This window comes from Mesoplodon densirostris, chromosome 1, assembly GCF_025265405.1.
Source record: "Mesoplodon densirostris isolate mMesDen1 chromosome 1, mMesDen1 primary haplotype, whole genome shotgun sequence".
Lineage (NCBI taxonomy): Eukaryota > Metazoa > Chordata > Mammalia > Artiodactyla > Ziphiidae > Mesoplodon > Mesoplodon densirostris.
In genome coordinates this window covers 132,107,128-132,179,216 of record NC_082661.1, presented here as the reverse complement: position 1 = coordinate 132,179,216, position 72,089 = coordinate 132,107,128, and the positions used below count along the sequence as shown (strand labels likewise).

The 72,089-nt window shown below is 36.7% G+C and overlaps 1 protein-coding gene across 4 annotated transcripts; it reads left to right on the top strand.

The window, feature by feature from the left end:
* The first annotated feature begins 34,527 nt into the window (after positions 1-34,527).
* Positions 34,528-70,002, top strand: YTHDC1 (YTH N6-methyladenosine RNA binding protein C1). 4 transcript variants are annotated; one of them, XM_060108979.1, is made up of 17 exons: positions 34,528-34,935; positions 44,622-44,723; positions 45,091-45,419; positions 45,539-45,971; positions 50,803-50,892; positions 51,359-51,412; positions 51,982-52,076; positions 53,604-53,712; positions 53,794-53,911; positions 59,865-59,949; positions 60,938-61,104; positions 63,620-63,702; positions 64,937-64,973; positions 65,070-65,109; positions 65,218-65,280; positions 66,797-66,931; positions 69,011-70,002. In XM_060108979.1, exons 1-17 carry the CDS (start codon positions 34,908-34,910, stop codon positions 69,233-69,235), a joined length of 2,193 nt encoding a protein of 730 aa, XP_059964962.1. In that variant the 5' UTR covers positions 34,528-34,907; the 3' UTR covers positions 69,236-70,002. The 4 variants fall into 4 exon arrangements, with proteins under 4 accessions (XP_059964962.1, XP_059964961.1, XP_059964964.1 ...); XM_060108978.1 differs by having other exon boundaries at positions 65,046-65,109; XM_060108981.1 differs by lacking the exon at positions 51,359-51,412.
* The last annotated feature ends 2,087 nt before the right edge of the window (positions 70,003-72,089 follow it).

Below are 72,089 nucleotides of genomic sequence, written 5' to 3'. Positions count from 1 at the left end.
CTCCTTTCTGGCCACTCATTATTCCTTTTATTCATCCTCCCACACAGGAAACACCTTCACCCCCATCACTAACCCAAAACCTTTCATCACTAACTGTATCAACTCAAAATCCAGGCTCTCCAGTTGACATGTAGTCCTTCTCATCTAATTAAGATGTGAGGCCCTAGGCTCTGGAGACCAATGAACCAAAGAGACAAGTAAGTGATCTTCACCCAAACACATATCTAATTACAATGGTGGAGTAGCGATGAGATAACCACAATAAATACTCCATTTCAAAGGAGAATTTAAAAAAAAGCAGTCACTGGTTTGAACCAATTTTGAAATCCCATTGGGCAGACATGGCCCTTGAGGCAGGGACAATTCTTGATTAGGCTCCGATTATGTTTTCCGGGGAGAACTCCATTATCCAATGTTCTCAACCTCTGGAAGGCTCCTCCTTGTCTGTTATCCTCCTCGACTGCAAATGGACAGATCAGGGCCTGCAGGCGAGAGGGGCAGAAAGGGGTCAGAGGGCTCTGGGGCCTCAGCAAGCAGGGACAGTGGGGAGCTCCTGGACCCTGATGGGATTGGGGCCCCTAATGTCGAAACCAAGGAGGGTCAGAGGGCCCCAGGGTGGGAGTGCTGATAATCATAGCCCATTTCATGCATGGGGGAATCTGGAGACCCAGAAATGCCAGAATCCCCCAGGAGCCTGTAGTCCCCCTGGGGCGGTGGTGGATGGTGGCAGAGGCTCACTCATTCAGGGCCTCTTCCAGGTCCTAGAGGCACGACCTAAGCCTCCTCTAGATCCTCCTGCACCCGCAGCTCATACTGTCTTTGCAGCTCCTCTGGCAGGGACTATAGCTCTGTGGATGCAGCACCACCTGCGGGCAGGGCACCGAGCTGAGAGGCAAGGCAGGTGCTGGGTCTCCCAGCCCTTTGCTCTTCAAGCAGCCCTGGCTCCAGCTCCACTCCCCCCCCCACCCCCCCACCCCCACTCACTTGGACAGCCACTCACTTTTGGCAACCAGACACCATATGCCATACCGGTTCTACTTTCACTGCTGCCCTGCCACAGGTTGTTGCTTACATACTGCTACCACTATCAGAGTAGATTCTCCACTAGCTCCCGATGCAAAGTCAAGTGGGTTCAGCAGATTGGTTGAGCCCTGGTCATGTTCCTGCGCCCTAGCTGAAAAGGAAGTTGGGATACAGAGTATATGGCCTCTGGAGCTTCTGTCAAAGATGCCTATGGTGGAGAATTCCCCAAATATACAAAGAGAGTTTGTACTCTGGGCAAAAAGAACAACAAAAGACAAACATTTACTTCAGACGCTTACTGAGCTATGCTTGGTAATTTCTGGGTTCCAGGGAAAGAAGTCAATGAAATAGTTCTTGCCTCTAAAAAGCTATAAAAGAAAGTATTTTACCTGACTATATTCAAAGATATAGGAGCCTAGATATCTGACCTCATATGCACAGTATCATTTTTAACCAATAGCTTTTGATGAATATCAGCAGATAGCAACTCCAAAGTTACAAAAATACAGTACATGTGGATGAGTTTCTATGATTTCTCTTTAACTACTGAAGCTCTGGTTCCTGATCTAGCAGAAGGATCACCTGTTTTCATATAGAGTCATGTCAAACAATTTTAGAAAAAAAGGGTAAATGAAATAAAGACTAATGTTATTCATTTTCCATTAATAAATAGAGACTGGAATTTCAGATGTTTCATAAAAGAATATATTACCTTTTCTACATTATGATATAAAAGAACCGTGGATCTCTGAAGAATATATCTTCCTACAGAGAATAACAAAGGAAATGTCCCTCTCCAGGGTTAAATTACTAATTAACGTTCAATGAGCTGAATGATTGATCTTCTGAAAGAAAGTGCTATAGGTCATTCTCAGTTACCCTGCTTATTGTGGCAATGAACCAGGGAGTTTGTGACTTAGCCTGTTTTGTAGGGATGGATCAAAATCAGAAGCGGAGGAACCAGGTCTCACAGATCCTACTTCTTTGGGGAACAAATCATGAGGAATGGTAACAATAATCAACAACCAGATGACAAATGCTAAGAAAAATAAGCGGGACCTTATAGTTCCAACACAGTCAGATCCCAAAGGATTAGCATGTTCATCTGTCTTTAGATTTCAAAATAGTCATTTTTCCAACTACAAAATCATTTTGAAATTCAATATGTATAAACATTCACATGAAATAACCAGGAAAAAAAAGCATAATTATGATGAAAATAAAGAGGAAAGCTACATCACCACCCATTTACAGAGTGAATATAAATCAATTTACCACAATTATCAGTTTCCTTAGGTAATCTTTCTGAACCTATGCTTTCTCAATTCACCTAGTCAAAGAAATAAGTAACCTAACCTTCACTAGTTAGATGAAAGAAGCAGATGACAGCTGAATTGTAATCATCAACTCTGAGTGATATAATAAGCTTTTTCTTTCTCAAATGGTAATGTCTATCATTTCTCACCACAGAAAACAAACACACATACTCTTCTTTTTAAACTTTTTGAAGCATTTTAATCAGCAAGCAAGGACATTCTTCAGATTCCCTGAGATGTAAAGTTGGCATTTTTCCACATGACAAACCTTCCCTACACCATCAACTAAGGAGCAGTCAGTGATGTTAAAACACACTGAATATAATTAAATGTTCTACATGGAAGCATAATATCCTCTTAATATTCACATTCAACAGTTAAGAAACTATTATTTCATCTATTTCCTCGAACAGGCTGTGCTGTATACTCCACTGCCTTCTTTTCCTTTTGTGATTTTTCAAAGGAAGCGAGACAATAAATAGAATATAGAGCACAGAGTAAGTGCAAGACAAATAATTTTTAGAGGCACTGAGTTCCAAAGATATTCCTCATTCAAGGTCATGAATGATAACTAAAGAAAGATAAAATGGTAGCTTCAATTGAAGTAATTTCTAATGATAATGTATTAAAATCTGAGAATGCAATTTAAGCCTCACATTATACCAGTTAATGAGATAATTGCAAAAAAATTCCCACTATGAAAAAAATCACCATATTTGTCACATGGAAAGGTGAAGTTTTTGATGATCATGGTACATCATCTTCTTTTTAAATATATTTTCTACATTTATGTTTGCTAGTATACATAGATGTGTCAATTAGAGCTTTATAGCTTATCTCATTATTATCATTTGCCAAAACAGAATTAAAGTATAACTGCTATGATATTTATTATCTTTCCCTTACCCCAGACAGAATATAAGAGAAGGGAATCATTAGAAGCCTGAGAATTCAACATGCTCACGCTCAGATAGCACTGACTTTCATATGATCTCAAATTACCCCAGACCCCATACTCCAGGTTCTACTATGTATTACTACTTTTAGATGATCGAGTGCACAAAGTTGAATTAATCACTCTCTCCCATTTCACTGTACATTATCAACATCTGTCCAATTTTTCTTATTTTTCCTCCTTTCATTTCACTATTTTTTCCATGCATCCACCATCCTCATCTCTCTTCCACCCTTGTGTAAAAATACATATATTAAAATATATGCTCTTCCATGTTTATTTAGATACACGTGTATCCTTAGAAATAAGTGTAAGGTTGTTTTCTGAGTATGTATGTTTAATCACCTTGAAAGATATTCTTTTATAAATCTCATATTGTTTCTTTTTTTTGTACTTGCCAAAATATTTTAAGATCCACCTAGCTATATATTAATCTAGAACATTAATTCTGATTACTGCATATAACTTTATTATGTGTCCATCTCTCACTGTACTTCTCATTTCTCTCCTGATGGGCATCTAGGCTTCTTCCATTCTTATTACCACACCCAGTGCTGTAAAAAATATTTTTAGGGACATGTGCAGAAGACCTAGGATATAATTGCTACATCCTATAGAGAGTATAAGTAGAGTTAATGTACCAAGTTGCTCTCTGGAATGGTTGCACTTACTTTCTTTTAAGCTTTATGGGAGACTTCTTTTTTTAAAAAAATTAATTTAATTAATTTATTTATTTATTTTGTGGCTGAATTGCCTCTTCGTTGCTGTATGTGGGCTTTCTCTAGTTGCGGCAATCGGGGCTACTCTTCCTTGCAGTGCGCAGGCTTCTTGTTGCGGTGGCTTCTCTTGTTGTGGAGCACAGGCTCTAGGCGCGAGGGCTTCAGTAGTTGTAGCACGTGGGCTCAGTAGTTGTGGTTCATGGGCTCTAGAGTGCAGGCTCAGTAGTTGTGGTACACAGGCTTAGCTGCTCTGCAGAGTGTGAGATCTTCCCAGACCAGGGCTCAAATGCATGTCCCCTGCATTGGCAGGCAGATTCTTAACCACTGCACCATCAGGGAAGTCCCTGGGAGATTTCTTATTTCCCAACATTCTCATCTCTACTTGATATAAGACTTTCTAATTGATGCTTTAATTTGCATTTCTCTGATTACTAGTAATGGTAAATAACTCTTCATTTGCTTATCAGCCATTTGGGTTTCCATGTTTAGTTGTGTATTTTCTGTTTCAATAGCAGAATGTAAACTTCATGGGTGCTGTTATTTATTGCATCTTCTTCCCTTTTTCCTCATTAGTTTTATCAGAAACTGGACGAATCAATCTTTTACAAGAAAAACCAGCTTTAGATTTTTACAGCAATACCTAGCACACATGAATTATGAATACATTAATAAGTGACAAAGGAATGTCTTTTGCTATGTAACAAACCACTGAACAATTCAATGAATAAACAACGTTTATTTCTCACTCGTGTGTGCCGACTGGTCTGAAGGAAGTTGTGACTCTGCTCAGATCTTCTGGACTTGGCACTAGTCTGCAGTTTGGTTTAGGTATGCAATGAGAGGAAACTATCCTAAAGGTTTTTTAAAAAGCTTTGCTTAATAGGTTTCATGTCTTAAGTCACCTTTCTTTAAAATATAGGAAAGAAAATGGTACATGATATTTATAACCCAGAAAAACTTAATGAAAGCCCAAGCAAGCTGTCTTGCCAGGAAAATATCTTGAGTAAGATTATTTGATTATTTTCTCTTCTTTATTATAACTTAATATCCCCTATTTATTTTTTCTGACTTGCCATGTAAAGAAGATAATGCACTCCAATATGCCAAATCGTTTTACTTCAGGGACGGTCTTCATCTCTCAGGAATATAACATCTACCCAAGGTTCGTTTTAAAAAACAAGTAAAATGTGTTTTAGAAAACTGCATGAGATCAAACATGAAGGCACATTGCTATTCTGCCAGTATACGTGACCATACCAACTGTTAAATTTTTGAACAATTCTATATCTGTTCGTAAATAGAAGCTATCCTGAGCCCCATCCTTGTGCCTCCCACTGCCCCAGCCTGTCCTAAAGGTACCCCTAATCCCCAAGGATTAAGGACCTTGGGGACCTTGAAGGACCAAGCAGGAGCCTCCTGGAATCTACTCTAGCCATTTGACTGATGTCTGCTCTAATGGGTCAGTGCCCCATGCTGTACTACATGTTATATATTTTAAATATCACCTCTGATTATAGGAAATAGTACATATTCACATGTACAGCTTGTAAATAAACTCATGGGAGGTTTTGTTGGCCTTTGTTCCTCCAGCAAATATACACACATACCAATGACGTATGTCACACATATGTATACTCTATGAAATCTCTGGGGTAAAGGAAGCAGTCCAATCTTTTCTCTCCCTGAAGCTATTTGAATTAAAGATGCTCCAGCAGCTTCTGATCCAAGCATAAGTTCTTCTCCCACATTTTCCACATCTCCTAGTTACGTCTTGGATTCATTCCTTTTCTTGCTCAGACACTTCATCCCACAATGTTTTCAAATAGGATCTTTCTGTATCAGCCTTCTCAGGCCTTGTGCACCTTACAATAACTTATTTGGGCCTTACATATAATTAATTAGATTTTTAAATGCTAGCTTGAAATTTCTCCTATTTCAACACTTTCTCTGCACTCTTTCCATCTAGATACTAATATCATTCTTTAATCTTGCAAAATTCTGTCACTATGTCTTAACTTTTCTCTCAGTTTTTTTTTAGTACCACTTTGTCCCTTCCTAATTCCTTCAGAAATGTTCATTAACCTGATCTTTCAGTTTACTAATTTGTTTTTCAAGTATATTCATTCTGATAAACAGTATCCTCAAAACAGTAGTAAGGTGTTTCTGATACAATTCTTACTATGCTATTTCATCTGGTAGAGTTTTCATATTCAGTATCTCCAATTGGTCCTTCATTTCATGTTTCCAGTTTCCTCCTTTAGCTTTCTAAGGTTATTTATTATGCTTTTAAAACTTCTTGTTTGGGGCTTCCCTGGTGGCGCAGTGGTTGAGAGTCCGCCTGCTGATGCAGGGGACATGGGTTCGTGCCCCGGCCCGGGAAGATCCCACATGCCGTGGAGCGGCTAGGCCCGTGAGCCACGGCCACTGAGCCTGTGCGTCTGGAGCTTGTGCTCCACAACGGGAGAGGTCACAACAGTGAGAGGCCCGCGTACCACAAAAAAAAAAAAAAAAAAAAATATTGTTTGGTCTGGTCCATTACTTGGCTTCCTCTAAAGATTTCTCAATTTGTTTACTTTCTTTCCATACTATTTGCATTACTCCTACTTTGTTATTTTTTCTTGTGTCCCTTAGGATCTGGAGTAATATCCAAATTATTTAATAACCAGATGGCATGAACTAATCCTAATAGAATGTTGAACACATTGGAGCAAGTAGATGCCCACTGCAACCACCCCATATGGGCTCAATATTGAATGTCAGCTTAATGTGACTATCAGCTACCTTTGCTAATTATATGTACTATCATATTCTGATTAACACCTCCAGATTACAAAGTTCTTGCACCAAAAATATCCTGCCAGTGACCCAATTCTGATTCTGATTTGCTCTAAATTGCTTGGCAACATATTTTCTAAATCTTCTCCTTGCAACAATTAAAATATAATTTGGCATTTTTTAAAGAACAATAAGATTTTTAAGATCATAAAATGTTTAAAGTGTTAAGAAGAAATGCTTTCAAGAAAAGGCCTGTGGTTGTTATCATTCAGCAAGGGCTTTAACTTCCAAATTAGATGATTTGACACAATACCAAATTACAATCATGGATTATTTTACATAAAGTATTTTAAAACTTTTTTATTTTTGGCTGCGCTGGGTCTTCATTGCTGCTCACGGGCTTTCTTTAATTGTAGCGAACAGGGCTACTTTTCATGGTGGCGTGCAGGCTTCTCATTGTGCTGGCTTCTCTTGTGGCGAAGCACGGGCTCTAGGTGCGTGGGCTTCAGTAGTTGTGGCATGCGGGCTCAGTAGTTGTGGCTTGAGGGCTCTAGAGCGCAGGCTCAGTAGTTGTGGTGTACGGGCTTAGTTGCTCCGCAGCATGTGGGATCTTCCCAGACCAGGGCTCGAACCCATTTCCCCTGCATTGGCAGGCAGATTCTTAACCACTGTACCACTAGGGAAGCCCTTACATAGAGTTTTTATTTATATCAAAATTTAACAGAACAGGGGTGAGGTTTATTCCATGCTATAATACTTACTGTTCTATTTTTAAATATTTGGCTCTAGTACTCGAGTGTCAGAATTTTTCTTGCTTTCAGGTAACCTATCTTGCCACTAGATGGAGAGTAATGACAGTTTATGGTCTTGTGGTAAACTCAGCTTCTAAAGATAGCTGTTTAAGTATAATACATATGTATGGGGTCTTAATCTGGTGAAAAATCAATATTCTAGTTTCAAAGGTGAATTTAGAGCAAGTTCTTTCTCCTCTAAATCACTAAATATGAATAAAACAAGCCTTTATTCATTAAGGCCTTCCCTAAATCTCCCTATGCTTATTTTGGGAAGAAAAGAGAGGATCTTTAACCTCAAGAATAGTAAAAAATCAATCAATCAATCAATCAATCTCTTACCATTTCAGTGTAGATGCTTCACATGATACCTACTAGAAGAAAATGATGTGGGAACTGTTATCCTGACAGCCCAGGGGTTCCCGGGGAATTCATGGAGCCGCATTAAATCAGGGAGACCTAGTGATTCTGTCAGTGGATTCAAGCAGATGTAATGACAACTCTATGTTTGGACCTTTCAACCTCCCTGAGCTATAGAGCTCTTCCTCACAGAGCAGCTTTCCTTCCATGGCTCTTACTGTGAGTGGCAAGAAATTCAGAGCCTGGACCCGTGCACATGTAACCCATAAATCTCATAAAATGATACCCATAGATACTCAGATGCTTAGGATTCAAGTGTAGTATTTGCACCTAAATTAAAGTGATGGCATCATAATCAAGTTACATAATCTTACTTCTAAGTTATGGTCTACAGGCTTTAATTAAGTTTAATTCATTTTTTAATTAATTTAATTTTGGAGACAGTAAAAGAAGAAAGTTTCCTTGGTGTTTAGTTGAAAGACCTAAAGAGGATGGTTTACCTACCAACACAGGGCTGTAGTAAGGGGTCACTAGATCTTAAAGTTATTTATTTAACTAATAGTAATTATATATGGATGATTACCATCATTTGAGATAATGTATGAATGCATTGCTGAGAAATACTGGGGAAATGGGTAGTCTAAGGACTTGATGGTACTTCACCTACAGTGAGAATTAAACTGTTCAAATTTACTAGCAAAAGAAATTAGAAGTTTTTAAATGACGTGTCATTTTCCTTTTTAAAAATATGAGCAAATGCATTAATCATGATTGACAATATGGAACAGGATGGCCAGAAAGAATATAAACTGGTGTAAGTTTTCAAGAGGGGAATTTTGCAATAATTATTAAAAACTTGAAAAGTATTCATACTGTTTGACTGAGATTCCACTTTTAGGAATTTCTTTTATTTATGTATCATAGAGAAAAATATGTAACAACCTAAATATCTAAAATCTAACGAATGGTTAAGTAAATTATAACAATGTTCTACTTGCATTCCAGTCGGCTTCTAGTATTCTTTCTGTGCCTTTGAGGTTGGAAAGTAAAAACTACATTTCCCAGATGCCCTAGGTGTTAGGGTTGAGAGTGGGTTCCACCACACAGGGACAAGAGATCCGTGGACACAGGACAGCAGCAGAGGCGGTTTTTGATGCTGTAAACCCAGGCAGAACCAATATTGTTCTGTCCGCCGAAACCTCTTGGTATGATGACTTCCTAGTGGCAGTGCTGCTTCGGGAGTGAGGGTTGGCGGTGTGATTTTAGCGAGTGGAAGTCGTTCTCGGAAGCTCCTTAGCGCCTGCCATTACAAGGAGTTTAAGCCATCTAATACCGGGTAATAAATTCCTTCCTGCTGGAACTAGATACAATGGTGTGCAACTGAACCGTAGCCAATAGCTCATTTATACGATGGAATACGACACATCAATTTAAAAATCACATGGTCAAAATGAATATTTAATGATATAGGAGTAAATTCTGTAACTTTATTTTTACTGGCTCATTTTTTCACTGATTTATAATTTAATCATTTACGCCAAAAACTGTTCTCTTAAAGAGCCTCTATATCTTTAAGAGCTAACAAGTGAACACGTGAGTAGTTCAACCTGGTTGTAGAGAAAATTAAAAATGATGTTTTAACACAGCACTTAAAAAGATTTCCGTTATACACTAATATGTATAAAATAGATAACTAATAAGAACCTACTGTATAAATAAATAAATAAATAAATAAATAAATAAAATTTAAAAAATTTAGCTTCAGATTTTGAGATTAAAAAAAAAGGATTTCCCTTCTGCTCTTCAGGTAAGCCACGATTCTGTTGCTACACTACCCAGTTTCCCTCAAAGGCATTTGTTTTTAGGTGTAATCTGGTTATCAACTAAAGTAGTCTGTTCTGTGTTGTTTAAATTTGGCTCATACCCACATAAATGGTAGAAATCCTGCCCTCCTCCGTGTTTCTATTCCTCAGCAAATTCTTGGTAAAGAGGGGGAAGGTGGGAGGGTAGGTTTTACTTTTTTCTGGACAATTAATCTAGTGGTTTTCTGCTTGTTCCCTTAGTTGTGTTAAGTTAATTAAACAAGGAGGCCATTAGACTGAGGTGGCTCTAAACGCCATGTCAGTCTATGTAAGCAAACCAAAACCTAACCCAGTAAATGCCAAGGTTACCAAATCAAAACCTAAGGACAGTCAGTCACAAATAGCCAATTAGACCTTAAGCTATAGCCAATCAGTTATTTCCTTACTTTGCACTCAGCTTTCACTGTCTTTCCCCCAGCTTGTGTGGATGGAGCTCTCCTAACTACTCCTGGATTGGTACTGGCTGATTTGATTTTTGCTGAAATAAACTCTTAAAATGTTTACTATACCTCAGTTTATCTTTTAACAGAACATAAAAGCAGAAGAGTCAATTTTAATTTTAAATGATTTTTTCTTTTTCCATTCTGCAAGACTTCTAAATCACCATATTTTCACTTGCAAACACTTTTGTAAACCTGAGGACACACCCATATGTTCTGCATATGTACTGTCCTCATAGGGTGATTATGAAGAATCAATAAGATAATGTATGCAATTAAATTTAGCATTTAAGAATATAAGACCCTAGGTGTATGTACGTGGTGAAGAAGTTGACCCAAACCGAACTTATCTTCTTTACAATCCTGATTCTTCTTTTATATTCCTTATCTCTGTTAATGACATCTTTTAGGTGTGTGTCAAGAGCAGATGATATTTCCTTCTCTGGGCTAGGTATAATTTCAGTTCTTTTAAATTAAACAATGAGAAGAAAATTTCAGAGCAGCAATAATGGTAGAAAATACTATCCAGGGATTTAATAAGTAAATACGTGGAAAGTGTAAAATAAAATTCTTGCTAACACAATAATCTCTGCCTTATTTCTAGATAATAGAATCAGTCAGAACCATTTTCTCTTTTGAAGCAATCATCTGTCTAGTCATGCCCCAGGAGCCCAACTAATTATTGGGGCAAAAACTGTATGTCCTACTATTCTTCCCTCTTAAAAAATAAAGCTGTGGTAAAACTACTATCACTAACAACAACGATAATGACTTCCATTTTTTAAGTGCTTACTGCTGTATACCAGGTGGCATACATGCTTTACTTGCTAAATCTGCAAGGTAACTCTTTGAGGCAGCTATTCTGATTCCAACATACCCTCAGATTAGGATGCAGAGCTGAAAAAGGTTAATTTGATCAATAGCTTCTAAGTGGCAGAGTCTGGATTAGAACAGAGAGCCTGATTCCAGAGTTCTTAAAGAGAGACAAAAACCTGCAGAGTCCGGCTTGTCGCAAATGAAATTACTAGATGCATAGAGAACTTGATAGAGTTATCATATTAAAACGCTCCAATCATGTTATTCCTTCCAGTCACTCAAGATGCCTATTAAAATAGCAGGTTTGGGACTTCCCTGTTTGTGCAGTGGTTAAGAATCCACCTGCCAATGCAGGGGACACAGGTTTGAGCCCTGGTCCGGGAAGATCCCACATGCCGCACAGCAACTAAGCCCATGTGCCACAACTACTGAGCCTGTATGCCACAACTACTGAGCCCGTGTGCCTACAGCCCGTTCTCTTGCTCTGCAACAAGAGAAGTCTCCGCAATGAGAAGCCCGTGCATCGCTCCGAAGAGCAGCCCCCCACCAACCCCGCTGTAACTAGAGAAATCCCGGGCGCAGTAACAAAAGACCCAATGCAGCCAAAAATAAATAAATTAATTAATTTAAAAAAAATTAGCAGGTTCCCAGCCTTATAACAAACCCCTGAATCTGATTTCTGGGTTCAAGACCAGGAATCTACATTTTCAATAAATTTTCCTCATGAATCTTATGCACAGTATATTTTGAGAACTCCAGATCAAGAGGGTCAAGTCCAGACTCCTTATTTTGGCACAAAAAAAACAGTGTCTTGGGCAGTATCTACCATGTAATAGATGTACAATAAATACTTGTGGGAAAAAACCCAAGGAGGCAAGAAGGGGAGGAAGGTGAGGAAGTAGGTTTGGCTACTTAAGTTTTGGATAAAATTAAGGCTTAAGATGGAGATAAGGAAGATAGACTAGATTCTTTACAGAAATCCTGCACATATTAATTCCAACATTCAATCTATTTTCTGCCTTGTTTTTCTTTCTCCAAAAGATTGTAGCCCTTGAAAAACAAATGCAATGATTAACTAAGTGTAATTTTAACTATTCAACTTTTAAATGCCTTTCATTCTTTTCCTCTTTTTATTATACCTTTCTCTCCTTGCACTGGCATGTGAACTTGTTGTTCTGGTCAAATGAGTCAGTTTAGATGGAAGCACTGATGTATAGGAGCACAGCTTGTGTTGACGTCCTAGTCACACATTCACAAAAGTAGTGGCTGCACATCTGTGTTGCACTTAGCCCACAGAATTTCTAAAATGTTCCTGGAAATTTGATCTGAAAGCTGTTTCAGAAAGTCTGGAACAATTTAAGTCCAAACTTACCCAAGTAAAAAGTGTCCTAATGATATTAAGACTTTATTTATTTTTGTAGAATAGTATTAGTTTCATAGCAAAATTGAGAGGAAGATATAGAGATTTCCCCTATAAACCTTGCCCACACATATGCATAGGCTTTCCAATTATCAGCATTCCCCACTAGAGTGGTACATTTGTTATAATCGATGAACCTATATTGACGCATCATAATCACCCAAAATCCACAGTTTATCTTAGGTAATCCTTTGGTGTTGTACATTCTTTGGGTTTGGACAAATGTATAATGACATGTATCCATCATTACAGTTTCATACAGAGTAGTTTCACTGCCTTAAAAATCCTCTGTGATCCACCTATTCATCCTTTCCCCACTTTCAACCCATGACAACCACTGATTTTTTACTGTCTCCACAGTTTTCTTTTCCCGAATATATTTGGAGTCACACAGTATGTAGCCTTTTCGGATTTGCTTCTTTTACTTACTAAGATGCATTTAAGATTCCTCTGCATCTTTTCATACTTAATAGCTCATCTCTTTGTCATGCTGATTAATAGTCCATTGTCTGGATGCACCACAGTTTATTTATTCATTTACTTACTGAGGAATATCTTGGTTGCTTTCGAACTTTGGCAATTATGAATAAAACTACTATAAACATCCATGTGCAGGTTTTTCTGTGGGCATAAATTCTCAACTCCTTTGGGTAAAAACCAAGAAGGATGATTGGCGGATCCTGTAGTAAGAGTATGTCTAATTTGTAAGAAATAGCCAAACTGCCTTCTAATGGCTGTACCATTTTGCATTGTCACCAGTGTCAAAAGATAAACTGAGGCATATTAAATTTTTTTAGTTTATTTGAGCAAAAATGGATTCAAACTGGAAGTGGTTAGGAGCACTCTGCTGACAAGAGTCCGGGGAAAGATGTTATATAAGAAAGCACAGATGCAAAGAAAGGAATATATTTGACTGGCTATAGCTTCAAGCCTAGTTGGCTATTTGTGATGGGTTGTCCTTAGTGGTTTGATTTCATAGCCTTGAGGCATTTACAGCCTTAGGTTTTGGTTTGCTTACATCAGCTGCTGTGGCATTAGAGCCATCTCAGTATAATGGCCTCCTTGATTAATTAATTTCACAGAATGTAAGGTTATCTGTCCAAATCCAGGGATAAAATGCAGCCAAGTCTCAGAAAAAATTGCAGCTGAAAACTGTTAACAATAGAATACTGTAAGAAAACCAAGATTGGTGTTTTCCTTTGCTTTCCCTTTGCATTTCTTCTTCTTACTGGAAGATCAGCCTTATCTGCTACTCAGTCCACATTATGGTCAAAAAGTGATTAGCTCAAATATTCACGTGTTAGTTATAGCTTCAGTCACACATAGAAAATGATTCTCAGTCTTAATTCACACCTAAATTCTGCATTACTCTCATTAGCTGTGGCCAGGAAAGACAATGATGTACAGATTTGACCACTGGGAGCAGTGTATCTGAGGGCAGTGGTTTGCTGGAAGTGGCTTATAATGACTTACAAGAGTCAATTGTGAGATTTCTAGAAATTTTACAAACAGGTTGTTAAACACAGGGATTATTAAAAATTGGATTATATGAAACTGTAGTTAAGTAAACTATATTAAAAACAAAAGTAATAAATTTCAAAACTCAACACTTTCTAATTCTTTCAACTAAAATTTATTATCTATGTTATTTTTTTAAATGTAATTTAATTTATTTATTTATACAGCAGGTTCTTTTTAAAATAAATTTATTTATTTATTTATTTTATTTATTTTTGACTGTGTTGGGTCATTGTTGCTGTGCTTGGGCTTCCTCTAGCTGTGGTGAGCTGGGGCTACTCTTCATTGCAGAGCACAGGCTCTAAGTGCACGGGTTTCAGTAGTTGTGGCACACAGGCTTAGTTGCTCCATGCCATGTGGGATCTTTCCGGATCAGGGATTGAACCCAAGAACCCTGTTTTGGCAGGTGGATTCTTAACCACTGCGCCACCAGGGAAGTCCCAACAGCAGGTTCTTATTAGTTATCTGTTTTATACATATTAGTGTATATATGTCAATGACGATCTCCCAATTCATCCCACCACCACCACCACCCTCTGCCCCCGGCTTTTCCCCCTTGGTATCAATACATTTGTTCTCTACTTCTGTGTCTCTATTTCTGCCTTGCAAATCAGTTCATCTGTACCATTTTTCTAGATTCCACATATATGCCTTAGTATATATTTGTTTTTCTGACTTAATTCACTCTGTATGACAGTCTATAAGTCCATCCCCATCTCTACAAATGACCCAATTTTGTTCCTTTATATGGCTGAGTAATATTCCATTTATATATGTACCAAATCTTCTTTATCCATTCGTCTGTCAGTGGGCACTTAGGTTGCTTCCATGACCTGGCTATTATAAATAGTGCTGCAATGAACATTGGGGTGCATTTGTCTTTTTGAATTATGATTTTCTCTGAGTATATGTCCAGTAGTGGGATTGCTGGGTCATATGGTACTTCTATTTTTAGTTTTTTAAGGGATCTCCATACTGTTCTCCATAGTGGCTGTATCAATTTACATTCCCACCAAAAGTGCAAGAGGGTCTCCTTTTCTCCACACCCTCTCCAGCATTTGTTGTTTGTAGATTTTCTCTCTTTTTTTTTTTTTTTTGCGGTACGCAGGCCTCTCACTGCTGTGGCCTCTCCTGTTGCGGAGCACAGGCTCCGGACGCACAGCCTCAGCGGCCATGGCTCACGGGCCCAGCCCCTCCGTGGCATGTGGGATCTTCCCAGACTGGAGCACAAACCCGAGTCCCCTGCATCGGCAGGCAGACTCTCAACCACTGCACCACCAGGGAAGCCCTGTTTGTAGATTTTCTGATGATGCCTATTCAAATTGGTGTGAGGTGATACCTCATTGTAGGTTTGATTTGCATTTCTCTAATAATTAATGATGTTGAGCAGCTTTTCATGTGCTTCTTGGCCATTTGCATGTCTTTTTTGGAGAAATGTCTATTTAGATCTTCTGCCCATTTTTTGACTGGGTTGGTTTTTTTTTTGATATTGAGCTGCAAGAGCTGTTTATATATTATGGAGATTAATCCTTTGTCTGTTGATTCATTTGCAAATATTCTCTCCTATTCAGAGGGTTGTCTTTTTGTCTGTTTATAGTTTCCTTTGCTGTGCAAAAGCTTTTAAGTTTCATTCGGTCCCATTTGTTTATTTTTGTTTTTATTTCCATTTCTCTACGAGGTGGATCAAAAAAGATCTTGCTGCAATTTATATCAAAGAGTGTTCTTCCTATGTTTTCCTCTAAGAGTTTTATAGTGTCTGGTCTTACATTTAGGTCTTTAATCTGTTTTGAGGTTATTTTTGTGTATGGTGTTAGGGAGTGTTCTAATTTCATTCTTTTACATGCAGCTTTCCAGTTTTCCCAGCACCACTTATTGAAGAGACTGTCTTTTGTTCATTGTATACCCTTGTCTCCTTTGTCATAGATTAGCTGATCATGGGTGCATTGGTTTATCTCTGGGCTGTCTATTCTGTTCCATTGATCTATATTTCTGTTTTTGTGCCAGTACCATATTGTCTTGATTACTGTAGCTTTGTAGTATGGTCTGAAGTCAGGGAGTCTACTTCCTCTGGCTCTGTTTTTTTCCCTCAAGATTGCTTTGGCTATTCAGGATCTTTTGTGTCTCCATATAAATTTTAAGATTTTTTTGTTCTAGTTCTGTAGAAACTGCCATTGGAAATTTAATAGGGATTGCATTGAAACTGTAGATTGCTTTGGGTAGAATAGTCATTTTCACAACACTGATTCTTCCAATCCAAGAACATGTTATATCTCTCCATCTGTTTGTGTCATCTTTGATTTCTTTCATCAGTGTCTTATAGTTATCTGCATACAGGTTTTTTACTTCCTTATGTAGGTTTATTCCTAGGTATTTTATTCCTTTTGTTGCAGTGGTGAATGGGAGTGTTTCCTTAATTTCTCTTTCTGATATTTCATTGTTATTGTATAGGAATGCAAGAGATTTCTGTGCAGTAATTTTGTATCCTGCTACTTTACCAAATTCATTGATTAGCTCTAGTAGTTTTCTGGTGGCATCTTTAGGATTCTCTTTGTATAGTATCATGTCATCTGCAAACAGTGACAGTTTTACTTCTTCTTTTCCAATTTGTATTCCTTTTATTTCTTTTTCTTCTCTGATTGCCGTGGCTAGGACTTCCAAAACTATGTTGAATAATAGTGGTGAGAGTGGACATCTTTGTCTTGTTCCTGATCTTAGAGGAAATGCTTTCAGTTTTTCACCATTGAGAATGATGTATGCTGTGGGTTTGTCATATATGGCCCTTATTATGTTGAGGTAGCTTCCCTCTATACCCACTTTCTGGAGAGTTTTTGTCATAGATGGGTGTTGAATGTTGTCAGAAGCTTTTTCTGCATCTATTGAGATGATCATATGGTTTTTATTCTTCAGTTTGTTATTATGGTGTACCACATTGATTGATTTGCATATATTGAAGAAACCTTGCATCCCTGGGATAAATCCCACTTGATCATGGTGTATGATCCTTTTAATGAGTTGTTGAATTCTGTTTGCTAGTATTTTGTTGAGAATTTTTGCATCTATATTCATCAGTGATATTGGTCTATAGTTTTCTTTTTTCGTAGTATCTTTGTCTGGTTTTGGTATCAGGGTGATGGTGGCCTCGTAGAATGAATTTGGGAGGGTTCCTTCTGCAATTTTTTGGAAGAGTTTGAGAAGGATGGGTGTTGGCTTTTCTCTAAATGTTTGATTGACTTCGCCTGTGAAGCCATCTGGTCCTGGACTTTTGTTTGTTGGACAATTTTTGATCACAGTTTCAATTTCATTTCTTGTGATTTGTCTGTTCATATTTTCTATTTCTTCCTGGTTCAACTTTGGAAGTTTATACCTTTCTAAGAATTTGTCCATTTCTTCCAAGTTGTCCCTTTTATTGGCATAGAGTTGCTTGTAGTAGTCTCTTAGGATGCTTTGTATTTCTGTGGTGTCCATTGTGACTTCTCCTTTTTTCATTTCTAATTTTATTGATTTGAGTCCTCTCCCTCTTTTTCTTGATGAGTCTGGCTAATGGTTTACCAATTTTTTTTATCTTCTCAAAGAACCAGCTTTTAGTTTTATTGATCTTTGCTATTGTTTTTTTTTGTGTGTGTGTGTGTGTGTGTGTGTGTGTGTGTGTGTTACGCGGGCCTCTCACTGTTGTGGCCTCTCCCATTGTGGAGCACAGGCTACGGACGCATAGGCTCAGCAGCCATGGCTCATGGGCCCAGCCGCTCTGCGGCATGTGGGATCTTCCCAGACCAGGACATGAACCCGTGTCCTCTGCATCGGCAGGCGGACTCTCAACCAGTGTGCCACCAGGGAAGCCCGCTATTGTTTTTTTTTTTGTTTGTTTCTATTTCATTTATTTATGCTCTGATCTTTAGATTTCTTACTTTCTACTAAATTTGGGTTTTGTTTGTTCTTTTTTATCTAGTTCCTTTACGTGTAAGGTTAGATAATTTATTTGAGATTTTTCTTGTTTCTTGAGGTAGGACTGTATTGCTATAAACTTCCCTCTTAAAACTGCTTTTGCTACATCCCATAGGTTTTGGATCATCGTGTTTTTGTTGTCATTTGTTTCTAGGTATTTTTTGATTTCCTCTTTGATTTCTTCAGTGATCTCTTGGTTATTTAGAAATGTATTTTTAGCCTCTATGTGTTTGTGTTTTTTGCTTTTCTTCCCTGTAATTTTTTTCTAATCTCATAGCGTTATTATCAGAAAAGGTGCTTGATATGATTTCAATTTTCTTAAATTTACCAAAGCTTAATTTGTGACCCAAGATGTGATCTATCCTGAAGAATGTTCCATGTGCACTTGAGAAGAAAGTGTAATCTGCTGTTTTCAGATGGAATGTCCTATAAATATCAATTAAATCTATCTGGTCTCTTTTGTCTTTTAAAGCTTGTGTTTCCTTATTAATTTTCATTTTGGATGATCTGTCCATTGGTGTAAGTGAGGTGTTAAAGTCCCCCACTATTATTGTGTCACTGTCGATTTCTTCTTTTAGAGCTGTTAACAGTTGCCTTATGTATTGTGGTGCTCCTATTTTGGGTGCATATATATTTGTAATTGTTATATCTTCTTGGTATAATCCCTTGATCATTATGTATTGTCCTTCCTTATCTCTTGTAATATCCTTTATTTTAAAGTCTATTTTATCTGATATGAGTATTGCTACTCCACTTTCTTTTGATTTCCATTTGCAGGCAATATCTTTTTCCATCCCCTCACTTTCAGGCTGTATGTGTCTCTACGTCTGATGTGGGTCTCTTATAGACAGCATATATATGGGTCTTGTTTTGTATCCATTCAGCCAGCCTGTGTCTTTTGGTTGGAGCCTTTAATCCATTCATGTTTAAGGTAATTATTGATATGTATGTTCCTATTACCATTTTCTCAATTGTTTTGGGTTTGTTTTTGTAGGTCCTTTTCTTCTCTTGTATTTTCCACTTAGAGAAGTTTCTTTAGCATTTGTTGTAGAGCTGGTTTCGGTGGCGCTGAATTCTCTTAGCTTTTGCTTGTCTGTGAAACTTTTGATTTCTCTGTTGAAACTGAATGAGATCCTTGCCGGGTATAGTATCCCTGGTTGTAGGTTCTTCCCTTTCATCACTTTAAATATATCGTGCCACTCCCTTCTGGCTTGTAGAGTTTCTGCTGAGAAATCAGCCGTTAACCTTATGGGAGTTCCCTTTTATATTATTTGTTGTTTTTCCTTTGTTGCTTGTAATAATTTTTCTTTGTCTTTAATTTTTGTCAATTTGATTACTACGTGTCTTGGCATGTTTCTCCTTGGGTTTATCCTGCCTGAAGCACTCTGCATTTCCTAGATTTGGGTGGCTATTTCTTTTCCCATGTTAGGGAAGTTTTCGACTGTAATCTCTTCAAATATTTTCTCAGGTCCTTTCTCTCTCTCTTCTCCTTCTGGGACCCCTATAATGCGAATGTTGGTGAGTTTAATGTTGTCCCAGAGGTCTCATAGGCTGTCTTCATTTCTTTTCATTCTTTTTTCTTTATTCATTTCCGTGGCAGTGAATTCCACCATTCTGTCTTCCTGGTCACTTATCCATTCTTCTGCCTCAGTTATTCTGCTATTGACTCCTTGTAGTGTATTTTTCCTTTCTGTTATTGTATTGTTCATCTGTGTTTGTTCGTTAATTCTTCTAGGTCTTTGTTGAACATTTCTTTCATCTTCTCTATCTTTGCCTCCATTCTTTTTCGGAGGTCCTGCATCATCTTCACTATCATTATTCTGAATTCTTTTTCTGGAAGGTTGCTTATCTCCACTTCATTTAGTTGCTTTTTTGGCATGTTATCTTTTTCCTTCATCTGGTATAGAGTCCACTGCCTTTTCATTTTGTTTTTCTTTCTGTGAATGTGGTTTTTGTTCCACAGGCTGCAGGATTGCAGTTCTTCTTGCTTCTGCTGTCTGCCCTCTGGTGGGTGAGGCTATCTAAAAGGCTTAGGCTTCCTGATGGGAGGGACTGGTGGTGGGTAGAGCTGGGTGTTGGTCTGGTTGGCAGAGCTCTGTAAAACTTTAATCCTCTTGTCTCCTGATGGGTGTGGCTGAATTCCCTCCCTGTTGGTTGTTTGGCCTGAGTCGACCCAGCCCTGGAGCCTACAGGGCCTTTGGTGGGGCTTATGGCCAACTCCAGGAGGGCCCACACAAAGGAGTACTTCCCATAATTTCTGCTGCCAGTGTCCTTTTCCCTGTAGTGAGCCACAGCCACCCATCACCTCTGCAGGAGCCCCTCCAACACTAGCAGGTAGGTCTGGCTTAGTCTCCTTTGGGGTCATTGCTCCTTCCCTGTGGGTCCTCACAAGCACACTTCTTTGTGTGTGCCCTCTAAGAGTGGAATCTCTGTTTCCTCCAGTCCTGTCAAAGTCCCGCAATCAAATCCCACTAGCCTTCAAAGTTTGATTCTCTGGGATTTCCTCCTCCCGTTGCTGGACCCCTGGGTTGGGAAGCCTGACCTGGGGCTCAGAACCTTCAGTCCAGTGGGTGGACTTGTGTGGTATAATTTTTCTCCAGTTTGTGAGTCACCCACCCAGTGGTTATGGGATTTGATTTTATTGTGATTGTGTCCCTCATACCGTCTCATTGCAGCTTCTCCTTTGTCTTTGGATGTGGGATATTTTTTTTTGGCGAGTTCCAGTGTCTTCCTGTCATTGATTGTTCAGCAGTTAGTAGTGATTCCAGTGTGCTCACAAGAGGGAGTGAGTGCACATACTTCTACTCTGCCATCTTGAGCCAATCCAATATTATTTATGTTCTTGAGGTTATTTACGTTTACATCTATTGCATCTGTGTGGTGAAAATACTATATAATTTTGTGTTACTGCACACTTCTTAACTTTGTTCAGTGATATGGTGTCATATTGGTAGCTTGAAATAGGTCACGATAATATGGAAGTACTTATACCACAGGAATTGTCAAATGCTACAAAGATGGTTTTTCCTTCTGGAGTGCTGGTTGTTAAATATCTATCATCTCACTATCAATTAAAGGAGTCAAAATACCCTTTTCTCTACTATCTATTACTTCTACTGTACTAGAAGATAGGTTCCTTTAAACTAGCTATAACACAATAACAATACAGTTGCTTCTTCTACAATTTTTTAAATTATTTTTAAAATTGAAGTATAGTTGGTTCAAAATATAGGATGGCAGTTTTAAGGATAAGTTACTGCTAAGAGATGACTGTGAGTTTGGATAGCTACATAGCAGTTTGTATAGCCATGTTCACAAGTAACCACAGTGAGAACAACAAGTGTCATGGGACTACAGAGCAGGGAATGGTTAACTGAGGCTGGATGATATCTCAAAAAAAAAAAGAAATATACAAATAAATACATAGCTTTCCTTTATACAAGGTGTACACACTTATAGAACATTGATTAAAATTAAATTCTATTAAAGGAAAGTAGAAAGAAAATGTTACATTTGGGAAGTATGTTGGACCCCTTGTAGGGAGTAGCCATTTTCCCAATTCACAGCCTTTTAGGCAAGTGCCACCAAAAATAAACAACTGGAAGATAATTTATGATACAAAAATAGCTCTAATTGTTTCACAAGTTATACTGATCTAATAACAATACTAATAAATACATCTCAGAAGTGGGAATTTCTTATTTCCTTCTCCTGCAATCAGTCCATCATTACAGTGAGTTAGCTTTGATTCATTTTTGCCCTTTATGCCACTAACAGCATACTGTAGTCTTCTGCTCTTGACCCTATGGATTTTAAAAATTCATGACTTCTGGCTTCTCTTCCTGTTTCTCTCCACTTCTGCCTACCTTGCTATTGTTGTTGTTGTTTTTTGTAATTGAGACATAATTGACATATAACATTGTATCAGTATTAGGTGTACAACATTATGATTTGATGTATGTATGTATTGTGAAACAATTGTCACATTAAGTTTAGTTAACATCTATCACCACATATAGTTACAAATTTTCTTTCTTGTGATGAAAACTTTTAAACTTAGCTTTCTTAGCAACTTTCAAATATACAGTACAGTATTATTAACAATAGTCACTATGCTGTACATTACATCCCCATGACTTACTCTTTTTACAACTGGAAGTTTGTACTTTCTGACCCCCTTCACCCATTTTGCCCACTCCATCCATACCCCCCTCCCTACCTCATATCCGTGACCTCAGTTTCTTTGGTTTTGGTTCTGGGTTTTGGGTTTTGTTTTGTTTTGTTTTGTTTTAGATTCCACATATAAGTGAGATCTTATTGTATTTGTCTTTCTCTGTCTGACTTATTTCACTTAGCATAATGCTCTCAAGGTCCCTACATATTTTTGCCAATGGCAAAATTTCCTTCTTTTTTGTTTTTTTTTGCCGTATGTGGGCCTCTCACTGTTGTGGCCTCTCCTGTTGTGGAGCACAGGCTCCGGACGCGCAAGCTCTGTGGCCACGGCTCACGGGCCTAGCCGTTTCATGGCATGTGGGATCTTCCTGGACCGGGGCACGAACCCATGTCCCCTGCAATGGCAGGAGGACTCTCAACCACTGTGCCACCAGGGAAGCCCTTCCTTCTTTTTTTTATACCACATTTTCTTTATCCATTCACCCACTGATGGACGCTCCAGTTGTTTCCGTGTTTTGGCTATTGTAAATAATGCTGCAATGAACATGGGGGTGCAGATATCTTTTCAAGATAGTGTTTTTTGTTTCCTTTGGATAAATACCCAGAAGTGGAATTGCTGGATTATATGGTAGTTCTGTTTTTATTTTTTTGAGGCCCCTGCCTACTCTTCTCTTTTCCATAATGATTGCACCAATTTACATTTCCACCAACAGTGCACCAGGGTTCCCTTTTTACCGCATCCTCTCTAACACATGCCGTTTCTTGTCTTTCTGATAATAGTTACTCTAACAGATTTGAGGTATCTCATTGTGGTTTTGACTTGTTTTCCCTTGATGATTAGTGATGTTGAGTATTTTTCATAAACCTATTGGCCCTTTGTACATCCTCTTTTGGAAAAATGTCTATTCATTTCCTTTATTTTTAATTGAATCGTTTGAGTTTTTTTGCTATTGACTTTTGTGAGTTTGTAAAATATATTTTGAATATTAACCCCTTATCAGATATATGATTCTCTCATTCCATAGGTTACCTTTTCATTTGTTGATGGTTTCCTTTGCTGTTTTTTTAAATTAATTTATTTTATTTTTTTATTTTTGGCTGCATTGGGTCTTCATTGCTGGGCACGGGCAGAGAGCGGGGGCTACTCTTCGTTGCGGTGCAAGGGCTTCTCATTACAGTGGCCTCTCTTGTTGTGGAGCACGTGCTCTAGGCGCGCAGGCTCAGTAGTTGTGGCACACAGGCTCAGTAGTCGTGGCTCATGGGCTTAGTTGCTCTGTGGCATGTGGGATCTTCCCGGACCAGGGCTCGAACCCGTGTCCCCTGCATTAGCAGGTGGATTCTTAGCCACTGCGCCACCAGGGAAGCCCTCCTTTGTTGTTTGATGTAGTACCATTTGTTTATTTTTGCTTTAGTTGCCAAATCCAAAAAATCATTGCCAGGACCAATGTCAAGAAGCTTAGCCCCTATGTTTTCTGCTAGGAGCTTTATGGTTCAGGTCTTATGTTCAAGACTTCAATCTATTTTGAGTTGATTTTTGTGTATTATGTGAGATAGGGATCCAGTTTCATTCTTTTGTATGTGGATATCCAGTTTTCCCAACACCGTATATCCTTTTCACCCTTTTTTTAGGAGTAACAAATATTTATTCAGAAGTGGATAAGTAACACATAGTCTCCTCCATCCGTTAATGCTGCTTCCTCTCCTTTTGAACCGAAGAGACACAGATGGGGAATGTATTATTGAAGAGAGGGAGTGGAGAGAGAAATAAGGGTAGGCTCACCATCTTCTCTTCCCTGATTTCCACAACATCCTGTAGAGGGGAGGTGAACAGGCTCCAATCTCCAGTGTATCTTATGGCTATGCAGCAGACAGCATCCAGATGGCCAGGCAGCTGCAGCTGGGTTCAATAAAACTGTGTGATAACCAGAGCAGTTCACCATGGGAACAGGAGAGGAGAAGGAAGGGGAAAGCCACTCAGGCAGGATATTTACCACCCCTACTCAAAGCAGAGTCCAAGCAGTGATCTGACTGTCCTCAGCACCGGAGAAACCAGGTGGTACTGTCTTGTGGGTACTTTCTTGGGCCAAGAAGGGAAAAGCGTAGGAGGAATGTCTTCCAGCTGCTGAAGAGAACTAAGTTTGTACCCATTCAAACAGGGAGAAGGGAACAAAAACAGCATTCTTTAAAGAACCAGAAAGTAGAGCACTGTCAGGTGCATTGGACTTCTCAGACCTGAAGGACTGAGCTGGTTTCAAACCCTGGGTTCTTCCTGCTTGACAGATTTAACTCTGTAAACATGAGTTTCTAAGTTTCTAAGTTTTTCTTCTTCACTGGGCTAGCCCTAAGCAGGTCAGAGAGGAACTCAGTGCCTCAGGTTCCCTTTACCTTTTTGGCTTGTGCCTTTCACAGCACTTGCTACTGATTTTGTAGAGCTCCCAGAATCCTCCTCAACTTGCTCCAGGTCTGTCAGCCTGGATTCCCATTACAGTCCCCACCAAAAGAGCAGAAGACTAAGAGTGACACTGGAACAAATCTGTCTTGGTATTCAGGGGCTGTCCCTGGGTTCTACAGGATCTATCTTCAAATACAGTCACATTGGGAGTTTGGGCTTCAACATAAGGGTCCTGGGGAGACACAATTCAGTCCAGAGTACTACCCTAAGCCAGGATGAGCAAATGAAGGTTGGAATTACTAGAGCCCAGTTAGGATAACTGTACAGATAGTGTTGACTGCTAGGAACTAGGTCCATGGATAAAAGGACAGAGCCAACCTCTGGTAACCCTGCATGGAGGTAGTCACGAAAATAAATGTTTCAACTCTACTCTCAGGTCTTCTGTTTGTGCCTTCCGTTGACTGCACTCAAACAAAACCAAGGAAGGGAGCCAATTGGCCAGTCTCTATGGCTCAGCTTTCTAAGGTACAGAGCAGGATAGAGTGTATGAAAAATGGATCAGGGCAGCCACAGAGATCCAGCACACCCCTGTGCCAAGGTGCTACCAAGGAAAGAGAAGAGGAAAAGAAGGAAAACCCTGAAAGCTTAAGTGTTTACTCAAAAGAAATTTACGTCCTCAGTAAAATAAATATAACAATAAGGTCTCATGGGGGTGTTAGATGGATTAAGGGAAGTAAAACAGAGGCAGAGTTCAGAACAGACTCCATAATAGTCAGTGCTCAGTAAATGTCAGCTATCAACGTTGTTAAAAAGGAAGCAGAACAACTTTGAAATTCCAGAATTCTTTAAATATCCCAGAATTAGATACTTTTTGAAAAAGCTGAGCAAAATTCTATTCTTTTTTGGGAGTACTTATATTTTGAACATTTATTTCCTATTAAAAGGCTTAAACCAATAGAATTTCTGTTAAAGAATGCAAGGCTGCCTACTGTGGTACATGTAAAAACTAAATGAAAACTTGACATTAACATCTTAGTGTAGAAGAACAGTTTCAGGTACCTGGTTTCAAATCAAAAGATTAATACATTTCCAAATTTTAAAATACCCTGTAATATTTAAACAGGCCTATTTTTATTGATTTTTTAAATTAAAAATATAATTGCTGTTAGGATAAATGTTTATTGAATCTAACTCAGAAGCTGGTTGTGAAGTTTAAATGGGATAAGATATGTGAAAAAGAAGTTCTCAGTAAATATGCTAGTCAAATGTTAGTTATTTTAAGACTACATAATATACTAAATTGTGCAGGCAGCAGTTCAGTGCTATATCAAGGACTCTGCTGCATTATACTCAATAGTTCAGCAATGTTTACTGTAGTATATTTAATGTAACCTTTCCTCATGTTTGGGAAGTTCTGGAGGAGCTTCAGGCAAGTCCAATACCAGAAAGGACCAAGTCCTTACTAGGAGCCAAACATGAATTCAGTCAGATTCCAGAAGGTGGTACAGAATACATATTTAAATATTTTAAATGATTCCTATTGGGGTATCTTTAAGTCTCTGTAAACCTATTTCAAGTGGGTTCAGGAAGTTCCCTTCTTTAAGGCTTTCCTTCAGACTCTCTTTTCTAGCCTTCTGCTCTCCTCCTCAGGATTTTGAGCGCTTTGGCCTCTTTTTCTCCTGTCAGCCCAGAGAGACCCACTTGCCCTTAAAAGGCCTAGGTCCTTCACGAATGTTTTTTTTCAAAGTGGAGCAGCTACAGTACAAACAATTCCTCTCCTTTTTTTTTTCTACTTTATTTTTTTCCCAGCTCTATTGAGGTATCATGGACAAGTAAAAATTGTATATGTTTAAGATCTAAAATGTACTTTAGAAATACAAAGTATTTGTATTTGTACATGTACAAAGTACATGTAATTTGTGAAATGATTCCCACAATCAAGTTAATATACACATCCGTCACTTCACATAGTTATAATTACCTTTTTTTTTCCTTTGGTGTGGTGAGAACCCTTAAGATCTACTCTCTAAGCAATGGCAAGCATGTATACAATACAGTACTGTTAACTATAGTCACCATGCTGTACGTTAGATCCTAGAATTTAGTCATCTTAAAGCTGAAAGTTTGTAGCTCTCTTAATAATGTATTCCATTATTATGTTAAACTTCTTGATGTGCTATTTTATAAAAACACCTCATCCTTACAAGGCATGGGTGAAGATGGGAAAATATAGTGTCAGGAGCAGCAAATCAGGCCCTAGCACATTAGCTCACATAGCAGCTTACAGAGGCACTCAGGCAGGCAGTAAATAGAAGAGGGGCTGGGCTGTGAAGGCAAGCTAGACTTTATGCATCTGGAGATCCAGATAACCATTTCAGTAAAGGATACGAGTCCTATCTTGTGCTCTCCTCTCACCTACACATACTTGGTTAGGAATAGGAAATGTTGTCAAGTCTGCATCAAGCTAGAATGAGCAGAAACAAGGACTCTAGTGGAGAAGGCCAAGAGACAAAGGAGGCTCAGTTTCTCTACAGCTTTGAGCAACTATTTTAAACACAATTGCATAATGCAACAAGTTCCATTTAAAAATTTGCCTGAAATTCTCGTGTAATTTTTTTAAATGAAATATTTCAGACACTGACGACAGTAATGTAATCCTCATGTGCTCACTAGTGTTATTGCTTTGCCAGGTATTTCAGGTCTTTCTTGTCTTTAAATAAATAAAGCATATCTGATGAGCATTTAATCCTCTTTGTACCCCTTCTGAGTTCTATTCCTTCCTCCCTTCCTAGAAATAAACACTGCTTTGAAGATTACTTCTGGTCTATAATTTTGTATTTTTCATACATATATCTATTTCTATAAAAGAATACATAGTATTTTTTTGTGTGTGTGTTTAACATTTAAACAATATTACCATAGAAATCTGAAAGTTCCTTTTTCACTTAACATTATGTGTTTGAAATCTAACCATGTTGGTACATGTAGCTCTTGTTCATTTTTAATGCTATATTATGTAACTGTATTTGAATATAACAAATTATCTCTACATTTAATTCTGTATTCCATGCCTAGCTATGATTATATCATACTTTATTGATTTATTGATCTATCTGTCTTAGTTTAATAAGTACCACACTGTCTTGATTACTATGGCTTTATGATAAGTCTTGAAATCAGGTAATGCTGATGCTCCAAAATTGTTGTTTTCCAAAATTGTTTTGACTATTCTAGGTCCTTTTCATTTCCCTACAAACTTAAATTCACCTTGCCAATTTCTTTTGAGAAAATCCATTGGGATTTTGAATGAGATTGCTTTGTATCTATAGATCAATTTAGGGAGAAGTGACATCAATATTGAGTCCTTCAATGCATGATGAGTATTTTTTCATTTATTTAGGTCTTCTTTAATTCCTGTCAACACTGTTTTATAGTTTTCAGTATTGCTAAGTATTTTATGTTTTTAATGCTATTGTAAATGTTTTTAAATTTCATTTTCCGTTTGTTGCTATATTTAGAAATATAATTGATTTTTACATATGACATTGTGTATTACTTATCTAGTGCCATGAAACAGCACACTCCCAAGTTTAGTGGCTTAAAAATAACCTTTATTACCTTTTGCCATTTCTGTGGGTCAGGTATTTCAGAACCACTCAGCTGGGCAGTTCTGGCTCATGAAGTTGAGGTCAGATTAAGGCTGCAGTCATATGAAGGCTTGAACTTGTGTATATTGTATGTTTATGCTTTATAGGAACAATCCAAGTTTTTAAATCCTTTCTAATATGCAAGATGCAACTTCCACATTTTGTTTCCCCTGTGGGTCTCCCTGGGCCTTGGTTTTAGTCTTTGTCTGAGTAGGTCATGATTAGACTTTACTTTAGGCTAAAGTCCTTATTCTTATGGTGTGGCCTTTCTGGTATCTCAGGTGGACACCTGGGGTATTAGGAGGTATGAATGAGATTTCTACCCCAGAAGGGCTAGATCTCCAAAGGTCCCTGCCACTGCTCCTCTAGCTTTGCTTGTCCCCTAGTATCTCTGCCCTGATATTAACCCAATAGTAACTGAAATCTGGTAATCAATCCTATCATGGTTCTTCTCTCCATATGTATAGCTCTGGGCACTTTATTGCTATCTAAATTCTGTTAATTTCAATTCACAATTCATTACCAATAGTTTAAAAGGAACTTCCCCCTTTAGAAGCTGTATTGTATTTTTTAAATAATATTTTGATGATCCCTGAGATCTAAAGAGAAGTTTTGGCTGTATGTTTTTAATTTACTGATCTTTACTCAGGAAATCATATGTATACATAGACAGCTAAGCCAAAAATCTATTTAGAGTCATTTGGTGCTACATTTTCTGATTAAGTTCACCAACAACAATTGATAAAACAATCCATCATCCCTGAACTACAGAAATGATAAAAATAACAGTAGTTCCAGCTTATTGAACATTCAACTGCCCTTTTCTAACCATTTTAGACCTTATAGCAACTCTGAAAATGATTTCTAAGTTTTCATTCATAAAGACACTAAAGATTAGAGGTTAATTTCTCCTAGATCGCATGATAGTGAATGGCAGAGCCAGAATTTGTATCAGCTTATTATGACTGCAAAATCTGTGCTTTTAATAAGTACACAATAGTTTACTTGAATGTTCAACAAATCTAGAGTTCAGTCCTTTATAACCCCTATAACTTTTCCTTTTTTTTAACATGACTGAAATGAAAACTGCATTTTTTAAACAGTTGTACCCTTGTTCTCACATAAACTTATTTAAAAAAATTTTTTTTAATTTAAAAAATTTTTATTTTGTATTGTGTAGTTGATTAACAATGTTGTGTTAGTTTCAGGTGTAAAGCAAAATGACTCAGCTATACACATACATGTATCTATTCTTTTTAAAATTCTTTTCCCATTTAGGTTATTACAGAGTATTGAGCAGAGTTCCCTGTGCCATACGGTAGGTCCTTGTTGTCATTGATCACATACCCTTATTTTAACAGCAAATATTTAAATATAGAATTCTAATTACATTAAAGATTACTTTCAGTTACTTCTTAGTTCTGATAGGATAAATATGGATTAGGGAAAATGGCATTTTGATATCACCTTAACTTTCTTGGTTGGTTTCTCTTGCTCTGCCTTTCTTTAAAATTATTAAAGAAAATCTAAAATATTAAAAAAAAAGGTAGAGAGGAGAGTATGTTTTTCTACGAATATATACATATCTGCAGCTCATGAGCTGACTTGTATGATGCCACCCAAATCCCCTTGCCCTACACAAGTTTATTTTGAAATAAATCTCAGATAAATGTCATTTCATCTACAGATATTTTAGTATATATCATGAAATTATGAGAACTATTTTTTATTTTTATTTATTTATTTATTTTTTTAAAGAAGATGTTGGGGGTAGGAGTTTATTAATTAATTAATTTACTTTTGCTGTGTTGGGTCTTCGTTTCTGTGCGAGGGCTTTCTCTAGTTGTGGCAAGCGGCAGCCACTCTTCATCGTGGTGCGCGGGCCTCTCAATATCGCGGCCTCTCTTGTTGCGGAGCACAGACTCCAGACGCGCAGGCTCAGTAGTTGTGGCTCACGGGCTTAGTTATTCTGCGGCATGTGGCATCTTCCCAGACCAGGGCTCGAACCCGTGTCCCCTGCATTAGCAGGCAGATTCTCAACCACTACGCCACCAGGGAAGCCCTGATAACTATTTTTTAAACATAACTTATTAAACTAAAAATATTAATAGCAATTCTTTCAAAATCATCATTCACTCAATATTAAGTTTGCTGATATGTATATGTGTATGACTCTGTGTGTGTGTGTGTGTGTATGCAAGTGTATTCACGTATTCAAATCAGTATCTAAATAAGATCCATGGCATTAGTTTCCTGGGCTGCTGTAACAAAGTACCAGAAGCTGGGTGGCTTAAAACAACAGAAATTTATTGTCTCACAGTTCTGGAGGCTAGAAGTCTGAAATCAAGATGTCACTAGGGCCATACTCCCTCAGAAATATGCAGGGGAGAGTATTTGCTTCTCTTAGTTTTTGGTTTTTGCCTGTAGCCCTTGGGATTCTTCAGCTGCGTCACTCCAACCTCTGCCTCCATTTGTCTCATGGCCAAATTTTCCGTGTGTACTTCTGTCTCTGTGTCTCTTTTCCTCTCTTATAAGGACACCAGTCATTGGATTAAGGGCCCACCCTACTCCAGTATACCCGTATCTTAATTAGTTACATAGGAAACAAGCCTATATCCAAATAAGGTTGCAGTCTGAGGTACTGCAGGTTATGTCTCCAACATATTATTTGGGGGAACACAATTCAACCCATAACGTCCACGTACTACAACTGGTTTACATTTTTTATATTTCTTGTAAGTTTATTTTAGTGTATAGATTACTTACTCCTCTCTATTTCTTTCCTTTTTCATTGCAATTTATTTTCGAAGACATCTGCTTGTTTGTCCTGTAGAGTTTCCTACTGTCTGGATTTTGCTAATAGTATTTGTGGGGGATAGCTTAACACAATCACCTGTGCTTTGTCTGTGTCTCAGAGCACGATTTCTCAGCACAAGCACTGTTGGCATTTGGGTCAGATAGTTCTTTGTTAAAGTGGGAGGCTTTCCTGTGCCTTACAGGATGCTTAAAACCATCCCTGGCCTCCATTGATTATATTCTAGCAGCAGGCTCTCTGTTGGGGCAACCACATAGTTCTCCAAATACTGCCAAATGTCCCCTGGGGGCAGAATCACCACCCCCCCACCCCCCGCTAGAGAACCACTGACAGAACCACTGACAGAAGTCTTGATGAGATCCAGGTTTAGTTTTTTGGCAAGATTGCTTCATAGACAGAATTAGGTACTTCCATCAGGGGGCACATAACATCTGATTGTCTTTCTGTTATACAAGTTAGCAGCCATTAATAACCATTGTCTTGATCTGTTTATTTCATTAATGGTTATAAAATGGTGATGTCCTACTTCTATCATTGCTTTGCCCTGGCCACATAGTAGCTGGAATACTTCCCTAAAGAGAAACTTCCCTTCATCAACTATTTGTTTGGTAACCCTGAGATACAGTTCTAATTGGAAAGACAGGTTAAATGATGATTTCTCTTTACCAGTTTTCAAAATAATGAACTGGTTCCCTAACATCACCCAAAGGGGAATGATGAATTTTTCTGAACTATTATGAATTCAAGGATTTAAACATATTTGATATGTTTCAGTCCAATGCAATTTTATCTTTACAGCTGCTCAAAATGCTCCATAGTTTGATAGGTCTCTGGCATTCTCTGATTACTACTTTCTAATATGAGAAGATGTTCTAGGTTCATATTGCATATTCTCTTCATTGACATTCTCTGAGTCTGGACTGAGTCTCCTTTACTGTTCACTCTACATAACCTTCCCGGGGTGACAGAACACAGCTATCAATTTTTTTTTTTTTTTCTGAATCCACACACTTCATTGATACATACTTCAATCAGTAATACTGGTCAAAGGTAGGGCAATTGAGAGGGATGGTGGAGGAAATCTTATTGGAAAGTGCATGCCCTGATTAAAGGCATTAAGCTTCAATAAAAGCACATAAACACTGATGGTTCAAGGAAAGTCTTAGGTCAGCAGGCACCAGTTTGCAACCTGTGCTATATAACCTGGCCCTAGCCTGATGTGATATTAAATATTGTGAAAAATATGTTTCAGAGATTTTAGATTTTGTTGTCTTCCTCTGAGAAGTGCTGATCATCTTGAACTTGTGTTGGCTTATTTTCACATTTTACAGGTGTGGATCTGTAGAAAGCCAAAGGTGTTTTGCTTCCTCACGCTCCAGTGGGCTCACCTTTGAAATTCTGTTTCTCTGTAGACCTTATACTGCTTTTGTTTAGGGTTGGGTCCTGATTAGGCCCTTACTCTCCTAAGGTGTGGCCAGTCCCTCAAGCATTATCTCAGCCACTTGCTCTCTCACTCATTATCTGGGTGGCAGCTCATTGGTGTTCTCCTTAGACCCTTGACCACACCAAGGCCTCTTTCTCCCTCAGAGCCTTTGGGTGTGCTGTCCTCTGCCTGGAAGACCCTTATCTCCACCTTTTCCTGGGTATCAGTCTCAACTTCACCTCCTCAGAGAGGACTTTACTAGTTTTTCTATATAAAAAGCCTCCACCCATTCCCCCCACCCTTTGCCATATCAGCCTCTTGTTTCTTCCATAGAATTCGTCATGACTTTTTATTTTTTTACTTTTCTTTGTCTCCCTCACTAAACATAAACTTGAACTCTTTGAAAAGAGAAACCAGATTCTATACCATGTATATTTTTTAACTCTGGAGCCTATTACAACATTTGGGGCAGGATAGGAATTTAATAAATACTAGTTGACTGAAATAATAAGTGAGTAGAACATATATAATGCTTTTCTTGATTCAGCTTCTTCTTACATAACCATTGAGTATCAACCTGAATTGAACCATGGGCAATTTTGCCACCTAGGACCTTTTTTTTTTTTTTTTTTAACATGAAAACCATTTTTTCTGCCCACCACCCTTGTCTTTTCTCCCCTTTACCTAGGCTAGCAGGCTTTTAGATCTCAACTAGGCTTTATTTTCCCTTCTCCAGAAAGCTTTCCTTTACTCTACTCTGTACCCTCCAGCAGTCTGAGTGAAATACCCCTAGAAGTTCCAATAACATTCTGAGCTTACTCCACATAAGGCAGTGTTAGGTGGTGGCTGGATCCAAATTGCCTGAATTTGAGCCATGTTACTTACTACTACTCATAACTTTGGGCACTTTAATTTCATATTACTTCACTTTCTTTTTATGTAAAATAGAGCTAGTAATATACTAATCTAATTGTGTTTTTGGAAGATGAAATCAGATCGTGTAGGTCAAGTGCTCAGAACAGTTCCTGCCACACAGTAAGAACACACAATTTTTAGCTATTATTTTTACACAGTAACTTCCTGTTAACTTGTCTCTTCCTTATACATACTGAAAATTCCTGAAAGGCAGAAATACTGTCCTATTCACTCTTGATTCCTAAGCATCTGATACAAAGCTGGGTTTTATATTTACTGAATTGATTTCCTTCTCTCTTCTCCCTTCAAGCCCTCCTGATGGCTCCAAACGAATCTCTATTCGTGTTTTCCCACTACTTAAAATTTTCCCACTGCCTTCAGTTTGGTCTCTATGTTAAAAGGGCAATCAAAGACCAAGACACCATAGATCTGCCCTTCTCTAAACTTGCCATAAGTTTGTAGTTTGTTTTTATGTCTATAACACTGTTACTTTTTTTTGTTCTTCAAATTTTTTCCCCCTTATAAACTCAGTTATGGAGCAGTGAAGCAAAATTACATTTTCATTCGTTGGACAATGAACTTTAAGCAAGTTTCCTCTTAGATATCTCTTACCATATCATGTAAAATAATTTTTCGTCACTTCTGTAGTTTTAATTTCTCAATAGTCTGTTTAAATCAACTGTGTACCCCAGGACCTCGATAAATGTTTCAATAAAATTTACGTGAATTACAAATCCATTTTAAAATACAATATAATTCCCTTCCCCAGTTAAAAACGAAACTAGTAGGCTTTTGTGACAAGTGAGCTGGTTGTGTCCTGTGCTGCCTTTGGGTAAGCCTGTAGTACCAAATAAGAAAGTACATCCGGTACCTAGAGTAGAAAGTGGTGGCTGCAAAGGGACTGGCCCAGACTTGTCCTAAATAAGTCTCCAATTTCCAGAACTGAATCAGGTGTTCCGCGGAGCGACAGAAAGCATCTTTGCCTTGAGGCTGGAAGCTCCGTTAATAGGCGCTTCAGGTGAAAAACCTGAGCCACCTGGGAATACCCAGCGCGGCAGGATCCCTGCAAACTTGGGAGACCTTTATCACTAGAAATAAAACTCATTCCAGGGACTTCCGGGCTGCGGGGGGCGGGGCGACGTGCTGACGTTACGTCACGTTCTTGCCTGACTTGCGACCCCGCCCTCTCCGCACTGGGACGTTCTCAGGGAGGAACGAAGCGTAAACAGCGCAGGGCATTTTGGGAGCGGGATTGTTTCACGCAGGAAGCAGGCTCCATCTTAGCGCCGCCCGCTGTCGCCATCTGTTTCCCTTCCCTCCCCGTTACCGCCTCCCGTCCCTAAGCCCCAGCGGGAAGGCTGGGCCTAGGGTGGGGGAGGCTGGAGTGAAAGGAGGAAAGGGGAAAAGGGAGAAAGGGAAGAAGTGGGGAGAAAGGGTGAGTCGGGAAGGGTGAGTGGTAGAGGCTAACGTGCGAAGCGCGCAAGCCCAGCGGACGGACTGACGGACGCCCCTGTGCTTCTGCTGCCGCGGCTGCGGCGCCCGCGCGAGTCGCGTCGAAGCGGCGGTGGCGGCTGCGGCGGCAGCAGCGGAAACAAGAGGGGAGCAATGGCGGCCGACAGCCGAGAGGAGAAAGGTTAGTGCGGAGAAAGGTGATGGGCGGAGGCGGGGCTCGGGAGTGGGTCGACGGAGCCGTGGTCGTCGTTGTGGGTAGGGGAGGTTAGCTTGCTCCGCGCGGAGCCGGTCTCCCCATCGAGACGCTTGGACTCATTGGAAAAGACCAGGCCTGCCCTTTCGTCCTCGGTCTTCATATAACCTAACACTTCATCTAGCCTTGGATTTTTCTTTGATCCTAATTCCCTTCTTCACTTAACGTTTATCTGTCCTGGGCGCGGCTGAGAGAAGGCCTGTTCTGAGTTGCAGGCCCTTAGGTTTATTTCCTGGTAGTGGTATGCTGATGTAATGCGTATCTTCAGAACAGCCTTTTCTGTTAGGCTGAATTTCGAAAACCCTTAATACCCTTAAAGCTGGTAATCTACTAAGTAAGCATATTTAAGAAGTGGTATAGGTAGATAATCTCGCGAAATGTCTACGAGTAAACTTCTGGCTGTTCTGTTAAATAGGCAAAGTGGCAAGAATGGCCTGTTTGGTTCTTCAGATACTTATTTTGGAAAACTTGATGTTTGAAAAGATGATTATGTGATTTAGGCCAGGCAGGAAAAATCCTGGCCGCTATTGTGATAGTCACACGTTGTGCGTAGTTCCTAGACGGTACAACCAGGAACAAATGGATATAATTTGTAGAGAGTCGGAGGGCTACGGTTACTTTGAAATATGGGAAGAACTGATGTTGCCAGAATGAAATGTCATGTCTTTTTAAATACCGACCTTCCAAACCGTGGAGATGTTAATGTAGATCCTGAATCAGTACAAGTCTGGAGAGTGGTCTAGATTGGATGGTACGTTAAGGTTTTTTACAACCCTAAGATTACCATGATAGATTTGGAAAAGTTATAGTTGATAAAAATCTGGCCAGCTGCTGTCCTGTATTTTACGGATCTACTCTTTTGTGTGGCTAATTGATTTGGGGGAGGGGGGATTTGTTAATTGGGCTGTAGAGTCAAGTTCCATTAGACTTGTGACCTCTAATTTTTCTCCTTAAAAGTAGAGTCTTCATGAATCAGCGAACTGCTCAATAATAGGGACAAGTTTGGGAAACGGAGTGGGTGGGAATATGTTTAAGATATGGCTCCTATCTCAAAGCAGCTCGGTGATTAGGTTTTAGTAGTTTAATTTTCCTTCCTTAAACGAATCCTAAAAATCCTCTCCCTTCCTTTTGAGAAGTCCAGAAGGAATGTGCTCATAGGATTGCATGGTGTTAGTGAATAAAAGAAACTGCTTTTAATTAGTAGTAAAGTAGTATTAAGTAGATGATTTTAATCAGGAAGAATTAATTCAGTCAACATTTGATTGTTTCAGAGTGTAATCTATGATCTGTGTGTATGGGAGTGGGTGGTGGTTGTGGTGGGTGAGATGAACTAGATAAAAAATGAGTAAAAGCTCAGTACTTCTCAAGAGTTCAGTGTCTGTTAAGGTGAACATATTTGTAAGTCAGTTATGGAGTAGACACAATACTGTACACGGAGGAAAAAAAGTAGGTGATGTTTTAAAAAATTTGTTTTAGAAATGGATTTAGTGATGAAAACGTCTAAATGCATAAACTTTGTAACTATTATTGGGAAGTAGTAATGCCACCTATTAGCAGTACTTAGGATAAATTGTCCAGCTAAATTGTCCAGCTTCTGAAAGGCCTCACATTTGTGTAGTTTTTTAAAAATTAATTTTCATAATTCAGCTTCATTTCAGAATTTATGATGTAAGTACTTATAGTTTAAGATTGTCTCTCGTTTACTGGGAAAGCTAGCAGATACATACCTACTGGAATTGCTTATTTAATTTTGGAATGAGCAGATTTCTAGAATAACCCACTTTGCATGTATGGAAACTGAGGCCTAGGATGTCTCGCTTTCTTGATCTTTGTCAAACAGCTAGAATAATAGCCAGAATTAGAATTAATGCTTGACTCTTTCTTATCATGTTGAACAAGGAAAAATGGGAAGCTAAGTACTTACTGTCATCAGTTATGTTATATGAAACACTAGGAAATTATAAAGGTAAGCCCTGTCACAAATTTTAGACATGTCACAAACCTTAAGGCCTTTCTTGAAAGATTCCGTAAGTTGTGTAAGATCTTGATAAGAAATGAGTTTAAGTTGCAGAAATTTGCTATAAATCACAGAGCAGTTACAAAACTTTCATTCATAAAGTCCTTGGATTATCGGGCTTTGCACATTAGCTGTGTAATAAGCAGACATTACCTTCTATAAATGCTTCTGTAATACCCATACCTAGAAAGTGAAGCCTATAACTGGAGAATTTGCCAGCTTCCTGATTCCTGTGGTGATTGTCCAAAAAGTGGATGTGGAAGATGTTGGAATGTTGGTGGTATTAACTAGTGTTAATTGCCATTTTTCTATGTTTTCTATTATAAACACCTGGTTTATATTTTATTTCTTAAGCTCTTAAAAAGTTCTCTCTGAAGAACAATTACACAAGTTTAATGTATCTAAAATGTGAATAATGAGGTACCACTTTCGAAAGTAACATGTTTTCTGCATTACCAGACTGAAAGCTCCATGAAGGCCAGGAGTATGTCTGTCTTGTTTACCAGGTTCCTGGTGTACAGTAATTATGTCTCAGTGCCTCAAATAAATGATTTAGAAGATTGTAAATCATTAGCTCAAGGTTGGACTTCATTAATGACTGACTAGTTATGACTAGTTATGTGATATTTGCTATTGATGTCCAAAGTTAAGAGTTTCCCAGTTTAAATTATATACGTACACACACTCATGCAGGCAAATACATATAAATATGTATGCATGGTTAAATATACACACATATATGTATATACACACTGTAGCCCTCACTATAGTAAGTCCTTAGGGTTAGATTGACTTGATCCACTTTAGTTAGGGCTTTGTAAAGCATAGAGTATGTATTTGATATTCCGATATATTTGTTTTACCCATAATAGAAGTAGGACAAAAAATTACAAATGCCCTCCTTAGACTTCAATTGTATGCATTTTGGAAGACAGGAAATTTGGATGGGATAGGAAATCCAAGTCTCTACACTTCTTGAAGAATGACGGTTTTGAATGACAAAAAAGTAACTGAGACTGGTCTAATGTAAAACACAACAGAAGGGGAGCCTCCAGGAAATCTTGCTACATTGCCAAACCTGACTAAAACTATATTAAGTGAATTAAAATAAAAACTGTAATGTGTTATGGTGCCCTGTATTGGAAAACAAAATAAGTAGTATATTTAAGTACCGAGTTTTTTTTTGTTTTGTTTTTTTTCTTTAAATATTTCAGGACTTAGTCTGATGCTGGATCCTGAAATAAATAGTACTTTGTACCTCCTGACCCAGAAGCTTCCAGGGTCAAAAAAATGAAGTGCATCTCAGATAAAGGTTAATTTTCTACACTGACAGCCCTGGAGTTAAGGTTTGTGGCCTTCCTGGGCCAGGAATTTCAAGGTTGAGGTGTAATTCTGGTAGAGTGAGTGGAAAGAGCATTAAATTTGGATTCAGAACTGTGAGATTTAAGTCACAGTACTTTAATTCTTTGGGCTTCATTTGGGATATTTTTTATTTCCTTGTTTTGCTTCCTATACCCATGGATCTGTACCTCTTTCCCAAAACTCAGTTTGTTAATAATATTGATAGTTTGTGATGATAACTAAGATTATGCTTGCTAAACAAGTGATGATAATGAAGTCCATATAAAAACATCATATGTTGTGAATGCAAAACATTCACAGATTATTGCATTTCCATAGACGAATCAAGCAGCAGCCTGCTTTGTTTTGTTTTTAATTGAGGCAGCATTTAAAAGTCAGATAATTTCAAATAAAAATCTGAATTTGGGAATCCTCTTGAAAATTTGTAAGATCTGACATGGCACTTGCATTCTGTCAAGGCAGTTAATCCACTGGAGTTGAGTAGGCTTTTTCACTTTAGCATTCCTACTCTTCCACAAAGTATCATATATACTAAAACTGAAGTTTGGTGTCCCTGTGCCTCAGTGTCTTGAACCTTAAATTTTTTTGCAGTTATTTAACATCAGTGTTGTTCGGGAGTTGTGGGTTTATATGCATTCTAGGGTCAGGCAGATAAAGTACTTACTTAGTACAGTAGGTAATGGTGAGTGTTAGGTTATAGAGAATAAAGGAGTAAGCATGGTATATGTTCAGGCAATATTAGTAAATACACTGATGTATGGGGCATAAACCCAGATTGTCTCATGCAAAACTTTGACATAAGTTACCTTCTCTGTGTCTTAACAGAAGACTATCAGGACTGCTCCATCTGGTTTTTTTCAGATGGGAGTCTGGGCCCCTAGTGATCAAATAGTCTTTTTTTTTACAAATGTAGGGTCTGGATTTTTATATTAAATCCTTGGCTCTTTCAAAAACAAAGCATCCAAGAGCTAGATTCATCCTACAGGCTGTTAGTGTATAACTTTGAATGGATTTGAACTTTAGCTGTAAATGGAAATACTGTTTATTTGTGTTTCATTTGAGTTAATTTGTTGCACTGACATATTGTGGAAAAATTCATTTTGTTGTGGCATCTAAAACACAATTTTCAGGGTTTTAAAAGGGTTTTTTTTTTTAAAGACTGTATAGTTCTTTATCTAGACTTCTCAAAAAAAATGAAGTGCTTTAACCGTGGAAATAATGCATTTGAATTATTTTTTATATAGAATTCTTAACCTGGCATTTGCTAACCTTTGTTCATTTTATTGCTAATATTCTTAAGGTGCTGCTGTCAAACTACTGTGAAGAAATTGTATATGTACATATCACTATACAGAATAATAATGCTAAATTTCAGGATCAAGTGAGTGATTTAAAACATTAAAGTAGTTTAGAGAGAGTCACCCTAGAGAACCGGTGGATGTTACTTTATCTCTTAAGGACATAGTTATTTCTTTCTGAAAAGGATATGCCAGTGATAGATTAGTCTTTAATAGTAGTAGCTTCTGAGACTACTAAAATAATCTTTCTTTATAACTAATTTATTTTAAATTGAAAACATGAATTAAAAAATATACAAACTCCTTTCTCTAGCCAATGAAAGAAGTGGTCAGAGGAAGCAGCTTGTTAGCTCTATAACCCAGTACTATGAACTCTCTCACCTTTTTAAACCAGATTTTGGTTTTTAAGAGTACTCCTTACATTTATAATTAAAATCCTTAAGTTTAAGCAAAACTAAGCAGGTGGTGGTAGTTTTGAAAACATCTATCAAGTATTTAACATTTCAACCAACAATAGGTGGAGTCCATGGCTCCTCTCTTTGAACCTGAGTAGACTTCTGTGATTGTCTCTGAATAAAATACTGTGGCAGTGTTGCTGAGCTTCTGCCTAAACTAAACCACCATGGAAGCTCTAAACCACCATGAAAGAGGTTGGCCTACGCTGAAGCTGTCATGGGGGAGAGTGACCATAGAAAGGAGTGCCGTAGGAACCCCAGCTGTTTTGAGTCTTCCTAGCCAAGGCATGTGAATAAGCAAGCCTTCAGATGATTCTAGCTAACCCTTAACTGCAGCCACGTGAGAGACCCTAAGTTGAGCCTCGGAACCATAAGCAATAATAGTAAATTACTGTATTGTTTTAAGTCATCAAGTTTTTGGGGTAGCATGTTAAACTTACGGCAGTAGATAGTAGGAACATTTATGCATTTGTCTTATTGAGAAAAGAGGATTTTATTTTATGTGCTGGACCAGATTTTGTGTATCATGTACCCTAGTCATTAACAAAAGGTTCAAGAGCATCAAATAACTGCCCCGTCCACCCCCTTCCCTTCCCCAAACACTGATCTTTTTATTCTAAATGCCTCTTTTCAGAGGTGAAGAAACTGGAGCTCAGACTGGGACTTTCCTAAAGATACCTAGCTCTTAAATGATGACCTGGATTTTCTTGCTTCCAAATACAAATCTCTTGCTCCTATGTATCATATTTCAGCAAATATATAAGCGATTTCAGTGGTGGAGGGAAGTAAATTAAAATGTGATCTTTTATATCAGGGGGTCAGATAGAAAATAATATTTTAGGCTTTGTGGGCCACATAAGGTCTTCGTCATATATTCTTTCCTTTTTTTTTTTTAAAACACAACCTTGAAAATGCAGAAACCATTCATATCTTGCCAGTCAAAAATAGGCCATGGGCTGAATTTGTCCTGCAGGTCTTATTAGTTGGCTAATATAGTGATAAAATCACAGTTAGGTTTTTGATGTCATAGACTATAATACGGATAAAAATTTGTAGACCATCAAGTGAGGATGTTATGGTTGATCTTAAAGTAAATTTAAGGTGCTATAATGTTGGTAATATGGAGCTCTCTGGTGCACTAATTTGGAATTAATCTACTAGTGCACATGACCTTTCAGTGATACTTTGTAGTTTTGTTTTCTTATATTTTGTTTAAAGATGCTTATTTTATAATAGCCAGGACATGGAAGCAACCTAAGTGTCCATTGACAGATAAATGGGTAAAGATGTGGCATGTATATACAATGGAATATTACTCAGCCATAAAAAGAAATGAAATTGAGTTATTTGTAGTGAGGTGGATGGACCTAAAGTCTGTCATACAGAGTGAAGTCAGTCAGAAAGAGAAAAACAAATACTGTATGCTAACACATATATATATGGAATCTAAAGAAAAAAAAAAGGTTCTGATGAACCTAGGGGCAAGACAGGAATAAAGACGCAGACATAGAGAATGGACTTGAGGATACGGGGAGGGGAAAAGGGTAAGCTGAGACAAAGTGAGAGAGTGGCATGGACATATATACACTACCAAACGTAAAATAGATAGCTAGTGGGAAGCAGCCCCATAGCACAGGGAGATCAGCTTCTGCTTTGTGACCACCTAGAAGGGTGGGATAGGGAGGGTGGGAGGGAGACCCAAGAGGGAGGGGATATGGGGATATATGTATATGTATAGCTTATTCACTTTGTTATACAGTAGCAACTAACACAAAATGTAAAGCAATTATACCTCAATAAAGATGTTTAAAAAAAAAAGGTGCTTTTAATGACCCCCATCTAATTTAACCGTAAATTTAGAAAGCCTGAACTCTAGACGAGTGAATTTGCTCAACTTGAATTTCTGAGCTTCTGTTTCTTTATCTGCAGAGTATTGGATCTAAAACATACCTTGTGTGTGTCATGTATGATATGTGTGAAAGTGATAAAATGTTAGAAAAGCAAGTATTGATTATTTTAAAATTCTGTAGATGCTTTCTAAAACTGCAACCAATCTTTGAATTTGACTAATAAAATTATTTGTTAAAGCTTTTTAAAAGACAGTAATACCCTTTTTATAGGGAAACCATGATTTAGGCATATCTGAAATTTAAATTGATTAATTAACCTGCACAGTTATTTCATTCTGTGTTTAGCATGTCTAGATTTAGCATGTATAAAAGTTCATGTGAATGTTCAGGCTTTTGAAGTGGATATTTCTAATCAGGAACTAGTGATTTCATGAAAAGATTTGTGTAACGCTGTATTTACTTAATTGCCTATTTTGCTGTCTTAGTTCTATTTTTTTTCTTTTGCTTCTACAGATCTCTTATTCTTCAAAATCTGTTGGACCCACTTTTTTACTGACTAGAGAGCTTTGACCTAAGAATCATTGAATATCTGATAAAGCTTGGGTTTTTAAAAAATCAAATTGTATGTTTTTATTTTTTATTTACAATATAGCATCCAGAAATTGTGTTTGCCACCATTCAGGTCTTGAGGGAATTTCCTCAGTGAAAACATGAACCCAGAGGATGAGAGAAGCCTTTCTGGTTGGCGTATCTTGATTTTCAGTACCATTTTAAAAAATAAGTAAACAAAAATGATAACAGTCTGTATAGTATATATTCATTTTAGAAAAATGGTAAAGTACAGAAAAGCATTCTTACCACTCAAAGAAATCAGTTACGATGCTATTCCAAGCACAGGTAATTTTCAGTGTTTTTTTTTTTTTAATTTTTATTGGGGTATGATTGATTTACAATGTTTTGTTAGTTTCAGGTGTACAGCAAAGTGAATCTGTTATACAAATACATATATCCACTCTTTTTTAGATTCTTTTCCCATATAGGCCATTACAGAGTGTTGAGTAGAGTTCCCTGTGCTATATAGTAGGTCCTTATTAGTTATCTATTTTATACATAGTAGTGTGTATGTGTCAGTGTTATTAAGTAGCAGCAGTGACTCCAAGCACAGAGGAAGATGCATTGTTACCTTTTCCATATCCTGTGTAACCTTGCTTTCCTTCTTATTATGCCTATATTATCAGTTTTAGTTCTCTTGAGTCACTGATTTCTGTCCCTCTTGGGGGATGTTTGAACTCCATCTAATCTATTCATAGACCTCAGGTTAATAATCCTTGCTATACTTTAGTGGGCTTTGCTTTTTAGTGTTCAAAACATTTACCATTAGCTTTAGTGCCTTATTTGAAAAAAAATCAGTTTAAAGTAGTAAATACATAGTTGCATGTATTTCTAAGACTTATTTTGTCCAGTTGGACAGGGTTGGGTGTAGGGAAGGTGATGGGGTGATAAAACTGAGTTCTAAATTTTCACGATCATTGACTGTATCAATTACAGTCAATAGTTTCCTTGTCTGAACAAGTTATACTTTTATAGTCCATGCCAGCAGCCTCAAATGTTTTTGATTGTGTACCCCGTCAGTAATTTTCTTCTTTTAACTTAACTTGGACATTGTTTCAGACAAACAGGATAGCTGTAAGGATAGTACAAAGAATTCTTTTGCTTTTCAGCCACGTTCCACAAATGTCAACATTTTTACCACATTTGTCTTTCTAATTCATTCTTTCTCCCTCTTTTGTCAGTTATAGACATGATGCTTCTTTGCCCCTAAATAGTTAAGTATGTATTTCCTAAAAAGTAGAATTCTCTTTTACTTAACTGTAGTACTATCAAAATCAGGAAATTGACATTGATACTTGTAATCTACAGACTTTGTTTAGATTTCACTAGTTTTTCAGTTGTCTCAGATCATGTGCTGTGTCAGTTATTGTATCTTTTAGTCTCCTTTAATCTGAAGTATTTCCTTAGTGTTTGTATTTCATGAATGAACTGTGACATTTTTGGATGCCTCTAAATTTGGATTGGTTTGATGTTTGTTTACTCATGTATAGGTTTAGGTTTTGCATAGGAATATCACAGAATTTTTCTATTCATAGTGCATCATTCCAGGGGGTCCATGTTGTTGATTTGACCCACTGCTAGTGATGTTAACCTTGATTACTTGGTTAAGCTGGAGTCTGCCAGATTTCTCGACTGTAAAATGGTAATATTTGATAAATGTATGTTTATTTAAAAATTATACACATGTATTTTTATTGTGCACATTTTAAAGCAGTTACAAAAATTAGACATTAAAGGATGAGCTACAAATACAGAAGGTCTCACTTTTTCTTTTTGTACCCCAGTATATCCTTTCATACCCTATGGGATATATACTCCTGGCTTTGTAGACCAGAGCTGTGCATCGTATCCTTTACTTTATATCGTTTTATAGGAATTATTCTTGTGTCTTGATCCTGAAATAAAAGCTCCTTGAAGGTTATGTTCTCATACTTCCGTAACCTCAACACAGTAAGTACTCAAAAATAAATGCTTAATGTTAATGATTTTTCCCTGTTACTTTTTAATCTTTTGCTTCCAGATGGAGAACTTAATGTTCTAGATGATATTTTGACTGAAGTACCAGAACAAGATGATGAACTCTATAATCCAGAGAGTGAACAAGATAAAAATGAGAAAAAGGGTATGTAAGATTTCTATTTTTGTTAAAATAGCAAAGTAGAGATCAGTTTCTTAAGAAAGAGTCTTTGCTTTTGTACTTGTTCCTTGAGGCACTTACCACCAAAAGCACAATCATAAGAAGCAGTGGTACCCAATTCCATGTGAATGAGAGTAATATATTTTTTTCCAAACGTGGGAAATGTCTCATGTATTTATTCCAGTGTTTGAAAGCTGTGTTTTCTTTATGATTAACTTTGGAGTAAAGGTATTTCAGAAGACATTTTAAAGAAATGAGGCTTTTATTCTCTGATATATTTACCTGTTAAACTTTGGTGAAATAAGTCTAATACCCAAATTCTTATATATATTTTTTTCATTGTATTTTTAAGGTTCAAAAAGAAAAAGTGACCGAATGGAATCTACTGACACAAAGCGACAAAAGCCTTCTGTTCATTCAAGACAATTGATTTCTAAGCCACTGAGCTCATCAGTTAGCAATAACAAAAGAATGGTTAGTGCAAAAGGAAAGTCAGTCACAGAGTATAAAAATGAGGAATATCAAAGATCTGAAAGAAACAAACGTCTAGAAGCTGATCGGAAGATTCGTTTGTCAAGTAGTGCCTCCAGAGAAGCTTATAAGAGTCAACCTGAGAAAACATGTCTGCGGAAAAGGGATCCTGAAAGGAGGGTCAAATCCCCTACACCAGATGGTTCTGAGGTAGTAAATATTATTGCAGATATAATACAGAAGGCAGTTCTTTTTGAGGCTAGAACTGTTTATTCACTCTGACCTTGTCTGTTATATGACTGCTGATTCCCTTTTTCTTTAAACATCAGAGAATTGGGCTTGAAGTGGATAGACGTGCAAGCAGATCCAGCCAGTCTTCTAAGGAGGAAGTGAACTCTGAAGAATATGGCTCTGACCATGAGACTGGCAGCAGTGGTTCTTCTGATGAGCAAGGCAACAATACTGAGAATGAGGAGGAAGGGGTGGAAGATGTGGAGGAAGATGAAGAAGTAGAAGAAGATGCAGAGGAAGATGAAGAGGTGGATGACGAAGGAGAGGAGGAAGAGGAGGAAGAAGAAGAGGAAGAGGAGGAGGAGGAGGAAGAGGAGGAGGAAGAAGAAGAAGAATATGAGCAGGATGAGAGAGACCAGAAGGAAGAGGGAAATGATTATGACACCAGAAGTGAGGCTAGCGACTCTGATTCTGAATCTGTTTCCTTCACGGATGGGTCTGTCAGATCTGGTTCAGGAACAGATGGATCAGGTACTAATTTTTATATGTAAAGGTTTGTCTTTTTTTTTTTTAATTGACCTGATATTTTTTTTTCTTGAACATGTTTAAATTGAATTATAAAATTTTTGAGGCAATGGGGGGGATGTTAGTACGACTGTCCTGTGATTTTTTTTTTATAGTGTGCTTTTGAGTATTATAAATGCACTTGAATAAGATTTACATATCTTAGTAAAGGCATTTCCCAGCTACAAATTGAGTGTATTATAAATACACTAGTCTGATTGTTTCTCTATAAGGAAATGTATTTGAGGTTTTAATGTTATAAATTTTTAGATTTCCATACTAGTCAACAACAGCTTATTTAAACACTGATGTACTTGAAGTATATTCATATGGAACCTGTCTGCTAGGTATTACAATATTTTCATGTTAAATGCCTCTAGATTTCCATCATGTGGCAACAGAAACCAAAATAACTTTCTTTTTCTCTTGGGAGCACAAACTTTTCTTTCATTTTTGTACCTGTGGGTTGACTGATGGGCAGGGTCTCCAGAGGGCTGGGTGTAAAGGTACCAGATGGAAAATCAGAGTATAAACTTATTGTGGAGAGACTGGGTAAGAGGCATCTTGGGTCATTCCTTCAATACTATATGCCCTGCCACTTTATCTGACCCATGAGACTTGAATTTGAGAATGGTAGATAGTTGCAGTCATTAGGCTGAGGGAGCCCTCTTTTGGGGGGAAATTCAGAGGGTAGAGCAACGAGAGGCCAGGGTACTTAGAGACTGCTGGCCACTCTGATGATTATACTCTCATGGCTGTCTTATGTAAAGATGCAGCCAGATCTCCTACATAGGCCAAATGTACTAAATATTGGAATACAAGAAAAATTCTATTCTTTTGATGTATATGATAGTTAAATGTCATTATTATAGAATTTTATCATTTAATGTACATTGTTAGTAAATCATATTTTTGATATAGTGTAAATGATAAGAGCAAATGACCAGGTATTTTCTAATTGTCAGCTGAAGTGCTTCTAGCCTTTTGCTCACTAGAGTTCTAGGTTTGGGAGTTTAGACAGGTTTTGACAGGGGGCTAAAGAGTTAAACTGAATAGATGAGTAGTTGGGTTTGATATAAAAAAAAAACTTGTGGAATCTTTAATTCTACTATCCCATCATACTTTTTGCAAACTGATGGGATATACATTTTATAATTTATGATAATGGATAGAGAACAAAAATTGCATTGGCAATATGAATGAATGTTCATTTATTGTGGAGAATGTGTGAAACCTGTAAAAGTAGGGAACATTTTAGTATAGGAATCTTCTTTTTGGTGTCCATGTTAAGAACGATATTTCTTAGACTTGAACGTTTATCCTGTTTAAGTCAAACGAGGGAGACTTATATAAATACGTAGGGCCTGTAATAATGTATATTTTTAGTAAGTTCCTAGATGCTGATACTTAGCAAGATACTTATTCATACTTTATGTTTTTTGTGGATTAGACATTTCAGATTGAATGGTAGCCAATAGTTTTATAAAACTTGGATATTAAAACTGTTAAGAGACTTACTGTTATAAAAGAGATACCTGCCTGAAACTCTTACTTTCCATATTAAAGGAAAATTTGTGGCTTTTCTTTGGAAGAGCTCTTATGTGGAACATTTTTTAAAGACTGTATTTAGTATGCAGGACATTATTATTTTTATTTTGGAATGGTTTCTCTTTATAATAATGTGTGAGAGAAAAATGGGGTGGATCTGGAACTCCACCAGAGGTAAAAAATGTTTTTAAAGAGTTTTAAATACAAGGGATCACAGTTTAGTTTCTGTGTCATGAACTTTCTAGATTCCAGTTTATTTTACCTTATTTTTTCTCAAAATTTCAGTAATTGCCTTATAAAAGTGACACACTTGGTGGTTGTTAAAGGTTTATTTGTTAGATAACTTTCAATTGTTTTTTTGACCTGAGAATAATAGTCAGGAGAGGAGATCATAAACTTAAGAGCAGTGAAAGTTATTTATACAAAAAAGATAAAAAATCCTTGGAGATTTTTCATGGTAATGCTATATTTAACATTACATAAAAATTGTTGGGCGAGATCTTACTTCTGCTTCTATTATATTTCCTGCATCATCCTTTTTTTTTTTTTTAAATAAATTTATTTATTTATTTTTGGCTGTGTTGGGTCTTCATTGCTGCGTGTGGGCTTTCTCTAGTTGCTGTGAGCAGGGACTACTCTTCATTGTGGTGCATGCGCTTCTCGTTGTGGTGGCTTCTCCTTTTGTGGGGAGAAGGCTCTAGGCGAGTGAGCTCGGTAGTTGTGGCGCATGGGCTCTAGAGCGCAGCCTCAGTGGTTGTGGCGCATGGGCTTAGTTGCTCCGGGGCATGTGGGACTTCCCGGACCAGGGCTCGAACCTGTGTCCCCTACACTGGCAGGTGGATTATTAACCACTCCACCACCAAGGAAGTCCCTGCATCATCTTGTTGAGAGATTCTTTTAGTACTTAGAACCATAAAGTATTATTTTTAAACAGCAGCAAGAGATGTATTACCTTTGTGATCAATTTATAATGCTTAGCTCCCTAACTTTTCAAAGAGGAAAAGAATAAAAGAAACATGCTAGAATTTTTGAAAAAAATAATGTAAAAAATTTTTTTTAACAGTTTTATTTTTCTAATCTCTTTCATGTACATGCCATACTCATTGATTCAATGAATTCAGTTCCTTCTGTGTGCCAAACACTATATAAGAATGTGTAGTCAGTGAACAAAACAGACATAGATGAGAAAGAGATTTGGGATATGACAAAAACTCCTGTTATCTGTTTGGGCGAGATTCTCACTCATTTTACACTAAAAGGCTTCAGTCTATTCTCTTGAAGTCTTATAGTTTACTCTGAGGGAGAGGATTTTAAAACTTAAAGGTCAGGTATCATTCAAAGCCAACAAACCTGTAAATAAATGCTTTTCTCTATAGCTAGTTATATAAATTTCATTATGTTCCCAAGCTGCTAGCTTTAAATGGGCCTGGCTTTGTAGTTGTGGCAATATGTACTGCTTTGCCCTTCCTTTTTGCCTTGTTAGGAAAATTAGCATCATTTACAAGCTTCTTGTTAACATCTATTTGGAGAAGGAATTAGTAGTAAATTACAAAGGGAAAAATGCTTAAACTAAAAGAAAAGGAACTTTTGTCCTTGGAGTTTTCCATCTTTAAGCTAGTTTAAACCTAGAATCCCCTTTCAAGAATAGAAGTAAAGGGCCTCCCTGGTGGCGCAGTGGTTAAGAGTCCGCCTGCCGATGCAGGGGATACGGGTTCGTGCCCCGGTCTGGGAGGATCCCATATGCCGCGGAGCGGCTGGGCCCGTGAGCCATGGCCGCTGGGCCTGCGCATCCGGAGCCTGTGCTCCGCAACGGGAGAGGCCACAACAGTGAGAGGCCCGCATACAGCAAAAAGAAAAAAAAAAAAAAAAAAGAATAGAAGTAAAATATCTTTTCTATTCTCTTGCTCATGGCTTGTACTTTCAAGTTAGGAACTAGGTTCTGCCACTCAGGAACTGTGGGACCCTAGCCAAGTTGCCTAACCACACCACTAAGTTGAGGTTTCCTTTTCTGTAAATGAGAATAATGGGTATTATGTATCTCATGAGTTTGTTATGAGGATTAAGGGAAATAATTTATTTAAAGCTTTTAAAATAGGAGTTTGTATGAAAGATCATTGATTATTATTTTTCAACATTCTGTTAACTTTTATAAAAATAAGTATATGCATTTTCTCCCATCATATTCCTTTTTCTAGCTGAAAAGTAAATGTGCTTATATTGGTGTAATTAAAATACCAATAGAAATAGGAGAGTCTAATTCCATTTTAGGCCCTCATTTATATGCTTCCAAATTAAGCCTGAAATGGTTCTTAGAGGTAATGCAAACCTCTTCTGTCTACTGAAGATTCCCAGCTTTTTAATAGAATACATAGACTGTCGCTGAGATTTTAGAGATAAATTTTAAATTGAATTTGAAAATAAGCAGTAATTCAGGAAGGAAGTGGTCAGGAAGAATGGAATTGAAGATATAAAAGCAAGCAGTGGCAACCAGAAGGGAGTCGCTAATTTACTATAGTGTAATATAAAAAAAAAAAAAAATTGAAAGGCTTTGGGTTCTGCGGTTCATCAGACATCTAAGATAGAGCTGGAATTGTGATGAAGAATGATAGTATACTTTTTATTTTTATTTTATTTTTTATTTTTTTATTTTTTTTTCTTTTTGCGGTATGCGGGCCTCTCACTGTTGTGGCCTCTCCCGTTGTGGAGCACAGGCTCCGGATGCGCAGGCCCAGCGGCCATGGCTCACGGGCCCAGCCGCTCCGCGGCATATGGGATCCTCCCAGACCGGGGCACGAACCCGTATCCCCTGCATCGGCAGGCGGACTCTCAACCACTTGCGCCACCAGGGAGGCCCGATAGTATACTTTTTAAAAAGAGGACTTAAAACAGTGGTACTTGGTTCGTAGAAGGGAACACCGTAAATTTAATTGAAAGAAAAGTTGTGTTTGCTTTGCAGAATTTTTTTCCCTTTTAAAACTTTAAGACCTTTTATATATAGGATAAGTAGTTCTTAATTATAGCTGTGTATTTTTATTTGATTAAAATTGGTGGGAGAAATAACAAAATGTCCTTAGTTTTTGAACACTGTCTGAATTGGAACATGTTAGGAAATTGAGGGGGTCAGGAAGGATTAATAATGAATAATATTTAGGAATTATGCAAAATCCAGATGCATGATGATACATTCTTATTTGATTAACTGTACCTATATTGTAATGTTTTTAAAAATCTTGTCTGAATTCTTTTTTAGATGAGAAAAAGAAGGAAAGGAAGAGAGCTAGAGGAATATCTCCTATTGTTTTTGATAGAAGTGGAAGCTCTGCATCAGAGTCATATGCAGGTATTCTCATTTTACTTTTATTTGTGATCATATCTGACTGATTCTAATGTAATCTGCTGTAAAAAGTGTGTGGAGGCTGTAGTTTAGCGTGAACTTGTTAATATTCATTAGTATTGATTTCTGGCATGTTCAGTGTAATAAATCTAGAGGAAACTAAGCTTTTTCTTATTATTTTAATCCTGTTCTGTTACTGCTTAAGTGGAATTTCACTTTTTTTTTTCTTGGAAGATGATGATTCAGTGACTAGTTTTCTGAGTGAGAAACTGTTCAAATATTTTTTAAAACATCCAAACAACCCAAAAAGCAAAACACTCGTACACATTGAGAAGTATTTTTTTTTGTGTGTGTGGGTGCGCCAGGAAGAATAATTTGTCTTGAATGAGAACTTTATGTGACAAGACTGTAGAAATTTTGTCTTATCTCTATTAAAGCTCAATCTGAACAAATGTACTTTGGCTAAATACAGGTTCAGAAAAGAAGCATGAGAAATTATCATCTTCCGTTCGTGCTGTCCGAAAAGGTATCATTTAAATTTGAAATTGTTTTCATTGCATGCTTCCTTAAAAGTCATTATTTTGCCTTATTGGTTCTCCATTAATAGTTGGTTTTAATGTAGTAATGTTCTGATATATTACATTAAGGGAAAAAAATAATTTAGTCTTACACAGAGCTCCATGTTCACTTCTTACTGGGTATCTTTTAGAACAGTAGCAGACATTTTAGGACATCTTAACAGTTTTTGGACAGAGTGGATGTTATATTTATTTTAGTAGCATAATGGTCTATTAGCAAATTTTAAATGGTTAATGTGATAAAGATCTATAAAATTTATAGCCATTTTCACACTTAAAAAATATGGATCTGATATATTAGAACATTACTATATCAGGTTTGCCTTCTTGCAAAATGCTGGTGTCTTTCTTAGCTTTGCTTTATTATGTGTTGTGGCTTAGCTTTCTAGGTTGAATGGGTGATTATGAATTTTAAAAGTTTAGCTGGGTTTTGGAGGGCTAATTTCAGTTAGTACAACTTATTTCCCTCTGTGTGATAATGGCTTCTGTTTAATCAATTTTGATTTCTTTTTTTCAGATCAAACCAGTAAACTCAAATATGTCCTACAGGATGCGAGATTTTTTCTCATAAAGAGTAACAACCATGAGAATGTGTCCCTTGCCAAAGCTAAGGTATTAGCATCAGTTCTGTTGAAATATCCTAATCTTGAAAATTTAAATGTGAAGGTAGACTTGAGTATCACTTGAGTACATGACATACTGTAATTTTCATTAAAGCTTTAGAGATCCATAGTCCAGTTGACATGTAGGGTCTGCTTTTTTGACTGGTTAGGCAACCTAGTAGTAATTTGAGTTTTCTTTTAAATCTTTTGAAGATGAGTTTAGAAATAAAAATGTTCAATATTTGAAGAATATATAATTATACGTTGTACAACAAAAGCCGTGTTTCTTTGGATTTTTGTGTTTCTATACTCAATTGCTAGTTTATTATACTAATACATTTTATAAAGTTTTTTTAGTTAACCAGTTTTGTTTTATATTGCTGCTTGTTTTACACCTTGAGATTTTCTTGAAAAGAAATCATTCTTTTACGGAGAGTTTCTTTTACTTTTAGAAGTAAGATCACTTGGATTTAGAGGAAAAGGGAAGAGTTAATTTTAGTTTAAAGCCCCACCCTGGGCTTTACAAAAGGGATATGCCCAGTTGCTATAGGATGTCGTAAGGTTAATTTTTTAAAAAATGTTTTTGTTACAAAAATGCATCTACTTTTTATACCAACTATTCTAATATTTTTGTATTTTTGTTTTAAGAGAGTTTCTACTGACGTTGAGAAAGTTAAAACTAAAGTTAAGCATTTTTTAAACTGTATTTCTGTCAATATTAATAATCCTATATTTCTAACTTAAGTTGAGGGTTACCCACTAAATTTTACAGATGGAAGGAATAGTACAGTAAATAGTGGAAGTTTATTCTGTTCTTTAGCTGGAGTGGATTTAGGCAGAAGTAGTTAAGCACCTAGTGAGAATGAGGTCTAGTATGTATCAGCAGATTAAACTGAATTAGAGGTTCTGGTTTACATTAGCATTCCTGCCTCTGAATCTTTCATGACGAAAGAATTGTTTAAAATGCTTTGGAAATAATAACTATGTTCCAGCTCTACATAAAACACAGGTCTCTTCAGTCAAACTATTGATACATGAAAATTTGAACTTAAATAGAAAGAAGAGAGAAATGCTAGAAACTTGACAGAAATTCTTCACTTACGGATTTACTAACATGATCATTTTTAATTATTTGGTTAGTCACAGTTTTTAAAGAAAAAAAATGTACACATTGTGATTCACCTTCAAACAGAATGTTTTTACCACAGTAAATGGTTCTGATTTTAAATTGTAGGTGATTGTTTTTATTATCTAAAATTCTAGCCCATATGATTTGATTGCCCCCTGCCCCCATGTGTTTGTTTACTAATTGTTTTAATGATTTTGTTAAGGTTGGTAATTTTCTCCATATTTTTCCCAAGTTTTTAATAGATTATTCCATTATTTTGACATACGACATTATTCATAAATGTCCTACGAATAAATAGGACATTTATTCATTATAGCTTATTGGTAACCTTGGTTTCCTGCAAATGTAATTGGAAACATAAAATATTTACATTAATTTCAATCTTTGATCTTTACATTATTTATATAGGGTGTATGGTCTACACTGCCAGTAAATGAGAAGAAATTAAATGCTGCATTCAGATCGGCAAGGAGTGTTATCTTAATATTTTCTGTGAGAGAGAGTGGAAAATTTCAAGGTAAGAGTAAAAATAATTTGGATATGTAAAAACATTAATTATATTTGCATCTATATATTATGTTGTGATTTATTCCCCTAGGATTTGCAAGACTTTCTTCAGAATCACACCATGGAGGATCTCCTATACATTGGGTACTTCCAGCAGGAATGAATGCTAAAATGCTCGGAGGTGTCTTTAAAATTGACTGGATTTGCAGGTAAATTACACACTTCAGTGCAGATAATTAAAGTTGCTCTTGTTTTGAATGGGCTACCAGTTGAGAATAATGTTAAAGCTCCACAGTTATTTAGTTTTAATTTATTCTAATTATTGTCCCCCTTTTTTTGGTGTCATTCCTAGGCTGATTGGGATCTATAGAGTTTATTTAACAATGTTAAAAAAAAAGTAAAAGTAACATTAATATGCTTAGATTGTATTGTTCACCACCTTTATAATTAATATAGAATGCATGGGGCAAAGAGTTATTTAGTCAAGAGTTTTATGTATTTCATTTGTTCTCTGCATTAGTATTATGGCAGTAAATTTACAAATCAGTTGCTTATGTTATTTAGCACACGTTTATGTTTAGTGATTTAACATGCCATTTTATTACTGTGGAGTGGGAAAATAGTCACCCTTTGACTTGGCTAATATAACATTTTGGAGGTGACTAATTTAGTTGTGAACAACTAGTGTTTTTTAAGGAAGTTAGCAAATCATGTTAGTTGTCATTGTGACCTTTTGAAACTGCAGTAGTTAAGATTTAAATGTTTGTTAGAAAAGTAGACTTACTTTGAATCCGAGTTATTTACCACTTTTTTTGTCCTTACTGAACGATTGTATATTGTTTAAAAAAATGATTAAAGAAGTCAATTTAGATGATACAGAGAGACTTAACACTTCAGCAAGTGGATAATCTCTTGTCGAGAACTGCAAAATGGGGCAGAAGGCAGAAAACTTTTATAGGATGAATAGTAAAGAATAAGAAACAGACAAATAAGAAAATACCTGATTGGATGGGGCCACACAGTCAACCTTGTTTGGGATGAGGAAGCCCAGAGTTGGCTTGGCGTTTGGGGATTGACTGACTGGATATATTGCATTTCTGGTCAAGTGGAGCATTTACAGGGACGTGAAAGTTATCTAAGTTTCAGTTTGTTGGCTTAGCACCTTGGGCAGGAGTGGCTCCATCTTGGACTTAGAAAGCTATTTCAACAATATGAAAAGCTAATTATTTAAGTGAACTTTATATGGCATGCACAAATCTACTACCTGTAAAATTAACTTTAGCTAAATAAGAATTACCTGAAAGGGACCATATGGATTTTTTTGTATCATTAAGTCGGCTTAGGTGGATTTTTGATGAGGATAGAGGAATTGGATAAGAAAGAAAAATGCTGTTCATATTCAGGAGGCAAAGTAGCACAAAGAAGAGACATGAAATCAGAAACCATGGGGTGGGGGGTGTGAGTGGGGTCTGTGGATGGGATAGGGAACCACCTTTTTAATAAAGCAGATAGTCAGTAAAGAGAAGAACAAAAGGCAAAGATGGGTAGTAATGCGGGCCAGTCTAAGGAGTTAATAAACCTTTGCTGTGGGACAGTGAGGAACTATGAAAATGGGCAGTGATACAGCAGAGATAGTGTATTAGGTTGATGTTTAATAGAGTAGCAAAAAGCTATATGTGCATATAAATATATCACCATTATTCATCCCGTCATTACTTTTTTTTTTAATAAATTTATTTTATTTATTTTTATTTTTGGCTGTGTTGGGTCTTCGTTGCTGCATGCGGGCTTTCTCTTGTTGCGGCTAGCAGGGGCTACTCTTTGTTGTGGTGCGCGGGCTCATTGCGGTGGTTTCTCTTGTCGCGGAGCATGAGTTCTAGGCGCGCAGACTTCAATAGATGTGGCATGTGGGCTCAGTAGTTGTGGCTTGCAGGCTCTAGAGCACAAGCTTAGTAGTTGTGGCGCATGGGCTCAGTTTCTCTGCGGCATGTGGGATCTTCCCAGACCAGGGTTCGAACCCATGTCCCCTGCATTGGCAGGGGGACTCTCAACCACTGCGCCACTAGGGAAGCCCCCTGTCATTACTTTCTATAGGGAAAAATTAGAAGCAATCTAAATTCTCTCATAGGAAATTGGTTAAGTAAATTATGGTTTGTCACTTAAATGTAATACACAAAAATAATTGTCCATGTAATAACATGGAAAGATACAACAAATGAAAGGATACATAATTATAATGTTGGAATGCATTGTCAGAGTGGTGAGACTATAGATGATGTTCCCATACTCCCCTGTACCCAGGGTTTTTAAATATAGATTTATAGTTCTTAATTTCTAAAGTTAAATCATAATCAAAATGATAAAATTTAAAAATCTGGTGGCAGTTTATAGTGAAGACAAGGTGCCAATTATTTCTTAGCAGAGATAGACATTTTTACTTATTTTTTTGGATGGATAACTGTACAGGCCAAAGGAGAGATTTGTTAAGTCTATGGTTTTATGACTAGAAACATTATTGGTGTCACTGGAAAATATTTGGAGGTGATGCTTTCTTAGGAGGAAAATAATTACCCAGTTTTAGATTGGTGGTAGCAAATTTTAGAATGTTACTTGTTTTATGAACCTTCATTTCAGATTATTGATAAGGAAATGTGTTTCTTAATTTTAGAAGATGAGTTTATTCACAGATTATCATCTTCATTTTCTTCTTCATTGACTCACTGGCTCTTTTACTAACGCATTTGAAATATATATAGCTAGCATCAGAAGAGGTACAAACCCAAATAGTCCATTCTGCTAAGATTTTGTGTAAAATTTTGGGTAGTAATGTTTTTTATTACTGTTAAGTAAATTTTAGGTTTACCTGGAAAGAATATTCTTAATTTAAAAAAAAAAGTAACTTTTTTAAAAATACTCATAAGTGCGTTAAAGAGTAATATTAAAATACTTCAGAGTTCTGAGGGGGCACGTGTTCTTATTACATTGACATTTCTTTGAGTAAGTCACTTGAACTCTAAGTTTTCTGTGTGAAATGAGAATTACATTTGACCTTCAGTGTTAAAAGGATTAAACTTTAATATAAACCCTGAAGGCTTTGCTATCAGTAATAGTAACTGCTATTAATATATTTTCTTTTCAGATATGATAGTTTAAATTAGAGTTTTATTTAAGTACCTTTTGGATTTAATAATAGCTAGCCTTAAGTTTTTTGAGGTGTGGCCCCTGGATCACCTGCATCAGTAGTATCTGATTATTAAAATGCAGAATCCTTACATGCACCTCAAACCTGTAGGCACACTGGAGTTTAAAACTAGATGGTGCATGGTAGCAGATATGAAAGGAAGCATTAAAAAGTGACTTAAGTTGCCGCTGGGAGTTAGATCAAAATAAGGCTAAAATCTATAGAATGTCATTCAACCAGAATTAAATCTACTGACTATATTGTATTTTAATCTCACCCCTTTCTTGTCCATTCCAGATAACCCATTTCTTTTTTCTTTCATGGTTTCTCGATATTATTCCTTTTAGTTTTAATGACCAAAACAGCTGTCAGTACATAAGAGCCTCTGAAGAGTTTCATGTTCTTTTGTTAAATATGCCCCATTTTCTAAGCTCCTTAAGTCAGAGAATCACTGCCATGTTACCTAGGGTACTCACAGTAAAGATAATCATCTGTAGGCTTTTTCATTACATGTCTGCTCAAAAGCTCATTTTTAGGATCCCTGCTCTATAATTGTGATGACCACAGATGTGCAGTTTCTCTTAGTCTTAATCTAAGCCCTGTTTTTCCTAAGGCCTTACAGTTCTCTGTGCTTTTCAGTCTGGGATTAACTAGTTTGTCAAAACAGTGGGCAGAGGTCCCTAGAATCTAGTTAGAATCAGTGCCACCAAAGAATTTTAACCCTAAGTGACTCAAACAGCTCAGCATATGCCTTTTTTTGGACCTAGGGTATTCCATTGCTAATGTTTAAATAACAGTGGTAACTCTGTGCAATAATAACTTGTAACCGTCCTGCACTTTCGTAGTTGTAGGTTATTATTGATTCCTTTCCGTAACCTTTTTTTAACTGGCAACTGAGGAAAAATCTGAGAAGCCATTAAAATACAGTTTTAACTATAGATCTGCATCTGGATATTCTAGGCCTTTGGTATGGACTTACTCTAGCTTAATGATAGTCTCTTTCCCCCTGCCTTCCCTGTAAAGGGTGTGTGTGTGTGTGTGTGTGTGTGTGTGTGTGTGTGTGTGTGTAGATATATATACATACATATTTTTATGTATGTACATACACTCTTGAACCACTCTCGATGTGTGAGGTAAGATGTCTTTTAGATGAGGAATACAGTAGTAGTACCTAGTAGGCATTTCTGTCACACTCTGCCCACTTCTCCCATACATTCACATCACCACCACCACAGATCATGCCACCTTGATACTTTAATTTTAGATATATACTTCTCTTTTCCTGTAAATGTTGAAATATTTTCTGAGGTTTAAAAATAGTTGTGTAAAATTTGGGCGTTTAATATTCATCTTTAAGAAAATTCACGTAAGGTTAGAATAAATGGTTATATAGCTTGTCCACTGGACCAGGTTATTTGCTTGTATTTTTTCTTCTCCATTATATCTTTGCTCAGGTCCTTTTCATTGCTTCAAATGTAACCCTGCCTTACCTCTCTACATACGGCTTTTCCTGAGTCACTTTTCTTTCAGGCTTATCCCATATGCCACCTTTTCCAGGAAGCATTTTCTGATTGTTTTTTTCTTTCTTTCCAAAATAGATATGACCATGCACATTAAAAACAAAACTTTTATACTCTATTTATGGTACCCATTCTTTTACAAAATAATTGTGTGTGCTTGTTTACTCTCGGATAAAAGCTGTGGAAGAAAGGTTAGGAATTCAAGCTCTTTATTTTATTCATCTTTGTATGTCCTTTGAGCAGTTTCATTTGTATTGTATGTATATATATAATCTTTAATTAAAGCATTTATTTAATTTGGTATTACCTTATGCACAAATAGATGAAACTTTATTGAATGATATTAATTTTCGATTATTTTTTTTGACAAGTACTTATTGTGTGTCATGTTTGTGTTCAGTGTTGTGCTGGGTTGATAAAGAACTATAAAAATACAGGGTATCTTTTTTTAACTTGGTGAGACCATTTTGCCCTATGGCTCAACTTAGAGCCAGAGTTTGTTTAAATTATTTAGGTATAGCACTGTAGTGTAAGTGGAGGGCATAATTAATACATGCAAATATAGGAATTTATGAATAAAAACGTGTTGTCAAGAGCCATTCCATATGTGGTGGGGAATATTGCCTTATCAAAAGGAGGGAGGACATTTGAATCTAGGAAAGCAGCCCTGAACCAAGGATAGGGGGCGTGTATTTTCATTTGGTATTAACTGCCTGGTTAAGCTTCATCTCTTTGTTGATCAGTTATTTAAAAATACAAAATTTTTAGGGGCTTCCCTGGTTGCGCAGTGGTTGAGAATCCACCTGCCGATGCAGGGGACACGGGTTCGAGCCCTGGACCAGGAAGATCCCACATGCCGCGGAGCAACTAAGCATGTGCGCTACAACTACTGAAGCCAGCATGCCTAGAGCCTGTGCTCCACAACAAGAGAGGCCACCGCAGTGAGAAGCCCATTCACGGCAACGAACAGTAGCCCCCACTCACCACAACTAGAGAAAAACCCGTGCGCAGCAACAAAGACCCAGCGCAGCCAAAAATAAATAATTTATTTTTAAAAAAATACAAGATTTTTAGTACACAGAAGCAAGAAATATGCTAAACATTTGATATGTTATTTCATATGCAAACTGCTTAAAACAAGTATGAAGAAGGTGGTGATATCCTTGTTTATAAGATGAAGAAACTCAGGCTCAGAGAAGCTGAGAGAGAGCTGGGATTAAACTCCAAACTGTCTTGGTTTCAAGCTCATTATCTTAAGCGTATTATTTAGGTTTTTTAAATTTTGAGAACACGTGAGAATGTAGAAAGAGTGTGTCTCTGAAGGGGGCTCCCTTTCTGGGGAATAAGCTCTATCAATCTTAAATTTTAGTCATATTTAAATCATGATTAACATAGGAATTCACTACTAAAGTAGTATAAGGATTCTGCAAAGTAATATAATTAATATTACTTTGTATTTAGGCGTGAATTACCTTTCACTAAGTCGGCTCATCTCACCAATCCTTGGAATGAACATAAGCCAGTAAAGATCGGACGTGATGGACAGGTTTGTTGTTTTAATTGATTCTTTAAAAAACATACATTTAATCAACCCTTTTAGAGATCTTTATTGAAGGATATTTTAAAACCATTTTTGATTGAATTTGTGGGAAAGATTAAGGGAAAATATTCTTATTTGGAGTTTGTGATTACTGTGATTTTGATTGATTAATCTGACCTCCGTTAATGTTGAAAGATAGGTAGCTTTATATGGTACTTCATTAATACAATTGAAGGAAAAGTTTTCAAAGAGAGTTGACATGATTTTTACATGCTTTTTCATTATGTTACTACTGTTTAACAGATTCTGAACTTTGTATATTTTACAAATGCCATTTAATGTCTTTGCTGAAGTTTTCTGAGGAGAAGGAAGCTTTATGAAAAGGACATAAGTATGTGTAGTCAGGTTTTCAAGTCTGCAAGTGAAATTAAAAGTGTGCTGTGACTTAAACCCAAACCTGTGAACCTTACGGTTTCTACATGTAATTTTGAACCAGGTTTTCATTGCTCATAAGTGAAAATATTGGTAATTGAAAATAAAACTTAATTTTAAAAAGTCTGTAGATTAGTCTGTTTTTCTAGTTAATATAATGTATTTAAGTGCATTTAGCAATTTATGATTATGAAAATTGTTGACACACTAACATGTTTTTCCTCCACTGTATTGAGATGGATGACTTTGTCCTGATACTTCTGTGTTTTGCACAAAGAAATATTCCTTTGTTGCAGAGGGTGATTGTCACAGAGTTTTTTGTGTAGTTAACTTTGGAGATTCTACACTTTTAATTTTTCCCCTTATATAAATACGTGAAACACTTTTAAAAGGTTTTTTTAAAACCTTTCAAGGAAATTTATCGGAATCTCATACGATCATCAGCCTTGGGAAGGAAGCCTCCAAGTCAATCTGTTTTTGTTCTTGTACATCAGGAAAATACAAGTCTATTGAAAGTTTCTCCTTTTTTTTCATCTTGTAAATTACTACTTTCCTATTCTAGGAAATTGAACTTGAATGTGGAACCCAGCTTTGTCTTCTATTTCCCCCTGATGAAAGTATTGACTTGTATCAGGTCATTCATAAAATGCGTCACAAGAGAAGAATGCATTCTCAGCCCCGGTCAAGAGGACGTCCATCCCGTCGAGAACCAGTCCGGGATGTGGGAAGGTTAGAAACGTTCTTTGGACTGATAATAGGCACATGTATCAGAATAACATGATGGAGGAATGTGATTCGTCAAAAGTTTGTCCTGCGGTAAAGAAGAAAGAGAAAATCCTCAAATCAAGCTGCATGGACTAGTTTGTGGCTTCATTGAGGATTTCACATGGTCACCTTGGTCTCAGTCATTTTTCAAGAGGAAAATGGGGATCTTTCCTTATGCAGAAAAAATTATCTGCTAAAGAGTGATAATCAGTTTAGATTAGATAATAATCTGATAATACAATGTATACCATTGAAATGAGGTAGGCCTTTGTTGCTAAGAACAGGCTAGAAAGGAGGAAGAGGAGGAAGTCTTTATTTGCAAAAATTGTTAATATTTTGTAAAAAGCCTTTTCTTTCAGGTGTGTCTCTGGATAAGCCTTATCAGATATGGGACTTTTATAAAGGATCACTAATATTTTTTCAGAAGATGACGCCTCATTTAGAGGATAAAATATTTTAAGTTATTTTGATATTCAAGAGGAGCATTATTGGGACTGTTTCAGATTTTACCATCGTGATGTGTTAACCCCATTGTCAAATATTGTCTAACTTGTACCCAGTGAATTCACACATCTTGCTGAGCTTCTGAACACAATAGGTTCTTTCCAAAGGGGATCAAGTGGCCCTGGGAGACCCGGCAACAAACCAAAAAGAAGGGCTGTTGCTGTGTCTGTTTGCAGCTTTTCCAGATGCTGGCAGTACCTGTGGACTTAAAGTGTTTTTTAGAGGATCGCCATGGTTATTGATCACTACTTATGAACTAAACAGCATTTTCCAGGAAAAGGGGGTTTAACTTGTTACAGAATTGGAGAAGTCTTTGCAAAGGACTGATTTATGCCCTTCTACCCAACACCTTCCCCTGTATAGATTTGCATACAGCTAAATCTAAAATATTCTGCTAAAGACTGTTGGATGTGTGGTTGATGGGATGAAACCTTTGGTTAAGTTTCCTTTTGGTGGAAACATCCTGTGGTAGGTACAGATAATCCAACAAGAGTCCCCATTTCTTTGAGCTTAAGAAGGACACTGTCAAGTAGGTAGGAGGAAACCTGGCAGAGCCCCCTTATTTTTGGCCTAAAAGGACTGAGCACCAAGATGTCTTTTGAAGTTTTAAGCTAAGAGGTTTCCAGTGCAATGCAGTACATACAAGTGAAGTTTTTACCTCAGTTTTGCAATGGACTGTAAACTATACTTACACTACACCTTCTCTCAAGCCTGCCAGGGCCTCCATATTTGTATGTGGCTTACAGCTTAAAGTCAGTAGTTGGACTACTTTATGAACTGTTACTATCATGTTTTATACCGGTCGTAAATGCACTCCCCAAACTACAAGAAAGCGGTATGTTTATTTTTTTAAACCAGCTTTTAATTTTCTTAGTCTTATTTATTGTAGATGCAACTGTTTTTATTCTGTTGGGGGGGCTTGGGTTTATTGCAGCTTCGTAGTTTGAGTGAACTTGTGTTGCAAAAGTTAATGATAGCAGTTGATATGCAGAGAAATAGCTGGAAAACTAGTGATACCAGGTTATTATGGAGTTTTTTACATTAAGGGTAAAAAGGTGTATTTATTATTACCTTAAAAACTTGGATTTTTGTTTTTCTTTTGTGTAGCTCTTTATTAAATACTAAGTAAAATGAAGTGTAATGATGTATTTACATTAACCATTGAGATTTATGGAAGATAGTGAAGAGCAGCCCTCTTCAGATAGTAAAGTTGTCACCTTCTAAAGAATACACTTTGAACTCGTTTTATGAACTCTGTTAAAACTCTGCCCCATTATGTGCCAGTTTTATTTTAAGGCATTGTCTCTGGAAAACATTCCCATAATTCCTAAATGTTATTAACTTTAGAAATTGGTTTTTCAAAGTATTAAGATTTTCAAAACTTTTCTGTAAAGTCACGTTTAATAAGTATCAAATTTTCTGTATGATCATGTGAAAAGTGTAATTTTGTGCAAAGCAGAAGAAAAATATTTAAGAAATTCTTAATTTTCTTTAGACTTAGCCTAAAATGACATTAATACGTATAAATATATAGATTTTAGAGTTACCTGTTATGTAATGATGATAGTTTTTTTCCCCCCTTTCTTTTACCTAAATGGAGACTTTATTTGGGAAAGTGTTTTAATTGTTAAACTGGATATTTATATTAGTTTGAGGGCAGCTCACTTACTTTTGTTTAGATTACTAAAATGTGATTTACGTATTTTGAGCAGATTACTCTTTGCAAGTGCCTCGTCATAGCATGAGGATTACACAGAATATCTATTCCAGCGCTTCATCTAAGGATTGGTGTATAGTAATTACTTTGAGGAATTAGAATTTAGAAATTTTAAGATATTTGCTCACCAAAAATGAGTGTTATTTTAAAGGAAATAATGAGCTTTTTTGTATGCTTATTTCTGTCAGAAACACTTGCTTTGCTGTTTGTTCTCCCAGCAGTTTTTGGTTTAATTTCTAATGTGTCTAATTTGTGTAGGCGTCGACCAGAAGATTATGATATTCATAACAGCAGAAAGAAACCAAGGATTGACTATGCCCCTGAGTTTCATCAGAGACCAGGTTAATATTTTATAATCCTGCAGATATTTGACTTGAAATTATTAAAAACAACAACAACAACACAAACTTCTCTCATGACCCTATAGTTTTAAAAGTGAAAAAACTTTAGGATGTGACTACTTAAACCTTAGGAAATTATTAATCACGTAGTAATTCCTCTACTTTGTTAAGGTTGTTTATTCTAGTGTGACTCATCATAATGTTAATTATCTGAAATTACTAATTATCATTGCACAAATGGAAACTGCACTTGTGCTTTTAAGATTAAATGTAGTTAGGGAAAGCAGTGATCTTACACTCTATTAAGCTTTTGATTCCCTTTGATACTTAGTATTTCATGTGTATACAGCTTTAAATGGAAACGGAAATTATGCTATATTTTCTAAATAAAAATACCTTTGACATCATTTTTTTAGAGAGGAATGGGGAATGCTTGGTTTAATCTAAAAGCAGCTTTTCAGTTAGTCTTTCCCTTACTGGAATTGAAAAAGGCAAAGTGTATTTAAGAGAAGATATTTAAAACAGTCAGTGATACACATATAAAAATTAGGCAATTTGGAAGTTGGTGTTAGCATTAAAGCACTGTATGTGACAAGTGGCTTGATAAGCCTCATTCTTCTCCAAAATGGGATATTCCAGAGAATAAAATTAAATTTTTCCCCAGTAACTTGGCCACTCAGATTTTTTTACATTTTTAATTTACTGAGTACTTATGAAAAGGAGGTAGAATATTTCTCTTATTACCATGGTTCTTTCACTTATTGATAAAATGTATATATCTTCATTTTTGCAACTTTTGTTAATTTTGCTTTTCTCTCTGTACGTTTGCATTTTTTAAAACTATGGTTGACTTAGCAAGGCTTGTGTATACTCAAGGTAGAGGTAAACATTTGTTTTAAGGAAGACCTATTACGGTGTCCTCAAGATAATTCCTCTGCCATTACCTTCCTTACGGTGCAGCATGAAGAAGTTTCTGTCTAGCAAGAATTGGGGTGTGAATTTAGAAGATCCATATGAAAATCTCTCTAGCAGTTTATAATTCTGTGATATCAGTAAGTTATTTAGTTACTTCTATCATGTAATCTGAGAAGAAAATCTGAAAGTGGAATAATACAATAATAGCATCATTATTATTTCATGGGAAGAATTGAATTGAGTGGTAAGGAAGGTTTAATTATAATGCCATAATAAAAAACATATATTTGATATACTAAAATGCTTGATGTTTAAACAGGGTATTTAAAGGATCCACGATACCAGGAAGTAGATAGGTAAGTTGGGTTCACTCTTGCTTAGTTTTGAATTACATTCTTGGAACTAGTTTATGAATTACCTGAATTTAGTTTCACAAATCTTATTCCCAACAGACGGTTTTCAGGAGTTCGCCGAGATGTGTTTTTAAATGGGGTAAGCATCTCACTTTTTAAATTTAATGTACATAAAATCTGTATCTGATTTATTTTGTAACTTCTGGGCTTTTTATTTATTTATTAACATTATCATCTTTCATTTTAGTCCTACAATGATTATGTGAGGGAATTTCATAACATGGGACCACCACCACCTTGGCAAGGAATGGTTTGTATTATTCTGTTTTTGCAAGTTATTTAACTTCATTTGCAGTTCCATACATTTTGAGTGCTTACTTGGAATATGATTGTTACAGTTACCCATTAGGAGACTTAAAATACGTATCTTTGGTGATATATACTTGCATGCTGTTTTTAAAACTAAAGGCTAATGAATGATTTGATTTATATTAATAGTACCCGCTTAATTGATGAGTATTATGATTTATTATTGTAGTGGCTAGTAGTGCAAACTCTTCGGGGTTCAAATACCTTCCCTTCTCAACTCTGACCTTGGACACGTTTCATAATGTATTTTTTTTCTTATAGTTTTCTTTATCTGTAAAACTCGATAAGCATCCATTCATTCTTTGGCTCATCAAACTAATATTTAGTACCTACTCGTTGCAGGCACTGTGCTTGCCCTGGGTGTATGTTGGTGAATAAATTGAACATTATGTCTATCCTTTAAAGGCTTAAAATTTAATGGAGTAGTCATTAATGTCATTTAATGTCAACCTCAGGATTGTCAAGAAGCTAAATATACAAAATACAAGTTAAGTTTAGCATAGTGCCTGACCCTAATATTCAGTAAATTCTCTATATTAAATAAGGTTAATTAAACCCTGTTCCTAAACTTTAATGTTTTTTCCTTTCTTTAAGAAAACTGGATATTCTTCTTAGAATATATCTTAAGGTATTGAGGATAACTGAAGCATTAATCCCTAAAAAATAAAAAACTTGGAAGTTTAAGTAGTTCTGATTGTTTCTTACCTTTTTTATCTTAAATGCTGCCTGTAATGTGGCATTTCCATCTGACTTTTGTTTCACTTAGTTACTCTGTACAGATAGATGAATTATGAGGTTTCTTTCCTTTAGATTTTATGAAATTAAAATATTTAATAATATTATCTTGGCACTAATTAGGGGGAGAAGTACTTTTGATTTTCCATTATTTTATAATGGCATATAAAAGTTCATTAGCCCCTGAGTTTTTTTTTTTTTAAGAATACAGTTGTGCATAGTGGTTATGATGATTGATTCTAGATCCAGGATGCCTGATATTGTGTCTAACTTCCACCCCTTTACTAGCAGTGTGATCTTAAGCAGGTTACTTAACCATTTGGTGCCTCAGTTTCCCTTTTGTAAACTAGGATTACAAAATAGTACCTATTTGTAGGGTTGCTGTGAGAATTAAATGAGCCATGTAAAGTGCTTAGGACAGTGCCTGGTCCATAGTAATCACTGTGTAGTGAGGGCTCGCTGTTTTTATTAGTATGTAAATTGTATGTATAAAAGTATAAATGTTAAATTTTGGAAGATATGTAATTAGAGAGTTTATTACACACATTTTCAACAAGCAAATAAAGAGGGTATTTTGAAGAATCCTAATGCCATCAAAGTAAATGGCTTGTACAGAGTAAATTATTTGTTTGGGATGGGTGGTTTGGATAGGGGAATTCTAAGAATGGTTTGTTTACAAGATTGTTTGGTAGATGCTTATGGAAGTGGTTTTCTTTTTTTAGACTCCTTATCCTGGAATGGAACAACCTCCACACCATCCTTACTATCAGCACCATGCTCCACCTCCTCAAGCTCATCCCCCGTACTCAGGACATCACCCAGTACCACATGAAGCAAGATACAGAGATAAACGAGTAGTAAGTGAATGAGAAGGCAGAAGTATGAGGGAACTGCTTAGAATTCTGTAGATAATTTGAATGTGAGGGATACCAGATTATGTTGAATGGTAGATGGTTTCATCTTCTTATTGAAGGCTGTTTTTGAAGTAATTCACAACTTGTTTTTATTAAAAATGGCTAGCCCCTTTGATTATTTAAGCAGACTATATTTGAGTTTGAGATTTCTGGGTCTTCAGTATAGTAGTTGGGCAGAGTTTATTAAATGTCACACACACACACACACACACACACACACACACACACACACACACACCTCTCTCTCTCTCTCTCTCTCTCTCTCTCTCTCTCTCTCTCTCTCTCTCTCTCTCTGCTGGGCCACATAAACATCCTTTTATCTTCCCACATGATAAAGAGCATGCATATCTGAGAGGACCAGTCAGAGCAGTGGTTTCCTAGCCTATCTTTGAGATACTTTCATCTGTCATTTATTTCCTTATCCTCAAAGATACTAATCCTTCAAAATAAAGTCATACTAGGATCTTTAATGTTCGGTTAAACAATTTGAGAATACTAATTGACTAATAGACTTTAATTTAGTAGTGGTTTTTTTGGTTTGGTTTTCCAGTCACAGAAGAAGAAATATACAGCCTATGTATGATGAAATCTTAGTTGACTAGCTGGGTTGTGTTTTTTTTTTTTTTTTTTTCCTTTTTGCTGTATGCGGGCCTCTCACTGTTGTGGCCTCTCCCGTTGCGGAGCACAGGCTCCGGATGCGCAGGCCCAGCGGCCATGGCTCACGGGCCCAGCCGCTCCGCGGCATATGGGATCCTCCCAGACCGGGGCACGAACCCGTATCCCCTGCATCGGCAGGCGGACTCTTAACCAGTGCGCCACCAGGGAGGCCCTGGGTTGTGTTTTTAAAAATGCCTTTTGTAAATGATCACATTTTCAAAAAAGGAAGTTTTTCTGAGATTCTTTTATCAAAATGTACTTTTAAACAAGTTATATTTCTATTGTAGCTTTTTTGTTAGTATTTATGTATATATTTCATAATTAGGTAATATTCACATATTTATTATATGTGAAAGGTAGTGTGGAATTGTTTTTGAACCTTATATTCTATATATTTAAGCTGACTCTTGAAGAGACCAAGTTCAGTAAGTAAAGAAGAATTGAGAACTAAGAGTAGAAATCTAGAGCAGGGGTCAAGTTTAGAAATATCCACGGTAACAACCTTGCACCTCAGTTGCATATCTTACCCTTAGCGTCCTCCTCAACCTTTTGTGTATTATTAGCTCTGTGTGGAATAGACTACAATCTTACTGCAGTACATATTTTCTTAAAATTCTGTCAAATTCCATAAATTGTCATTAACAGTGATTTAGTTTGAAAAAAAATCAGGAATGGAAGAATTCTTAATTTCACCTTTAGAGGGCAGAGTTGGTTTGGTTTAGTTTGTGGACTCAAAGGAGGAAAAATAAGTAGAGCTCACCAGTTGCAGAAAAACATTGATGACATTTAGCGTAGTTGACAGCATGTATTGATGTATTGATCATGTATTGATCATGTGGTTGATGGTCATCATTAGGTGATTATTTTGGCATAAATTTTTTTTTTTTTTTTTTTTGTGGTATGCGGGCCTCTCACTGTTGTGGCCTCTCCCGGAGAGGTCATGCGGAGCACAGGTTCCGGATGCGCAGGCCCAGCGGCCCTGGCTCACGGGCCCAGCCGCTCCGCGGCATGTGGGATCTTCCGGGACCGGGGCACGAACCCGTGTCCCCTGCATCGGCAGGCAGACTCTCAACCACCGCGCCACCAGGGAAGCCCTGGCATAAATCTTACTAAAGGGATTGGATGGAGAAATCATTAAAGTTAAATAGAAAACTGCATGAAGTGATTTTTTAATGATATTTGAATAGTCCTCTGTTGTAGGTGTCTAACTAGTAAGACATCAAAATCCTTTTTCTAAACAATGCCAGGATTACATTCTGTGAATTAATGAATAGGGCATTTATTTAGATTCTTTGTCTACAATGAAGGGACACATAAATTCCGTTTGATTTTTGACATACCGTACCCATTTCTTACCTTTTCTAGCATGATTATGATATGAGGGTGGATGATTTCCTTCGTCGAACACAAGCTGTTGTCAGTGGTCGGAGAAGTAGACCTCGTGAAAGAGATCGGGAGCGAGAGCGAGACCGCCCTAGAGATAACAGAAGAGACAGAGAACGAGATAGAGGACGTGATAGAGAAAGAGAAAGAGAGCGATTATGTGATCGGGACAGAGACCGAGGGGAGAGAGGTCGATACAGAAGATAATGTGCTTTTGGAAGCACTGATTGTTTAAAAAGAATCTTGTATTTTTCTTTTTGTGTGTGTTTACAAGTAGTAAATTTATTTTCAACTGTCTACTTAAAGTTCATTGTGTAGAAGGATTTATTATGACCCTCTTTGTTCCAAGCATGCAGTATAATAAGAACTGGAAAAACTCAAATCCTCCAAAAAATGCACCGTTGACAATTTGAGTTGAGACTTTTATTTGGGGCAGAATGGAACAGTCCAAGAATGTAGATATTGATTCAGTCTCCATACATGTTCATCTACATATAGTATGTTCATCCTAGAGTTATTTTTTGTTTGTTTTCTTTCTTTTGGATCTTGATGGATGACTGCCACAATATTTTGCTTTGATGTATTTCTAAATGTAGGTGCACACGGTTCAGTAAAAATAATGCTGCTATCAATTATGCAAATATTGAAATAAGATGGTTTGACTGTATGGCAGTGTTGTAGCAGCCTCTTGGTTTTTCCTTTTTTCTAATCTTAAAAAAAAGTCACTTTTTATGTTTCTTCCATCTTCAATGATGAGAGCAATATTAAGAAGGCATTGCTATCTAATTTTTAGTCTTTTTAGATAAAAAATTCCTATGTTCAGTAGCATGGTTGATGCTATTGTTTAGCCTTCCCCTCCAAACTGTATACATTGGCTTGGAATGTTCACAACTTTGCGTGTGTGGCAGCAGAAGATAATTCCCATATTCTACATTGCTACTGTTTTGTATAAAATAAATTGGTAAAGATTGACACTTATGTCTTGTATTTCTTTCTTGTCTGGATGCAGGTTTGTTTCCTTACATATTAGTGGACATAAAAGAATGCTTTGTGTTCAGGAATTGTGGGAACCCCATTTGTCTTTTTTTGCATGTTTTATCAGAAATGATTAACTTAGGTCAATTATATTAAAAGCTTACTTCTATTTCTAATATAAGAACTAATGGTACACAATGGAGTTTCCTTAGTATTTTGGTTAAGTGTTCATCTGCTGACATTTTTGGATCTACTCTGGTTATAGGATTGTTTTCTTTTTTCAGGTTTTGTGTTGGTTTGTGTGTAACTTTGATAAGTTAGCTACTTTAGGTATTTTCTATTTTACTTTTAGAATACACTTTTAAATTTTAACCCTCTTATAGTTACTTATTTTAAGTTAATCAAGTTAATCATCAATCCCTCTCAGTAGTAACAAGCTGTATAAAATACAGTTCATGAGAGATTTTTTTTATACTTTATTTTGAGTTATACCTATAGTTTTGGCCTTTGAATATTAAATATTTGGGATATTTGAATATTTGACCACATTTTTTTGTTTTCATACATTGTCATAATTGTGTTCTGTACCAGATTATGATTACAGTTTTATATTTACTTTATATTAGTCTTAAGAACACAGGAACTTCACTGTTGAAGGATATTTAAAACTGTTTGTTTACTGCTTTCATATGCTCACTGATATTTAGAATATTTTTCCATTCACTTACAATTAGAAGGTATATTTACCTATTTCAAAAATAAAGCATAAGGATTTGTTTTAAATCTGTGCAGTGTGGTAGAGAAGAAAAGAACATTTAACTGTATTAGGAAACCTGGGTTCTAGTTTCAGCATTGCCTTTGATTAAACCAGTTGGTAATATATGGTAAGTCATTTCACTGACATTTTGTTTGTATTCATCAGTATGTTTTACAAGTTGATACCTAAGGTTTTCTTTTCAAGTTCTTAAACTCTGAAGAATTTCTAAAATGTAGAGGAATCACCAAAAATGTTACTTTATGAGATAAGTAGGTAATATTAAAGTCATCTTTCTGAAATAATCATAGTAATAAATATACATCATGTTGAGCACTTTGTATTTAAAGTCACTTTGTGCTTTCATGTACTGACTTCATCTTCATATAGCATCTCTATTTTTATACATGGAGAGACAGGCCCAAAGAGGTTAATAATCTGCTCAAGATTTTAAAGGTGGTAATTGATGGAGCCAAGATTCCACCCATATATTTCATCCAGTTTGGTGTTTTTGAAGAAGCCATCTCATCATTTGGAAAAAGTAGAAAAATAATAAATATTTTAAATGATGGTGCTGGGTTCTACTAAGGATGTTAAACATATTTCAAGCTTCCTTATTAAAAGAAGTATCCAATCACATGTTAACGTGTGCTTTGTATTTTAGGTGTTAAGATGCTTAGTATCCAGTTAATCTAAAAAGCTAACATTTACTGATTTCTTACGTTATCACGTATTATTCTGTATATTTAATGTTAGCTGATTTACTCCTCACAATAACTGTTTTTTCTCCTGAGTTTTTTGAATGAAAAAACTGACAGAGGAACGTGGTGTGAAAGATTGAATGATAATTTTTTTCCTGTGCAAAGAAATCAAAATAATAGAAGTGTAAAATGGAAATTTTGATTAGCTATTTGAAGACATTTATGACAGCCTTCCTTATTGTGAGAAGCATAGTTTCTTCCATGTATTCTACAATATTGACTGTAAAAATCTATACATCAGCAACATGTTCAAGTCAAACAAAATTCAGTTATTTCAGAGTGGTTTTCTTTTTGTTTTCTTGTTTGTTTGTTTTGGCAGCATGGGATCTTAGCTCTCTGACCAGGGATTGAACCTGGCCACCGCAGTGAAAGCACCAAATCTTAACCACTGGACACCAGGGAATTCCCTATTCAGAGTTTAGAAATACAGGGTTTTTATTAGGTGGAGTAAGAATTCAAGGGAGGGGAATGTAATTCAGGTATGTCACTTCTCTTTTGGCTTTGCTTTCCTCTATAATGACTATTCTCCGGCATAGTCTTAAGTATTCCAAAAATGGCCATTACCATCTCC

What these genes read in the sequence shown, in the direction of transcription:
- YTHDC1 (XM_060108978.1), top strand. Translation starts at nt 34,908, where the DNA reads ATGGCGGCCGACAGCCGAGAGGAGAAAG. An exon ending in CTACACCAGATGGTTCTGAG is followed by an intron (nt 45,420 to 45,538) that starts GTAGTAAATATT and finishes TTTAAACATCAG; the next exon opens with AGAATTGGGCTTGAAGTGGA. An exon ending in GATACAGAGATAAACGAGTA is followed by an intron (nt 66,932 to 69,010) that starts GTAAGTGAATGA and finishes TACCTTTTCTAG; the next exon opens with CATGATTATGATATGAGGGT.